At 44.8% G+C, this 72,089-nt stretch overlaps 1 protein-coding gene and 1 long non-coding RNA gene across 2 annotated transcripts; both read left to right on the top strand.

Annotated features, from left to right (window-relative positions):
* Positions 1–19,056: 19,056 nt before the first annotated feature.
* Positions 19,057–23,644, top strand: LOC115329455 (THAP domain-containing protein 1-like; the record flags this gene model as incomplete). Its single annotated transcript, XM_029991056.4, has 3 exons — positions 19,057–19,449; positions 20,597–20,773; positions 23,594–23,644. Coding segments are annotated over 3 exons (621 nt in total), but the record flags the coding sequence as incomplete, so codon positions are not given.
* Positions 23,645–29,892: 6,248 nt separating this feature from the next.
* Positions 29,893–30,981, top strand: LOC121833104. The gene is made up of 3 exons (XR_006076557.1): positions 29,893–29,947; positions 30,718–30,866; positions 30,930–30,981. It is a non-coding gene; the product is annotated as an uncharacterized LOC121833104 (long non-coding RNA).
* The last annotated feature ends 41,108 nt before the right edge of the window (positions 30,982–72,089 follow it).

Genomic DNA, 72,089 nt, shown 5'->3' with positions numbered 1-72,089 from the left:
GCGGTGCAACCGCCGTTGGGTGCAACCGGCTCAGACTACTGCCGGTTGCACGCTGCGGTGCAACCGGCCGTAGTCTGAGCTCTGGAGACTCGCCCTGGTGACGGCGGCTTTATCGGATGGTTTCTTCCTTAATCTCCCTCGTGGGTTCAAGGTCGGCTTTGCGCTGCGGGCCCTCGGACGGGTATGCTTCACGAACATGCTGTAGCCCGCACCTCCACCAGTATGCCACCGATAATATGGCGAGATGGCGACTGTCGAAGAAACTAGACAGTTAATAAGGCGAACTTGTGCCGTAACAAAAGAGTAATAACATGCGTCGAAGGCGAGCGTCGATGACGATGATGTGGCAGGATTAAAGGTTGGCGAAAGACATAGAGCCTACCGCCACGCGGAGCACGTTCCGTAGAGAAGGAAAGTGTCGCGCACATTCAAACTAAAATGTTCGGCCGTATAACACGCTAACCCGGAACGAACGAGAACCAAACATCTTGAATAAACGAAAAGCACTTTCTGACAATTCAACAGAATTGATGTGCGGCTCCCAGGCATTGAACCTGGGACACTCCCCGTTGAAGTCAAGTGCGTTAACCACTCGGCCACGCTCGCGGCTATGTTACGTCTGCTTGCAGGTTTACACGTGCAGTGTTTTTGCATAAAACTATGAAATGTAAATAGATGCCCTTGTTGAAAGTATGTGTTCTTTTTGGTGAACAGATATTTAGACCAAGAGTTTCGGACCATCATTCTAGTTCGCAAAAACACTAGTGCAGGTGATATGTTTACAGCGACATGGTAAATGCGCAAGCGAGGAGAAAAGGGGACGGATATACAATTCAATGTAACCTAGTGCAACCGACTTTACTAATGAAACATGTATAACGGATGCGATCGCTCTGATTTCAGTTTAAAAAACCTGTCAATTTTAGGTGTTTATTTCGTGTGCGTGTGTGTGCGTGTGCACTGTGTGCGTGTGTGCGTGTGCGCGTGTGCGTGTGTGCGTGTGTGCGCGTGTGTGCGTGTGCGCGTGTGCGTGTGTGCGTATGTGCGCGCGCGTGTGTGCGTGCGCGCGTGCGCGGGTGTGCGCGTGTGTGCGTGTTTGTGAGTTTGTGTGTTTGTGTGTGTGTGTGTGTGTGTGTGTCCTACCTTCAATGTCTTGTCGAAGGTAGGACGGCTCAAGCTAGAGGCTCGACAACTTAAACTTCTTCCTTCTGTTTTCATATTTTCTGCGAATATAGACGTTACATCTCACGTGCACATTTCCAAGATCCTAACGGTTATGCGTGCTGCACTGAGAGGAGCTGCCTACATGTTTTGTTAATAAATCGCTTTACCATCTCTTAAGTGCTTCAACTTCGCGAATAAAGTTTCCCAAAGTTAAAAAACGTGTATTTAAGCATAACCTGAAACAAGAGAACACTGGCTTGCAGTTCATAACCTGCAGATATGATCAAAGCCGTCAGCTAAATAACAAATTATCTGTACCAAAATCTTGTTCTCTTACCCTGTATAATACGCTTTATTATCAGTGAAGGCTTTAGGAAGATATGCCCGGTATCACCAGCAAGCTGACTTGCTGGTGAATGCCGGTATCTACCCCGATAGGCAAAATAGTCACGACAAAGATTTTCAGCTCAAGTAACCGGTTCTGTTTACAGAAAGTGCATTGCGTTCCAGCCGATTCCGCTCAGCAAAAGTAAGCCTTACCAGTATTTTTTTTTTATGCTCGCTTAAGACAACCACCGCTTGAAACAACTTTACAAGCGTATTGAATTTATTTCACATATTTTTCAAGTCTCTCCAACCTTTTTCGGAAAGGCAAAATAGGACTGCAATAATTCAAGCGAGGATAGACTTACGGTAGACAACTCTCCTAAACGCGTGGCACATTCAGTATCTTGTCCCCACAGAGCCGGCACCGTGATCTCAAAATCCCTCTTGCGACGGATCTAACCGCCGGGAGAAATGCCTGCAATCGCAACCACCAGCAACCTGGCCGTGGAAGCCCGAGCAATGAAAGGCGTCTCTTACATGATGAATACAGCTGCTCCGAATTCCGTCCAGGTGTTTATGTTCTGGGCCATATTCCGGGCGATTTTCAGAAATACTTCAATCCCACTGGCGGCGGTATTGATAAATGTTCCTGATCTAGGGTAGTATAAGGAGTCGTAGAATATGTAGTCGCAAACACCGTCATCTGGACCAACAGTCGCCTTCGCCATTTGGTGCTGAAGAGTGCAAAGGATTGGCTTCTCAATCAGCGGCTTCGCTGAAAAGACAAAAAGAAAATTCCACACTCTACGAGGTATTATCAAATCGTCGTCATTAAAATCCTGTAATCAATTCCTTAAAAAATATTCTTCTTTTATTCGCAAATAATTACCCTGTGGTCCCTTCTTTATTTGGAAAATAGGGGAGGGGGGGTGGAGGGAGAAGGAGGAGTACGTTTATAGTTCAAGATTTAACTGAGATTATTTTTAAAACTGATTACAAATCCGTAGTTGGAAAATATATCGGAAAAAAACAAAACAAAGTGCAATCTTTGCTTTCAAGATATGCTGATCCAGATTCTGAATAACTGGTTTATTTATTGCTGAAATGAGCACATAGGAGGGTATACAACGCCGTGAAGTAATAGTGAGCAAGTGAATTTAACAAAGGTAGAAATTGGAGAGGAAAAAGTACGCTAACAAAAACAGGACCCAGAGAATCTGAATAAAAAAGGTCTAGAAAACAACAAGGTTCGAAGTCTTTTGTGAGTGAATCTGTGTAGCACCCGTATTTCCTGGGTTCTGTTCATTATGATTAGAGGAGGTCAGTTTTTTGTGCCTGTGTGTTTGTGAGGCGCACCATCGTTCGTTAGTCTCATAACTACATTTAAAGAGAGTGGGGCCCCTAGCGATAGAATAAGTCCCTAAAACAAACTTTCGGGAACGTTTATGGCCAGACGAGTAATTCTGGGGTTCGGTAAGCAACCAAAAGCGTCGCTCTGGTGATGCCGTTTTTTTTAGAATAGATTCTGCTATCATCGACAGAAATTGAAGTCAAACTCTCAACTTTGACGGAATTAGTTTAGGATCCTATCAGCGCAAGCTTCCCCAGCGATTGGTTACGAACACTTTTGAACTGTCGCTAACCAAAGATTATACGTTAAGTGACGTCAACCGTATGAACCCTAAGAGGTTCCACCGGAGCAGCTCGTCGCGAACAGCCGCAATGTGCAATCAGGAATCAGAAAGATCAGTGTAGAATACTTCCCCACCTTTGATTGGCAAATTCTGAGCGACGTGACAGACCAGTCTTTATTGAGCGTTTTGCCATGCGGTATACAAAGCCCATGCGTTAGTACACCTCATCGCAGCAGCGCTGAGATTGGAAATGTTGACCTCAGCAAAACCGTGTCGAGGTGCTTTTAGGTGCGAAGCTCCTTAGGGTCTAGCCTTTCCCGTCCGTTCGTCCGTCCGGCGTCCGTGCTCACATAAAAAGAAAAAAAAAATGTTTGCGCAGTCGACAGGATTCGAACCTGTGCGGGAAGACCCCAATGGATTTCTAGTCCATCGACTTAACCACTCGGCCACGACTGCTTTTTTTTTTTTCTTTATTGCACTCGGCCACGACTGCGGGACGAGTAGGGGGCTCTGAGGTGTGGTAGTAAGTCAAAAGCTGGGGTTTCTGTCATGAATGAAACGTTGCATGTAGCCGCTCAACGTCTATACAGGAGACGGCACTGCGGTCAAATGCGTATACAATCGCGTTAAACTTTGCATGCATTGGCTCAACGTTTATAGACGAGAGGGCGCTGCGGTCAAATGCTCTAATGCATATATAACTACGTTCCATACCACACATTCTCTTTCTAACACGGACCGCTGACTTAAGCTGTGGAGAAGCGTTTCCACAGCTTCTAGGGTATCCAAGCGGATCCGCTAAGAAGAACCACCGACCATAAAGCAGTAATAATGAAGTCGAAACGCAACCCGGAACTCAGCACTACCTATGAGCAATAAAAACAATCAGCACCATCAGCACTGCCTATAAACAATAAAATCAGTATCATCAGCACCACCAGAGCTTCGCCCCAATCGACATCGTTCACCACGTCGAGATTCGGTCATTTTTCACAAAGCGGAAAAGTTCATTTCGATATATCTTGTTTAATATCGACCATTCTAAGGCGATTTAATCAATCCATTGTGAAACTGGACATAAGCAACTTTAAATGTAAAAAGCGGAAACAAATATTTTCAAGCTTTTTTATTTTATATATATATATATATATATATATTGTTTTTTTGCAGCAGGAAATTATGTACGGGAGGAGAGGTAAACAAAAAAAAATATGTACCTACTAAGTTAGATAAAGAGAAATGTGCTGTCCGAATCAAGTGTCTTAACTAAAATACATCCGGTCCTTACCACTCCTCCTCCTCCCCCCCCCCCCCCCCCCAAAGAAAAAAAGGAAACAAAAATAATAAAACAATGGGATGCCAATATCGTTGGAACAGCGGAGGTGTAGGAGACGATATTTTTTCGTAACGGGGGCAGGTACACTCTCCTCTCTCTGCTCTCCCTCTCCACCGCCACTTTCCGTCACCTTCTTCTCTTTAACTCCCTCCAAATCCTCTTTCCTTAACAATTAATGGCAAAAAAAAAAAAAAAAAACTTTGCGGTGAAATTAACTGGTGAATACACGCTTTTGACGATTCGGGTGCATGTACCTGTGTTTTCGGCGTTTCTACAAAAATAAAATGCCATAAAAAGTACTTTTTATGTGCTTACAAAGTTACCATCATCGGGAACATAATAAAACATAAGTAAAAATGTTCGTTTTTTAATAACGTGGGCTCCATATATGTTGAAATTGTATTAGGATGAAATTCTAAACTCTATAAAAATTATTTCGTGGCAATAAATTAAGGTTCCAGCGGTTGATAGTAAATTTATGTGCCTAGATGCATATCGTATATAATCGGTAAAATGCGTAATAAAGACTAAGATACATGACTTCAAGCATGTCACAAAAACTTCAAAGGTGCGATGTTTGGAATGTTTTGTTTCTGGCATGAAATTAGACGAACCAGTTGAATTTAATGGAAAAAGTAGGCCATGCGTGATAAATTTACTGAAAAAAATTGTTGTGAGTGTTTTCATTTGCCCTATTCATAATAGCCGACAGAACTAGGTACAAAAATCAAGTAGCCTAAATTCATCTTGCTCCAATTCAGGATTGTGGCAAAGAAAAACAATATTGTAAAACACTTTAAAAGGCGGTTTGTTTATTGCAGAAAATATTCCCGGCGAGAAGATTGGCTATCGCCTCCTTGTTGAATTTTTTCGCAACCAAGGGTGAGGATACTTCAACTTCCTCTGCTGGTACAAGCACGTGCAATGGAAAGCTTAAATACCCTATGAAAATTAAAATATATACCTATGGGTAGCTGGTAAACTATTCATAGTGAGGAAAACAGAAGGGCACCTGGCGATCTTCTCCCCGCGAATTATATACTTTAAAGCGAAACAAATTGCCCACCCCGACACGCCTGCTCTATTTGAAATAAAACTGCTCAGCAGCATTTCGTGCTCAGTTCGTGAATACGCACCAGTAAGCTTTGTGCTCGTGGGGCGGCTTGTTGACCGACTAGTGGGATGACTTGTTGAGGGACTTGTTGAGGGACTTGTTGAGGGACTTGTTGAGGGACTTGTTGAGGGACTTGTTGAGCGACTTGTTGAGCGACTTGTTGAGCTAACTGTTGTTGGAGGCCTGCTTTTCGCTGAAGAGGTATTCACGAAGTGCATTGGTGTGGTGATCCTCATAGTTGATTTTGATGGCATGAAACTTGCCTTGGCCGAGGTAAAAGGCCGAATCGTATAGTATTCGGGAAACCTGTCGGTCGGGTCGCCGTGGTGTCCGCCAGTTGTGCATTCAAGGTCACTCGCTAGCATCGAAATGAAAATACATTATGACAAACCAAACGTTCAAGTTGTAAATGACGCAAATGCTTAACGTTTTTATGAAATTTCGCAAGGCATACACACACACACACACACACACACACACACACACACACACACACACACACACACACACACACACACATACACACACACACACACACATATATATATACAGTTTTTTTTAAGATTAATAGATTTGTTTAAAAAAGACGTGGAAGTTACACTTATGCCGCTTGTGGAGGTGAGTTATATGGCCAGGGGGACAAATTATAGGGGGCTAATCGTAATGATCAGACGTCTAATTAATTAAAATTCGTTAATAAACTTTTTAATTAATGAAAACAGACATATGGTTCCAATAAGAAACTTGCTCACCGTCATCGAAAACCACTAAATCAGTCATCTTCAGAAAGACGTTCGGCGCGGCGTAGTAGTGCACTAAAGTTACCACTCGTGGAGCAGGTACAAAGCTAGCAGTTTCGATAAGGCGCCCGCGCGATATTATTTTTCTCTCCGTCTTTTATCTAGCCCCAGCCTTGTACCTGCTCCACGAGTGGTAACTTTAGTGCACTACTACACTTCTCACGCGCTCAAAGCCTTTCTGAAAATAACTGATTTAGAAGTTTTCGTTGATGCTGAGCAAGTTTCTAATTGGAACCATATGTCAATTTCCATTAATTAAAACATTAATTAACGAGTTTAAATTAATTAGCCGACTGATCGTTACGATGAGCCCCTTATAATATGTTTCCCTGGCCGTATAACTATCCTCCACAAGCGGCATAAGTGTAACTTTCAAGGCTCTTTTTAAACAAATCTGTTATGCTTAAAAAAAACACCCAATATATATATATGGGTGATTTCAGATAAGATCGACCAAAGGATGGCTAGTCGACATTTTCAAATCAACTGATGTTTTTGTATGTTAGTGTCTAGTGTCTGGTATGAACGAATCCAAACTTAGTTTTGACTAGAAAAAATACTTGGGGACAGGAAAAATCGTAAGGCATGAGGTAATGGACAGTTGCATTAACGCGCACTGATGGAGGGGGCCCGTTTGAGAGTGAATAACTAAAGCGTTAACACTAGGAGAACTCTAATACGTTTTAGGCGCAAACTATGGGTATATCTTGTTTGTAATATAAAGTAATCATATTTATTTAAAATTTATTTATTTTTCTAAAAATTGACAAACATGCCTGCTCAAACGACAAATGGCAAACTTTGGAGGTCTGTATCTCATGAAATAATTTAATCATTATGATATAATTTGCAGATATTATTGTACTAATATATAGCTAATATTTAAAAAATAACTAAGGTATCTGTGTGATACAATAGTTAGGATATGCAAAAATATTCCAAAAGCCGGGAATCATAATGATCAAAACAACTGCTCCGACTTTACTCAACAAGATTAACAATTTAATCAAACGTTTCGTCTCCCATGCAGGAAACATCGTCAGTGAAACCTACAAGCAGGAATGAGAGAAAAAAAAAACTTCAACAGTCCTATTTAAGCAAGTCCGCGTACACATCGGGGAGGGGGCCGCGGCCCCCTCCCCGATGTGTACGCGGACTTGCTTAGGATATATTTAGTCAAACATGGAAAAAAAATCAAACAAAGAAAAATTCCGATGCGAATAAAAAAAAAACACTACCCTCGATTTTTTTTTTAAATTTAGGTAACCTGTTATACTCTATTTCGGCATTAATTTCCATTAAAACATGTTGCATCATTTTATTGAGAAAGAAGATACAACTCCCCAAAGTAGGGTCCTTTTTCAAAGCCTACACTTAGCAGTGTTTTATACAAGAACTGACTCTGAGTTCCAGTTTCATGAAACCAACACACATCTTTTATATATTTTTATTCAGGTGAGGCCAATGATAACTAAAGAAATCGTTCACACACTTAAATTAAGGAGAAACTACTGTGTACAAAGAGGTATCATATTACGGACTAGTGTTTCGAGAAAAGATCATGCAGCCATCGGCCACTAGGAACTTTGTTTACTTTATTCTCCTGCGACACTATATGCTATTCCCTCTTCCACTCTACCTTCATCTCTCTCTCTCTCTCTCTCATATATATCCCTGATATATATCCAGAACAAAAACATGTTCAAGCATTCCCTTTCTGCGTGGTAGTGTTCTGTGGCTAGCAAAAATCATTTCCTCGCTAAGCTCACGATTATGGCAAAATAGTTGCCGGAAACCGCAGACGACACTCGTCGCTAGTTCTGGCAAAACGGCCGATACAATCTTTTTTTCGCATTTCCCCGCTCGCTGTCAAGGACAAGGGGGTTCGCTTCAACCAGCAAAACATGGCCGCCGACGCCTGTTTACTGAGCAGTCATGCCTGTCGCCATCTCACTCGCTGGCGTCACGGGCGATAATATCAGGCACAAAGGGGCACACCAACCGGCAGCATATTATCCCCAAATACTCGAGCCTCGCGTAAATACATAGAGTGTAAACGCTGTCGCCATGTTATCGCAGTAAGACCGCCCCCCCCCCTCCCCCAACGGGGGACTGCAGTACGCGACGGCGTACTAACACAACGGCGACGATATCGACATCGCGGGCTCCGAATTTTCCCATAGTTCTACTCCACGGGCATTTCTCGAAACGCTTGATATTGTGTACGCCCGCCTGGAAGGATTTCAGGCGCGTAGTTAAGATAAGGCAGTTCTCCGCGGCAAAAGAAAGCAATTTCACAAAAGCTTAAAAGCGGCGGCGACGCGTGTGCGGTGAACGCTTGTAGTTTTGCTGTAGACAGGGTGTGTGTGTTCTCGTTGTTGACACCAGCCAGCGATAAGGCACTGCAGGCGGTAGCTCAGTACAGCAAGGGCTAATCCGAGTGACCATCAACGTAACCCCACCACCAACCCCTCGCGAACCGGTCGCCGACATGGCTCAGGCTGTGTCATGAACCACGTGGTAGAAGCTCGGGTGCTTTCATATCAGCGCGTGGAGGGAAGACAGTGCGATTCCGGAAAGTCTTTTTCGAAGGCCGCTGACCACAATTTTTTGTCTGGAGACTTTCCCTCTTTCTTCCTTTCACGTGGATCAAGCTCTGCCGACAGCCTCAGTTGTGACCTCTCTTTTCAAATGTACGTTTGCAGTGAGTGAGCTCCTCAGCCTCGGACTTGTCACTTGTGCACCCAGTAGTTCTTTCACTTGGCAATTATATGCCATCAGTTGGGGTTTAATTTCTATTATTTATGTATACATTATGAAGACGTCCTGGAGCTCCGAACGAGTGTTTTGTGCAGATTACTTTTGCAAACGCAAAAAGACTATACCAAAGCAGCGGAATTTTCGAAGTGTTGGCGAGTTGGACCTAAACTCGTTGAAGCAAATTCTTCCGCCTGACTGTTCCACCAAAGTGAGTGCGACGGACTACCTGTGCTACCATTGCTTCATGCACATCACTAAGGAGATCTCGATGCGAAGCTCAGAGGAGTGCCCTGACATATTTGTGCCAGCTGAAGAAGCAATTGAAGATCTAAATCGCAGCATACTACCTATAGATGTGTCGCCGCTGAGACAACCAAGCGTCGTAAGAAGTCGGGACAGGCCTGGCTATGTCAAGAGAAAGCAGACAGAACTGGAGCAGGTTGCTGTCAAGAATATACGCTCAAGGCTACGTATTGCGTACGACAGGGACGCACCATCGGGGTCGTCCGAACCAACATGCTCCACATGCACTGAGTGGGCGGACAACTTTCGGCAGGCCTTTGAAACCGCCACCTCTCTCCGGGAACGTTGTCAACTGCTTACACTCCTGCCGTCAACACTGACGAAGAATGAGGTTCAAAAGATGATTCCACAGGCCTCAATGTACCTCATCAGTAAATCCCGAAAACTCAAGGAAAAGCATGGCGTGTGGTATGAGCCGGATCCTTACACGAGGTGCAAGGTGAGCCCTGAGAACCTGTCTGCTGCCCTAGAGTACTTCACGAAAGACGAGCTACAATGTTCGCGCCAAAGTCCCAACCAGAAGGACGTCATCTCTGTCATGCTCAACGGAGAGAAAACGTTCGTGCCAAAGCGCTTCATGACACGCTCAATACGAGAGGCCTTCCGTATACACAAAGACAAGCATTCCGATTCCGGCGTTGGGCTAACGAAATTTTATTCGTTGCGCCCTAGATGGGTCCAATGTATTCCACACCAGGAAGTGTGCGTTTGTGTGCGCTGCGCCAATTATTATCTTTGTATTGCCGCTCTAGAGAACGTTACAGGCTCAACATTCAACACTGGTGAAATTAACTCGGCATTTCTGTGCGACCCAGCAACAGAACTGTGCCTTCAAGGAGACTGTGATCACTGCCCAAAAGGCCAGTTTCTTACACTCCAGGAACTTGATATCCCGGAGGATGAAGAGATTGTGCTTGCAACATGGGAGTCCGGCGACCTTGTGAAAAAAACTTTGGAACCTGAGACTTTCCTAAAAGTCATCCAAGTGACGGTTGGAGGTTGGGTACTTCACAACCATATCCGGCAAACACAAGGTAAAGCGATCTACGATGAAAAACAGTGCATGCAACGCGGGAGCATTGTCTTTCATTTTGACTTTGCTGAAAACTGGACCATCGTGCTTCCTGACGAAGTGCAAGCATATCACTGGAAAAAAAAACAAGTTTCGATATTTACATGTGTAGTGACGACAAGAAAATCTACAAACAGCTTTGCCATCATCAGTGAGGACCTGTGTCACGACGCCGCTCACGCTTGCTTGGCTCTAGAAAAAGTGAAGGAGTGGGTTGAAGACAACGTTGCGGTATACTCGTACGTGACGTACGTAAGTGACGGCGCCGCCAGTCATTTCAAGAATCGCTACCAGCTTCACCAATTTGCAAAGGACGATTGCCCACAAGCCCAGTGGTTATTTTCTGCATCTGGACATGGGAAAAATGCATGTGACGGAGTTGGCGGACTCGTGAAGCACCAGGCCACGCTGAACAACCTGAGAGAACGTTCAGTAAGCGCAATTCAGACGGCCAGGACAATGGTGAGCGTTCTATCAAAGAAACTGAAAGGCGTGCATCTTGTATATCTGGACGAAAATGAGGTTGTTCGGTATCGTGAACAAAAAAAAGAAGAGTGGCTGACGGTGCGCGCCTTCCCTGGCATTTAGTCTTGGCACGCGTGGCGGCTCAGCAAGTCATCAACAGAAGGGACCTGTGACGTATATGTAGCACGGACAGTTGGATCTGCTTGGAAGCAACTTTATTAAATGGGTACAGCGAGGAAAACCTTAGCGTAAAGTGCCGAATTTCATTTCCCAAGGACTGCTCATTTTGAATGCAGGGACATCTTATTTATCACATTTTTCTTCACGGGGTATTTAACCTACTGTTTTTGTTGGTGGTTACTAATAATTTTTATCTGATCACTATAAAAAAATCCCAAAATGTTATCCTCGAGCAGGATAAAATATATCGGCTTGCCACGATTCATTCATACACCGAGAGCATCGAAGCTGCTCCAGTTAGGCACTATGGCATCCGTCACCTGAAATTGTTTGTAATCGTAAATACACAGCCAACCTAAATATCTTACTATTATATCTTTGTTTTTGTGTGTGGAAGTAAAGTTATTTATTTTACTCTAGATGTAAAATATACCGGAAGGTACAACTTCACACTGCATCATCTTTTCTCAAATCATTAGTCTCTAATATGATACCACTTTGTACGCTTATGTAAAATGCTGTATATAGTTTCTCCTCCCTTTTACTGTGTGACCGATCGCTCTTTTTATCAATGACCTCATCTGAATAAATGTATATAAAAGATTTGTGCAAGTTTCATGAAACTGGAACTCAGAGTCACTTCTTGTATAGGACACTGCTAAGTGTAGGCTTTGAAAAAGGACCCTACTTTGGGGAGTTGTTTCTTCTTTCACTGTGCAATGATGCAACATGTTTTTAATAGAAATGAATGCCGAAATAGAGTATAACAGGGTACCCAAATTTAAAAAAAAATCGAGGGTGGTGTTTTTTTTATTCGCATTGGAATTTTTCTTTGTTTGATTTTTTTCCCATGTTTGCCTAAATATATTGTAACTATTGTGTCACTCAGATACCTTATTTATTTTTTCAATAATAGACATATATTAGTAGAATAATATCTGCAAATTATATCATAATGATTAAATTATTTCATGAGATACAGATTTCCAAAGTTTGCCATTTGTCGTTCGAGCAGGCATGTTTGGCAATTTCTAGAAAACTAAATAAATTTTTAATAAATATTTTTACTTTATATTACAAGCAAGTTGTACCCATAGTTTGTTTGTAAAAAGTTTTAAAATTCTCCTAATTTTTATTGTTTTAATTATTCACTTTCAAACTTGCCCCCTCCATCAGTGCGCGTTATTGCAACTGTCCACCTCTCCCTGCCTTACGATTTTTTTTGTCTCCAATTTTTTTTTTCTGGTCAAAACTAAGTGTGGATTCGTTTATACCAGACACTACACAATGTCATATAAAAACATCAGTTGATTTAAAAATGTCGACCAGCCACCCTTTGGTCGATCTTATCTGAAATCACCCATATATATATATATATATATATAAGAATTATGCAGCTCCCGGCCTCACCATCCTATCGAACATTCCTTTCGGATTTATTATTTGTATTGCTTTCTTTAATAGATTCCGTGAAATGGTATGTTTCATTTTAGGTCATAGCGAAGATAAAACTACAGGAAAAAGCATGTTCTCCTGAACGATGCTCGCACTGCACCCGCGAGCGTGGTTGGCAGGAACACTGAAAGCTCGGTCCTCGTGCTTATAGCCTTTTTTTCATATGCAATGATTTTGATACAAAATCCCTGCTCGCTCTTTTCGCTTGTTTGCAATCCATGCTGAAATGGCCAATGTGCCCGCGCACATGGCCAAAAAAACTCGCGTTTTTCTGACCATGTGCGCTTTTCTGACTAGGTGTTTGCTTGTCGTTTAAATACGTTAAGAGTCTGCGAGTGACACGCTCATCGAAGGTAATGCTATTTTTAATTGAATGGAAGCGGCTGGTACCGGCATTAATTTCCAATTTTCATGGTGTATCCGTCCACCACACATAAACAAAGCTTCTTTTTTTTTTGACAAGGTGGAGGTTTACCGTATAGATTCGGTACTACCATACGCCTAGGTTTTGCAACCAATTCCACTCTGACGATTTCCTTTTATCTACGGTGCCTGGAACGGGTTTCTGACTGGTGTGTATACCAAGCCCTAATAAGTCGTCTCTCATTGTCCTCCTGACGATGTCATGAAACAGTCTTGTCGTCCAATACGATCCTGGTGTTTTCACGGCACAGGTGGTGGATGGGGGAAGACTCTTCAGCTGCATGCCTCTCTCCAGCTTCAGAGTCTATGGAAGCTTCGGCAGTCAGGAGTTGAGGCACCTGAAGAACCGCGACAATTTAGCACTTCTCTGATGTTTTTTCTTCATATCACCTACGCACAAACGTTAAGACCGCGATAGCGACAGCATTACACCCCAGTTCTTGTGTCGTCATTTGGTGCCATTTCTGGAGCATTTTTTATGTGTGGGCGAATTAACACACCGGTCAGAGACGCGTTCTAGACGTCTTTACTTTCATCTACATTTAGGTGTTATACTTACTTGATAGAAGCAGAAACAATATCAAGCCCACGAGCCCAAGGAAGAGGATGATACCGGCGATCGCTGCAAATATTCTTTTATTCCTAGGAAGAAAGTAAGCCCACAACCGAACAGTTTTGTATTAACAACACACAGCAATTTTGGCATAACTACACACCACATTTGACGCAGACTCACTCATTGGGCCCCGCATGCGTCAAATTGTTGTGCTCGGGATTGCCCAAAATGTTTGTTATTAAGTAATATTGATCATTTGATAATACTTTTGATCTTATGTATGTTCTTTTAACTAAGTTAGCACCCTTAATTTTGAGGTATAAAATTTCTTAGCTTTTCTGTTCAGTTTTGTAGGTATGCAATTTCAAAATTTTGCTTTGTGTCTTAGCGACACCTGAGCTGCCGACTAGAGAGGGGTGGTAACACTGACACTTGGTTCCTATGTGATGTCATGATTGTAACTCGAAACATTGGACATGCTCGTTTGGGCAAGTATTTACTGCTTGGTTTTGCAGAGCTACAGTGTCTGTAATAAATATTATTTCTCAATTAAAGGTGGACGTCAGAGGTAAGCGTTTGGCCATGTATATCAATTACAAGAGGTTATTGTTGTTGCAGTGCGTGCAGAGACTTCAGTGGTTGCATCGTCCCGGATATTGATATTTTAGACCCATGTCGTTGTAAAGAAAACTATCTCAAAACTCTGGTCTATAAGCATGCTTTTCGTGTAAGGCTTGTCAAACTATGGGACACGACAGAAAACCAGCCTTCTGCGTTAAGCCCTTATTTCGAATTCTTTTTGTTTGTGTTCCACCCATTGAAAAGCATGCGGGAAGAGCCCCAGCACGCACCCTGTAACGCTGCGCCGCAATGTCCTTCCACAGTATAAAGGCCGTCTGCTTTCATATCCGTCACCATGGCAACGAACGCCGAATGAATGGAAACGAATGGTACCACCGCATGAAGCCAGCAACAGCTCACGTCATTTTCTTAACGCTGTCTGCTAGCCAAAGTTTAGAAGGTTTGTGATGAGCAGCCGCTGAGGCCAGGACGGGGGGAGAGGGGCGTAACACGCTCCCGAGTGATACACGCGCCGTCTCAAAATGTTCCCTGCCATAGTGCCGGCGAAGAAAACAGACAGTCTTTAAGCTGTGGAAGAACGCTACGGCGGAACGATACGAGATGCGTGCTGAAGCGCTTCGCGCATGCTTTTCAATGGGCAGGACGAGAACAAAAGGAGTTCGAAATAAGGAGTTAACACAAAAATCTGGTTTTCTCCAGCGCCCCATACTTTGACTAGCCTTACACGAAAAGTTTGTATTTTCGGCTATCCCGCGCCCTCTTTTTGTTTTTCAATTCGCAACATAGGTTTAAAGCTGTGGTTCTCAACCATTGATGTTTCCCGGATCCCTTGCGGATCAACGGAGATGACAGATGTCTCCGTTTGTGATGAGGGGAAGGAAAATATATCGGTTAATTATGATAATGATTTAGTAGACGGATATACCTAAGGGCTAGTGTTAAGCAGACTTCTCTGATTGATATAGGCACGAGAAAACTCGCCCGAAAATTAGAGAAAGAGAACTTTTATTACTTGGCGTGACTGACGAGGCAGGACTTTGTGGACCCTTGGAATGCCTTCGCTAACCCCAAAGGTTCTGCGGACCCCCATTTGAGAACCACTCGTCTAAGGTATCAAACTCATTATCGTCCTAACCCTTTGTCTAATCATGAAAACATTCAACCCAAGTTTTATAAAGAAAAAAGCTAACAATACGATTGCCGCATCCAACGAGCTCGAGTAACCATAGGGTGGTCAACCGGAAGCCAAATTTGCAACAGGGAAGTCCCCCGCCCTCCTTTGGCCGCCATCTTGCTCGTCTGCTACATCAGTGGCCACCTGTCGTAAATATAGGTGCTCCCAAAGATGCATTGAGCACGGCGGTGAGTGTTTCATTCAACCACGGCAATCGAGTAGTGGAAGATACTAAATGGTAAATCCCAGTGTTTGTCACGTTTGCCCAGGCACACGATAAACGAATACGCCTTGGTGTACACGAGACATCACCAGCTATCGGCACCGATTCGAAAATTGGTCGAATGTCGTGCACCTAAGCAGTGCTTGCACATCCCATAAACCTTTTTTCGCATCGTCGTGTTGCTTGACCATCAGAATGTTGAGGGCTCTTACCGAAAATTAATGCGAGGTATACGGAGTACCTGAAAGTTAAAACCAAAAAGGAATTCTGAGAGTTTTCGGTGGTTTCGCGTGACTGTGACACATGGCTCGAGGATTTTTTGATGTCAAGAAGACCCTACGTGTCTGTATAACTTGCCAGTTGTGTTAAAAAGGCAGCCTTCACGATTGCCATCATGACCTGGCTGGTACAGCAACCCTACTGGGTTCTTTGTCCGAGAGGGACCGCTGCTGGTTTGCTGAGTGTTTGAAAAGGGCAGTGAGCCCGTTTTGAGAGTTTTAAGTTTTTCTGCCACCAAGTAAGCCATGGCATTAGAAAATGGGGTTCTCATGGCGCAGCGCTCATATAAAACGAACATCTGCATACGGTTGCAAGAGCTAAAAAATGCGGCTAGTTGGTTAGCGTAACCATCCATGTCGCTTATTGACGAAACAGGGAGGCGAACGCAGGGCGTAGGGGAAATAAGCGAGAGGCAAGGAGAATGGTGGCTCCATCTATTTCGCAGGTTCAGGGGTGTGTCAGTCGCTATTAGTTTAGCGTTCTATCTGTTGGGTGTACAAACTGTTCTTAAGTCGTACTACACTTTTTGAATACTTGCGCAAAGCGAAAAGGCTGTAACCCTACAAACATTCAGTGTTGAATGGTGTATGAAGTATAGTGTGGTAATTGTGACTCTATGCATATCATGAAATGTATAAAAAAGGGTGACAACACAAAATGAACATGACAAAGGCCACGCGCACTAAATGCACAAAACCTAACTGGTTAGACATTCTTGAAGAATGGAGTTGTGGTTGATTTGTCGTGACTCATCGATGTGTAACACCAACATGTCAGGGAGCAGGCACCTTGACGCCAAGTGTTCACTTATGTGGTCAACGGGTAACATGGCGGCAACCAAGGGGTTCAGGGGGTGGGGGTGGTCAGTTTTCGGTGCCGCTCTAAGTACACTCAGGCTCGTTGAGTGCGTCCTGCAATCAAACAGCAGCGTGAAAAAAAATTTCTATTTATATTTACGGAGCTTGAAATCACCTGCAGGAGGTATATCTGGACTTTAGGATACATTTCGTGAATTTATCGTGACATATTACATTGGGCGGCGATGCGATGCCAGACCAATGTGACGTGTTCGTATGCTTGAGGTACTATACGAGTGGACTGCCGAGGCCTGTCCTTGTGTAAGATGGAGATTTGGACAGTTAATAAACATCCTCAAGTCACAGTTTAATGTCAGCGTTACGAAGACCTTGCACCGAATAAAAACAATAGGGGTTGTGAGGATATTTATATGGCATGTTGTTGGTCAGCCCGTGCGGCAAAGCGAGCGTAAAGACCGCGCCGGGCTGCTCTGTCCGTTTTATGCAAGGCAGCAGATCAGAAACACAAATAAGGCTGAGCAAAGCACCCCGTTTACAACTTACAAACAATATAAAACCTACTCTAAATACGCACACAAAGAGAACGCGGGCTCAGGGCTAGGGTGCCTAAAATCACCGGATCCTGGGAAAGTAGCGTCATTGCCTTCTCTGCCGGCTAGCCGGACACGAACTGATACAAACATCGAGGAGACCAAACTTCACAAGGTGACTGGCCGATGGTCCCAGATGCAATAGCGATCGCCATTAAAGTCTATTCAAATCTTTGAAAGGGTCGTTCTGAACTAGTCACCACGAGATCCCTATGAATCATCATCGTTCTAAAGCGTTCCTCATCAATGTAAGCATCTTTGGCACTGTGCATGAAATCCACCTATCAAAAATGCTTGTTTTTGAATATTTCTTGCAGTGTCGTACTTGAGTATTTAAAGACAAAAATATTTTTCGATGCCGCCATCCAGAGGCGCAGCCTGTGATGGCGATACGAAGATGTGCTCCTGTTTTGTCGGTATGAGGATAACAAAATCTCGGTATTCAAAAACGTCTTCACAAAGCTACCCGTCACCAGGGAATTAAGATCGGCTCACCAAGAATAGAGATGTCGAAGAGAAACTGCTCATATTATTAACCAAAATGACGCTACTCTCCTCGAATCGAGTGGCATTATGGTGCCAAAATAATCCTTTTGTTTGTGGTGATGCCGTTGCTTGTAGTGCCGGATTACGAAGACACGCGGTTAGGGAAAAGGTAGAAATACATAATTTGAAACAAAAGCCACCCTAGCATTTTCAATGTTAAAAGCTTGTGCCAAACAAAAAAACAAACATTTTAACGCTTCTAAAAGAAAAAAAAGGCGTCGTAAATGAAGCAGAAGGAAGCTACAAGCGCTCACTGTGCTCAGGTGGATTCAATATACACTGATTTTCTATTAGCACCAAGCGGAAGCGACTGGAGCTCTGCGATCGCTAGATCTTGAAAAAGAGACAAGCGTCAGGTGACGGGGCGAGGTATTTCTTTCGCTTTGCTTTGCATTTGTTGTGTGACTTCAGGCGTAGCAGCGGGAACGGTTAGCTAAGTATATTTTGTTTTCGCTATTGCAGAAATTGTGAGTACGACGAAACCTAAAAACGGACCCTAATTCGGGGAAGAAAATTGATCTTAGGTTTGAATAGATTGCGATTAAATTCTACGATAGCTGCCAACTTTGCTCGGATACTTCCGTGTGGAGACAAACGAGCGCACTTCTAGATACTCTTCGTGTGAATTCCGATTTCAGCCAGCAAAGAAGGAGAAATACATATATAAAAAAAACGACAACGATCCCACCGACTTAAGCAGTCGTACTTAAAGGGCAACTCCGCTTCATTTTTGATATTGAGAAAACTATGTAGCCCTCTTCAGCATCATATAGGAAGACCACATGCCAAGTATCGCGATGTAATTCCGTCTAAATATTTATTAATCTGGCCAGCAAACTTTCAAACGAGCCAAGTCGCCGAAATCTGCTAACTCTAGCGCGCGACGTGAAGAGCAATCAACAGCGCTGTCAATACCACGGATTTGGCGCAGCCAACAGTGAGCCACTACGTCAGAGGCATGCGTATGTCAGTTCTATGTTTTGGTTGTTTTTACTTCTCCGGGCGAAATTGAACGAAGACGTCGTGAGTGGAAGTGCCTCCTCCCGGCGTTGCGTGTTGGCTCTGTCCACATGATCACCGTAAAACGCATGCGCCAAGTTGGTAGCAGACGCACTCGTTTCCTCGTTTCGCCTCTGCTGCAGTAGGAGCAGTAGGAGGACGGCGTTTTGTGGTTTTGTTACGGTTCGAGCGCGGGCAGCATCCCCGAAGCCTAGCTGCGATGCCTCGCAAAAGGGCCATAGGCTCACGATGTTGTGTTGCTGCCTGCTTGAACTATCAGCTCACCAGCCAGGGAGTTGTTTTTCACAAGTTCCCTCGCGACAGTGCGCGTCTCATTGTTTGGACAGACATCGTGCGCCGTTGGAACTCCGAGAAGCCGTGGTCGCCAAATAGCAGGACATTGATCTGTTCTGACCACTTTTTGCCCGAATGCTACCAGCGAGATCTGCGCTTGTTCTGCGACGCAGGGTTTTCAACCAAGTACGCGCGTCTGGATCCAAACGCCGTGCCGTCGATCCTCGATCCTGGATCCTCGCCTTCCGTAACAGCCGACGGACTGACGCCGGACGCCGTGTCGTCGTACCTCGTTCCTCGATCCTCGCCTCCCCAAACAGCAGACGAATCATGCGTGAAGCGTCGTCGGACCGGGGTACGTATATTCCTCGCTCACGTCACGCTGGCCGATGCTTTTGTCTCTGTTCGTGCGGGCGAGCATGTGCGATCGCAAGCCTGTTGAGGCGACATTCACGAGCACGTCGCACGTGAACGCACGCGAACGTTTTGTGCTATATATCAGTAGAAGTGAATGCGCGTGTCCGCGCGCGGGCTGGCGTGCTCTTTCAAAAGCTCAAACGGCTGTACGAACTTTACCCAGGACTGAACCGAACCTGAAATCGGGAACCGTAACTCTGAACACTGCCGTTATGTAATATAATATTAATATATTTCAATAATCTATGCTGTTACCAGTAAACAGTACATTTAAGAGCAAACAAGTTGTTTTCAAAACCAGTAATCTGAACAATATATCCGATAATTATTGCAAGTTAGACTAGAAAACTTTTCGTTCGTTTGGCGACCAAGGTATTCCCCTTCTAATATAGGCATCCAATTGGTATTTATGTTGACACTTGTTGCACATCGTCATTTTAGCACAGGGCAATTCTTTCCACCTCCACTCTCTCCTCTTCCTCCCCACTAACATTCTGGCTGACTCCCAGACGGCTTGTCGGCATTTCCTTCTCACCACCTTGCATCTATCCACTGTGTCCCTACTCGACTCCTTCCTATCCTCCACCTCCCACACTTTCCCGTTAGTCTGGGTGTCTGGGCTGGGTGTTTGGGCACGCAGCCGTCCCTGGTAATGAGTGTGCTTGTGTACTCGCCCGAGAACTCTCACACCGGGAACATTATCCTCCTCAGCCTTCTCTTACTCGCAGACAGGGTGTTCTATGACACCAACTCTTTTCCCACACTTCTTCACATGGTCTGGTAATGCCAGGATATTCCCTCTGTCTCGCCTCTTCCCAACCCCTCCCCCACCTCCTGGGAGGAGCGGCAGACCGATGACGCGGCCACTGGCCAGCAATAGCAGGTGGACCGTACCAAATTGGTGGCCGTCATTTTTGAGGCACCGGACTTTGGGCTTCACCTGGGGGTGCTGGAACCCATCCCTACGATAATGTTTATTCATTCATTATTTTATAACTTTCGCGCGGCCCTTACACTTAAACTAGGCTATAAGGTGTGTTATGAACAAATCAAAGACAATAAATATTGACCGATTGGTTTCACAGAGCGGTGACCGCTGTAGCAGCAGCAGCAGCACAGTGTCGAAGGGCAGTAGCTTGCGCGTGGTCACTACATGGGATGACGACTCCGAAGCACCAACATATGAGTCATCGCTGGATGCACCAGTGGCTCGAGAAGAACCTGTTGGTCAGAACCAAGCCAGAACAGCGTGCCTTAGCCAAGTACGTATTTTTGTTTTCATTGGTACAAATTAGCCATATCTTGTGCATGAGAATGGAGATAACATTGTTATGAGTAACGAAACATGTTTACTAATACTGAACGTGCAGGTCCTTGGCCCGCAACCAAAGAGTGAATCATCAACAGCGTCTCGCATTGTTTGATATAAGGTGGTGTCAAAAAACAAAATTTCACTTCCTTCGATTGCACTTTGGAGTGCAGGGGGGGGGGGGGGGGGGAGGGGGGGCCGCGGGCTGCATCCACCATTTGCCCTATTCGTTACGTGGAGGCGCTTGTTTATGGGCGAAGTTTTGCGGTGTTGGTGAATCCCACAAAACCTAATGAGCATCTCTACCGACGGCAGAACTCAACAAGCACCATCGAAGACGCTCATAGGCCTTAGATACCTTTGTTCACTACGCTTTTCTGTCCATCAAGGTGGCCCCGCAGCACCCACTGGGGCCATTTTGGCCACTAGTGAGCCAATTCCTCAAGTAACAGATCCTCTAAGCTCCGAGTAAATATCAATATGTATGAAAATTGAGTACCAGCCGATGCTCCTTTGCATTGCCGACTTCTTTGACTGGCGCAGCCAATCACAACACAAAAAAAATATTGCGCAAGTTGGAAAACATTGCCTCCGCCCGCAGGAAAGCAAAGGGCTAAGGCCCACAAACTAAGAATTCTACCGTGGGTTTGAGCAGAAGGTATATCATGTGAAACCAGCCTATATGTACACAAACGCAACTCTGTTATGTCACGGCGTGGTGGTGGCGCGTCGGGCGCACTTCCGGTATGGGCTGTGGGCGGAAGACCCCATGCGAGACGTGTATTCCTGCATTGAAAGGAACCAGACAAAGCCTGCCTTCTAGTCAAAATGTCGCAACTGAGGATGTACCAAAAAAGTCGAGAGGGGTTTGAAGGTCAGTTTTCACGTGCTCGGTTCGTCTGAGAACACGGATATGTGTTGTGAAAAAGGAAAATCAGACGCCGTCGGACCATGATTGCTTAAACGGGAAGCGCTTTGGGTTGAAATCACGGATACTTGTAGTCATCAGCTTTATTTGTTTTGTTCCAACATAACGCCGGAGAACCGTCAAGTTGTGCGGACTACCACTACGCGAAATTTTGCGGTGTAACGAGCCTCGCTAATTTCGCTGATTCCGCTCAAGTAGTCGGAGATTGCTGGGGCAACAATTCGAACGCGAAAAAGGACAGGGGAACTCACACCGACGCTTGAAACGTTTGAAAGAGCAGACGACAGTTCGAACGATCAGGCAACCGTTTGAACTTGAAGACGCACTGAACATGTTCCGGACAACTTGACGGTTTTCTGGCGTTCATGTTGGAACAAAGCAAATAAATCTGATGACCACAAGCATCCGCAAATTCAACCCAAAGTGCCTACTGCCCAAGCAATGGTTGTCGGACGGCGTCTGCTTTTCCCTTTTCACAGCACATATCCAGATTCTCGGGCGAACCGAGCACGTGAAAACTGACCTTCAAACCTTTCTCAACACTTTTGGTACGGTCCCAGTCACGGCGTTTTGACGAGAAGGCATGTTTGTGTCTAGTTCCTTTCAAAATAATGCAGGAATGCACGTCTGGCATGGGGACTTCTGCCCACGGCCCCAGACCGGATGCTTGCCTGACGCGCCACCACCGCGCCGTGACGTCACAGAGTTGAGTTCGTGTATACACAAACTCATTTCTGTTACGTCACGGCGCGGTTGTGGCGCGTCGGACGCACTTCCAGTCCGGGGCTGTGGGCGGAAGTGCCCATCTGAGACGTGTATTCCTGCGTTGTTTTGAAAGGAACCAGACAAAAACCTGCCTTCTTGTCAAAATGCTGCGACTGGGGCTGTACCAAAAGGGTCGAGAAAGGTTTGAAGGTCAGTTTTCATGCGCTCGGTTCGTCCGAGAACGTGGATATGTGCCGTGAAAAGGGAAAACCAGACGCCCTCGGACCACGATTGAATTGGCGGGAAGCATTTTGGGTTGAATTCACGGATACTTCTGGCCATCAGATTTATTTGTTTTGTTCCAAAATGAATGCCGGAAAACCGTCAAGTTGTACGGACCACCTGCGAACTGCGTTCAGTGCGTCTTCAAGTTTAAACGGTCGCCTGATCGTTCGAACTGTCGTCTGCCCTTTTAGAGGACACCGGCCCGTAGACCAAACGAGGGCCCGGCACTTGCGATAAGAAGTAAGTGCAGGCCTCAAAAGACTTAAGTTTGAAGGTTGGTAAGCAGGCTCGATGTAAACAGTAGATACAAGGAGATGTTGATCATTGTTACCAGTGGCCATCACCGACTTGTTAGGCCTGATTCACTTGGTTAGATTCTGCTTGCGATTTTCAGTATTGACGTCGACCATCTCAGCTACGGTTCACGCTTTTGCAGTGCGAGCGACGTCGCTATTGAAAATTGCGAGCGAAATCTCATCATGTGAATCAGGCTCTAGCGTACATTCTGCGGCGTCCACGCGGAATGAATCGCCGCATGTCAGATTATTCACGCGAAGTTTTGCGGTGTAACGAGCCTCGTTAATTTCGCTGACGCCGCTCAAGTAGTCAGACATCGTTAGGAGGACGTAGAATCAAGAATTCCAACGCGAAAAAGAGCCCGGGAACTTAAACCGACGACGACAACATCGCATTTCAATGGTTTGTTTATGGGCGACGGTGAGCTTCTTGCCCACACCCCCATCGCGCATACGCGGCGCTGGTGGCGTCCGCTAGGGGCGCTCCGGGCGCTCCGGTTTGTTTGTAAACATGAGTTGGTGTATACCGGTTGTAGTAACTATCGCACTGCTTTTACAGAGCGGGGACCAGGCTTCCGCTTCTGGGCCAGGGTGCAACAGCAGCACCGCCGCTTTATGGGACACCGTGCCAGCAACTACAGCAATTGATGGCCATTTTGGACCGCACTTGGAGCCGCCCATCTGCCACATCTGTATGTGTGTGGTAACGAGAGGTATGTAGTGACTTGGTTTACCTTATCGTGTAATGACAGAATAGCTTTATCAGTCTCTCTCTCTCTCTCTTTGTGCAATGTTATTCGAGTCTATATCTGAAATGTAATGTTTTTTTGTGTGCCAGGTACACCGACACTGTCTGTGGACAAAGCTGTGCAAGCCTTCGAGGAGCTTTGTCAGACTTCGCCTGAAAATCCGGCACTGCCAACATCTTCCGGTGAGTAGCTGTGGTGGCTTAAGAATATAGTGCTATCTATGTAATACAATTGTGACGATAGTTTTAATAGTATACATAACATAGATGCATTATGTCCGTGTTTCCCCGAGTTTATTGTTGTCAAATTTGGAAATTGTTATTTGGACTTCATTCTTCTATCAAAACAAATTTTAATAGTGTGAAATATTTACAATGAGCTCATCTATGCATTTCAAAACAAGCAAGTGCGCTTGTATTTACTACAAGCTTGCTGTAATAAATACAAGTGCACATGTTTGTATAGGCATGAAAGTAAATGTCGCCTCGCTGTTGCAGGTGCCACAGAAATCTGCCGTGAAAGCGCAGGTTGAACAACATAGTAGTATAGCAACTTCAGCTTCACGCACCCCCATTCAAGTCACTTTACCCGCACCCACTGATGGAACTATGCTGTCCATGGTGACTATGGTCTGAACTTGAGACTGGAACAACCGCTAGCACCGTTAGACGTACAGCCTTATTTCTGCCGTGACCTAGAAATACATTGCCTTGTTCTCTGCAAAAAACAGACACCCACCGTCTTTCTCAGGACCGACGACCCTTCGCACTTATCCAACCTGATCTTTATTGCGCGTTTTTTTCTTTTCCCCGGTTGGTGTGACCTTCAAAATCCTATTTTTTTCGGATGAATTCGAATTGGCAAAAGTTTTACAGGCAAATGGTTTTCGGATTTCATCGGCTTTATTTGAAAACATAGAACCACCGTTATATCACAACCATGGTGTTGAACCGCCGATTTTGTGTTTTGTTGTGGTTTGGTCCCGGTTCCAGCATGCCTGCTAGATATTAGTTTGGTTACTGCCGCTACCAAGCATGAACTGGTTCCAACCAGTTCATAACACTACCTTTGACTGTGGACATTCATGCATTTCCCTCATCTTTCGTTGAGCCTGGGCTATTTGCAGTAGCATAGCAGAAAGGTGGGGACCTAATGTTTTTATTGCGTCAAAATAAACTTGGAAGGGTGAGAGTGACGGATATATATTTTTGCTCATCAATTGTGAAAACTGCACTGCATCACAAGTCATGTCATGCACACTGTTACTGTGCGTGTTAAACAGTTTTGACACCATAATGTATGCTCTGGCATTCAATCTTTTCCAGGCATGGTTGTCCAAAGCCCTTTGGGGAGCGAGCCAGCTGTTCCCGGAAGTCCCCAACAAGCCCAAGAGAACTCGGCAGACGTTGAGCAAGAATTGCGCCAGTGGTGTTCTACGCCTACAGAGGACAAGACGCCAAGCCCCTTGTCGTTGGAGCGGGATGCCACTGCTGAACCCTCAGAGCCTGGGGCATCGCCTTCGGACACCAGTTACACGGAGGCCGCCTTCCTGGACTCCGATGAGGATATGTGCCCTGAGCCAGATCTGTTGGACGAGAGTTACAGGCCGGATAACTCTTTCAACTCCGATGATGAACCGGATTCCGACACCAGCATCTGGTCCAACGACTCTGTGCACTCGGACGGTGCAACAGATGTCGAGTATGTGTCCACTGTAATTTTTCAGAAACCAGAACTCCATTTTATGAATAGGATTAAGCTAGGTCTACCAATCTGGAAAACTTGTAATTATCTGGGGCTTTTCTTCACCTGCAAAAGTTAGACAAATATAAGGGAAACAGTCAAAAGGTTGGCTATATCAGGAGAAATGACAAATGGAAGTGGCACGGCAGTAATAACGAAGCTTTGCAGAAGCACATCGGCACAGCTGCACCCAATAATGTTCCCTGAAACATCATTAGATAGTGCAAGCCATTACCTAATTAAATGAATAATTAATTAATTTATTATACTACCAGTTCCTAAATGAAACTTTAGTATGGTGGTTACATGGGTGTTTCTTATCATACACACAGTTTATGGTGCAGTGGAGGAGCCTTAGAACTACATCTTATAAAAAGCACGACGATCACACTTGGTTATTCGGACCAGGTTGAAATAACGGCCAGGAAATTTAATAGAAATAGTCTGGGAAAACCTGGCAAAGTCAATGAATATGAAAGGAGGAGCTTGTTACATATCTCGGTTTTGTGCAAAGAACTGTGAGAGATGATGGCAGAATAGAAAAAAATTAGAAGCGTTAAAAAAGCACTGTTTTTGAAATTTCAACACTATAATCTTTTGGTTTATTTTTTTTGTTTTTTAACAGTGAAGGAGGGTGCAGCACGTCTTCAGCAGCAGTGGACCCGGTAAAGGAGAGAAAGTACCTGGTGACTGCATCACAGCTGCTGCTGCTGTTTTCTGTTTGCATCAAATGCCTGGCTCCGACACGGACGAAGCTGACACATCGAGGGACCCTTGTGCACGCCGTCATCACGTGTGCACGAGGGCACAAGACTGTGGGAGAACCAGCCCAGAATCAACAGCAAGGCACTCCTCAACATTCTGCTGCCTGCTGTCATCACCTACTCTGGAGCCAGCCCAACGCGCGTTCTTCGCCTCCTGGGACCTATAGGCGTGCAAGTCTTGAAGAAGACTCAGTTCTTCCGGGTGCAGAGCTCTTTGGTCTTTTCTGCTGCTACAAAGGTGAGCAGAACTGACTACAAGATTGTCCGTTCACTAAAAATGTTCACTGGTTGAGCCTGACACTGAGTTTTCTCGTTTCAAAGACCTGGGAAGCTGAACAGGAGTCTCTCCTGACAGCCACGAAAGACAAGCTCCACCTTGCAGGCGATGGGCGTGCTGACTCGCCTGGCCACTCTGCCAAGTATGGGACGTACACACGGTTTGACACCCGCATCAACAAGATCATGCACTACGAGGTTCTTCAGGTAAGAAGTGGCTAAATATAAGATGACCTCAATGCATCACATGGATCAGGTATGCATTTTACGGCACCTTTTTCTACCCTAGTCGACAGAAGTCAAGTCGAGCAACCACATGGAGACGGAGGGCCTGAAACGTTCCCTGGACTTCCTCCTGAGCATGGGGCTGTCTGTGTATGCTCTTGTGACCGACCGGCACTTTGGGGTGAATGCCCTGATGAGAGACAGGTACCGGACACCAAGCACCGGTTCGACGCATGGCATGTCGCAAAAGGTAATAGTATTGATAACTCCAATACCCCTGTATATGGGCCGTTTTAACAATCATTGAGTCAAGGATCATGGACATCTCACTGAACTCAACTAAGTTGCCTGGTGCTACGCGGTACATGGGCCTAATGACCCGAGTTCTGATGCACGTCACGTGACCCACATGATAGAAAAAAAAGTATTGAGGATAATTGCGTGTAACATGTTTAACAAACCACAAAAAAAAAGTTTAACTTGACATATACTGTAAACAATTTAAATTTCACGAATCGCCCATATTGAGATCCCACCATGTTGCAAAAATGAAAACCCACAAATTATTCCAAAAATTCAGCTTTGACCTAAATTGTAAAATATTGAGCCTGCAAAAAATAAGTCGTTCAGAGTGATAGATTTTAGTTTATTTTGAGAACAAAGAAAACGAAAATTCGAATATTTCACAGAAATTTAAAGCAAGAGTGACAACGAAAGTCTTACTGCCACCGAAATCACAATGGCCGCACTTCCTCGACGTTTCGCAATAGTTTTAGTGGTAGCTCTGACTTCGTTTCATACCTCTTCTGATAATATTTGCTGCTATGATAATTTTTAGATACCTCTCTTCTGCAATAGTAAATGCTTCGCTAGCACTGGCCATCAGTGGTGATGTGGTGAATGCTGCCATCTTTAGCTCTGTTGGGGTGAACCCCCATCAGTTAACTGAGGTAGGCGAGCTCAGTTGAATTCAGTGATCGTTAGCGGCTTGATGGTAGATGGCACTGCTGTGTAACACGGCCCGATCACGATTGAGTTAATGATCGCTGGCTCAATGAACTATAGTGCAACATGCTTTGTTGTCAAGATACACGTGGCATTATTCAAACGTCATATGGTATACTAAAGTTGACGATGTTGTCCATGCTGCACCAGTATCTAGATGCAATTTTACTATAGCTTCATATTTTTAGTGTATCTAATATCAAAACTTGTTTTCCAAACTAGACTGGTGCTGAGCTAGTAATCATGGAGGCTTTCTAATTTATAGGCATTGGGAGCAAGATGGCCCCTGCAGAAAAGACAAAGAAGAACAGCATCATGAATGCATGGGTGAAGACTGTACGTGGACACGTCTACTGGTGTGCACAGACCAGCAGTGACAATGGCGCGCTGGTGCTTGCAAAATGGATGTCCGTAATGCGACACGTGAGCAACGTCCGTCAGCACCCCAGCCCCCTGTACCCTGCGTGCACCCATGGCCCAATCGAAGAGCGCTGGTGGCTTCAGGAAGGCAAAAAAGATTCATTTTTTAAACATTCATAACATTCTTTTCACTCCAGTTGTCGGCGAAGCTTTCATAATAAGGACAGACCTCCTTTGGCTGCTCTGGCCAGTCTACAATCAAATAGCACAAGGAGGAATCGGAGATGAATGCAAGTGTTTCCAGATGGGGAGTCAGCATACCAGATTGTGGTTCGGATAACTTGTATGCTCCCCCCCCCCCTTTTCCGCTCTGCATTTCACACCTGCGGAATTCAAAAGGAGGGTCAGGATATCCCAACCCCTCCCCCCCCCCCCCTCTAGACCTGCCGATGGGAGGACTCCATCTCGTATCCAGCTCATAGTACTGAGCGGACATTTCAATTACATCAAGAGGCTTAAACTGCATGTTTCTAGCCTTATATTTTAAGAAAAACACTCCACTTTTGAGGTCATGAAAAGACACAGAATGAGGAAGTGAAGAACGACTTGTAACATGCAAAAGACGCATAAAAAGGGAAATTGCAGATTATATGAAAATTATTTATGCAGAATTACTGAGCAGAGATCTAGCTTCTGCAGAGATGAATAAAAAATAAAATGGCAGTTGCATCACATATACAACACAAAAAAGTGAGTTGTGGACAGGCTGCAATGGGCACTGGCTTTGCTGTTTAACCTTTTGGGTGCCACCAGGAGTATACTCGGCTGCGCTCTGGCTTACCTGCTCAGTCGCTATCGATGTAAACTCAGCACTTACAAGGGTCAGGGTGTCTAGAGACCGGCAAAACCGGGAATTGTCAGGGGAAATTTAATTACCAGGAAAAATCGGGGGACTGTCAGGGATATTGCCAAAGAGCGAGCCGAGTCAGGGAAAATGTGCCGGAAACGCTATCGAGTGCCCTGAGCAAAGACTTGAAAACCTGTTGGCAGAAAAATAAGTAATAAATTCTGCTTGGAGCGGAGCCCGCGGGCCCTGCTCAATTGATGTAGAGTGTAATACCCGATGCAAATGGAACCGCCGACAAATCCAGTAAAAGCCTTGGATTGGATTGAGGGCGCGACACTAGACTAGATCCAGTTAGAGCTACTAGATTTATTATTATTAACAAATGGGAAAGCTGCAGACCCCAATACAATCCAAGCCAAAAGTATCCGAAAGTGTGCATCTGGCGGCTATGCCATGCTGCCATTCGTAATTATTAACATGTGTGGTTCAGCGTCATGTTTTTATTGTGTTTCTGGAAGTGGCTTCTTCACTGACTATGTCAGGCGGCAAGAGAGTGCTCATTTAATCCGGACAGGACGAACCCAAATATTTCGGAATATGCAAGTTGGGTTCAGCCCGTGCGAAAGTATTGTTAGAGTTCTGAATGCTCAATGCCTTGTGTTGTAATGATCTGATAAATTTAACCACCTCTACAATGTTCAGGGACCCTTGTAGAGTTGTAATAACTTGCTAGACACCCGGAGGGTTATTTCGGTACTTTCTCTTATCGCAGGGACCGAGCTATACGTGGCTCTCGAAAAGATCGTCATGTCCAAGCAACTACTCAAGGACATTCCAAGGGTGTCTGGAGACGGTCAGACCTATCGCCTAGAGTTGTTCCACAGCATCCTGCTCCGGTTTACTCCGAAATCCAGTCACTTCAGTTTTGAGGGCATGGTGGCACGGTAAGCAGGCATCCTGATATATGCTGGTGATATTTGTTTATTTATGAGCCTTTTCTGAAATTTCTACTGTGCACCACTCACGCAGAAAATTCTGGGGATGAACTTATGTACACTAGCAGATGAGCGAGTGCACATACTGTTTTCAGGAGCGAGGCCCTACGTCAATTTGTACAATCTTTATCTCCCTCGTCTTTAACGAGCTTCTCATTGTTACCGTAAGTCGAAGAGAAGCCAACATTTTTCATACATGCTTGTATCCGCACAATGGTGGCAAATTGCAGCGCTCCTTGTACTGTAAACGACTTAATTTTTGAGAAGGCCTAATTTTTGTGAATCGCGTACAATTTGCGAAAAATATGTCCCGCAAACAATTTTGGTAGAATGTAAGCACATAAAAATCTACATTGAGATCCCATTGTGTCGCAAAAATTAGAACCTGCGAATTATGACAAAGCTTGAGCTTCGACCTAAATCGTGAAATATTGAGACCGCGAAAAATAAGTCGTTTACAGTAAATGAGAAGTGTCGACTTAATTTTGATCACAATAATAGTGAGTCATTCAATGAGAATAGGATGGGTTGCTAGTGTGCGAAACGATGCAGGGCCATGTTCCCGAGGATGGTCTGCTAGTATACGACAAGTTGCCTGCCAGCGCGGATACGGTCACTAGCATGTGTTGTGCTATATGAAAATTTCTGAAAAGTTCTAATATGAAATATGCTTAGGGCATGTTTACAGTCTTTCCTTCCCTTATATGCTGCCCTCACAGGACTGCCGTCGCGGTGCTCCACTAAAATGAGAACAGCAACCGTGCGCAGGCCACAACGAAGGACGAAAAAAAGCGAAGTTGTCTGAAGTTTCCCAAGTCACGGAAAGGCGAATGGGTCCTCAGCCCCATCATGGAGACTGCGTCGTACGGTAAATACAGACACTTTTATTCAGACATTGGCTGCAGCTTGACTATCACACTTTCTTACTCAGACTACGTCCAGAGGCTCCTCAATTCCTGCCTGGAGTTGGCCAAGGCTTCCCGAACCTACCAGCAGGCTGTGGCTGCGAACGGGCCGCGTCCTCGTCAACCACCTCTGTGCAGCGTTGCACAAAGGCCAGACAAGGAAGCAGCCGTGTTGGCCCACAGGACCCGGTTCGATCAAGCATAGTGGAAGCCCGTGTATCTGGTCGATGGGAATTCTTTTCTTATCCTGGCCACCACACAGCACGGGAGCCTGACGCGGCGAAACCTGCCCAGTCGTCCCCAAATCCACCAGACGAACTGGCTGTATGCCGTGTACCTGTACCGTCTGAGAAAGTAACAGAAGAATTGGTAAGAGTCTTAGAAAGACTTCATCTGCTACACTTTTACTCTGAACTTGGGGGCCCTTTTGCCGCATCTCTAAAGGAAAAGGCTTTTCGAAACCTGGAAAGCCCATGATATCTAGACATGTTTCATTTTAAATTTCATGCGTGAAAACCTTTGCCGCTGCTTCTGGTGTGCTTTTATAGAGAAGAAATTCACTACTGCCTGTATGGGTGTTTCCTCGTTCTTGAGTGATTGACTGGACAGACAATTTTAAAATTCAATTAAATCTTTTAACTCGTTCATTCGCCTGTGGACTTCAAATTGCAGACTGATGATGAGAAGTCCCTCGACCTGAGGAACTCTCAAATTGTGCGGGACCTGACCTGTAAGCCATGGTCCAAGGCAGTAATGTTTGGATGTCCCTCTCAGCTCAATAGTGTTAATAGGAAGTCGCAGACAATCTCTGCTGTCACTTGACTACAGAAAGCAACCCCAGGCTACTTACTGAACTAGTTTGTTGCAGAACGGTAATGGTGAAAGAAGTTTGTAGAATAGTTCCACAGTGTCTGTTCCAAGCTGTTTCCATGCGCCTATTGGAAAAAAGCACTGGTTGTAGAGGTGATCCTTCTTTCGCTGCTTACTTGTCGGTTGTCTGAGATGCGTGACAGTATTTGGACAAGTATTGGCTTTGCTATCCATTCTGGGCCACCACAGAAGCATTCACATAGTTGTATTTTGGTTCACACTATTCGTCTGAGTGAAGCAGAAGGAACCAGCACTTTTGCGTATAGCAGTAAGCCATATACAGATGAAAGTTCTTTTCGTATCTTGTAGTGGGAGAGAGTGCTGATTCCCATAGGTATTTGAGACCACAACCCATGTTGACACACTATCACCCGAAGTAAATCGGGGTCTTGTTCTTTCTCTTTCTGTATCTCTTCTTGGTCAATTCAACAGAGACTGCACACAGGGCATGTGAATTTTCTTTTTTCGACGTATGACTTCATGCAATCTGAGGATTTAAATGCAGGAAGACGAGAAAGCTCGACTGCCACAACATTCTCATTGCCCTTTTGGTGATCTTGAGGAGACGCATGGCCACCCGGCAATTGTTATCGGTTGTCGACCGTTTCCCTAAATACAGAGTAATGTAACCAGAGCCTGGTGGTCCATCCTGAGCATGAAATGGTGACCGAAAAGGAAAACATGATGCTTCTCGCAGGCCCAGAGGCACGCCTATTCCTCTAACTCTGCAGAGCGGTTGCACTGGGCGCTGGAAAGCAATCGCGATGTGAACAGGATAGTGCGAATTCCATCTGGATGTCTTGCTGTAGCACTGTGCCTAATCCATAATCCGATGAATCTTTTCTGACGATTGTAGAATTCTAATTGGAGAATTAAAAAAAAACCTGAAAAGTAAATTTCTCTCCAACCTGTGACGATAGCAGACAGTGTCACGTCGAAAACTAAATGGAACAGTTTCGAATCGGGTTTTGACTGATGCAAATGCCACCTCTTGTGCTTTTTGCCATTATAAGGGGACAACTTTCCGCAGATGCACATGCAAGGGCCTCACGATGGTTGCAAAGTTAGGTATGAATTCGAAACGGTATGTAAGCAGGTCAAGCAAAGACCGGATATGATGTCATGTCTCTTTGAGTAGAAGCTTGCATGGTGGCTTGAACATTATCATGGCATGGCTTACTTCCCTGAGGTGTCAACTTATGTCCAAGAAATCGAGGTTGCTGCACTGAAAAATGCATTTGTTTTTGTTCGGTTTCCAACCTGCATCCTGTAGGCGGGGTAAGCCTTGTCTTAGGCGGGCATCATGCTCTTCAGTTGTGCAACTGATGTTGACCACATCATCCTGGATAGATTGACAATGGTGCCTGCTGTGTCCCAAAGAATACAGTTCTTCATATTTTGAAAAGCCGGAGCAGCGGAAGCCAGCCCAAAACATACTGTGAACAGGAAGAGACTTTCATGAGTCACAAACGCAATGAGGTCCCCGCTCTCCTCTATCAGGTTCAACTAGTAGTACGCTGATGAGAGGTCCCACTGGTTGAAGATGTGGGTGCCAGAAAGCTGGTGAACGAGCTCGTTTGGACACTGAAGAGGACGTGAATTGAGAACAACAGAGGTGTTTGATTTGCGGAAGTGGTCTGTGATGCATTATTGCGCTCGATCACCCAGGAGTGCTCCAACTTTGCCGGCTCTACAAGAACTTTGTCACGCACTGCAAAAGTTATCCTTCATAGATTCTGTTGCACCAGACTGATGGACACTTCGTCTTCACCTTGTGAACATATCCAATGGCGTGGCCCATACCTGAGAACAGCTGGAGGAAACCTTTGACGGCCTTGGAAGGTCGTTTGCCGAAACGATAGTCACCTGTCATCCGCAGGAGATGAAAAGTCCAGTTGAATTTCCAACCTTTGTAAAGCATTTATAGTCCCATTACGGCTGTCTTGTTCGGACGACGTGGAATGTGCAATCGCCATTACTTTGCGCCAACTGTACTGGTGAGCTGGCTCTTTCCAAAATGTTTGGAATAGCAATGTTTTCTTACGGAGTAGCCAATGAATACAGTACTTGTAGGTTGCAACTTACAAGAATGGAAGCATCTTCTGTAGACGCTTTCCAGAAGGATTGAAACCGAGGGTCTTGTGTCTACTAGGAGTTTGATAAAAAGGAACGCAAGTATCCTGCATGTGGTACAGTTTGCTAATATCCGAGTTGCTATACTTCAGTTTGTTCCATGCTTGGTACTTGTGATCCTGTCAAAACTGTTTGCTTGCAAACAAAGGCAAAATGTCCAATCTTTCATTTTCTGCATGCTTGATTCCTTGCAGGACGTTTAGGGTGGTCTGCCATGTGGCACATTGAACCAGATCTGCAGTAAATGCTGGACGACCTTTGATTGGGTGTTTTGCCCCTAACTATTGGTTTCTTTTGGGCTTGAATCTTTGCCACTTGAAAACTGAGTCCCGCATCTTTGGTAAAAACTTTGGCCTCCTTCATCGCCCGCTGAACTTTTGAGGTGATGGCAAGATCTGATTCGAATGGTAGCTCAAGCTCTAGTAGTGCGTGGTTTCGTACTTCGGCATGAATTGTCTTATTGACAAGTTGATTGCAGATTATTTCATCTGTTATTGTCCCAAACCAGCAGTTTGTCGCAAGGCCCCGGAGAACGTGACACACTCTTGTACTGTTTTGGCCGGTCATCCACGTGTGCAACGAAAAATAAATCTTTCCAATGTTTCACTGTCAAGAATTTTTGTAACTCTCTTGCCACTGCATCATAGGCTCTGGAAATGGGCGATGCAGGTCTGCGCGATTCGGAGGTAGCTCCTGCAGTACTTGCACTTAGATGAGTGGTAGCAGTGGACAAGGCAGAATCTTCCGGCAGTTTGCAGTAGGTCCACTGACTCTCAACTTCAAGTGAGCTAAGTAGAATGGCAGTTCTGCCATTATCTATTGTCGACCCATTGGAAGGGATCGTGTACTGGCGTACCATTCCTCCATAAAATCGCAAGCTCGCCTGGGTATGGTAGGAAAGACGGGTGAATCAACCTTTATAATCGAGTTGGAGCTGTCGATTGTGACAATTGCTATGTATAGTGACTGTCTATGCAAGTTTAACAGAAGGCAAGCTGTTCCCATCCGGAGCTCGGTTCGTTCATTCTTATTCATTGTCTTCTTCGGCTCAACCTACACGTAGACACAACAATTTAAGTAATTCAATATTCCCCCCTCCCCCAAAACAAACACCTGGCTATGTGCCTTCTTCGATCCAAGGTACCATGAGCACAACTAACGTTTGCAATATTTGCGACTCCAGCTTAGTCTAGGGGCTGTGCTGGTCAGGCAAAATGGCGGACAAAAGGAGGTCGTTTTCATCGTTCAGCACGCGGACCACCATAAATTTCTTGCATTGCAGCATAACATCTGTGTTACATAAGAAAGCAAAACGATTTTTCGACAGTAGAAAGCTTCTAATCAATGCATAGGAATGACATGGCAGAAGCATAAAAATAATCACTGGAAACAGTGTTTGTTTCTATGCTGCCTACAAGAGCCAAGCTGCGATAGCAGAAGACAGAATCAAAATGACCTCCTCTCTTGAGCTTCTCGGCGGTGCCGCTACGCAGCGTCGATAGATTTTGTTGGAGTCGCCAATACACTAAGCGGGATTTACAGACTGTCTTACAGTGTGGTGCATTTATATTTGATATGCTATAAAAGTTCTGGTCTTACTTGTTCCGATCCCGAGCTGCTGGCTCCAGATATGTTGGGCGAAAAAATTTCAGCTGGTCGTACGCTATGTTCAGCAGTCGCACATCCAGACATACGAGCAGAAAAAGTTCATTTTCTGTGACACACCTTCCCAAGGTTTTTTGTGTGATTTTTGGCATGTCCCTGCAGCATTGCCCGACCTCATGGGGGCAATTTCCACATGTGCATCTGAAAGAGGATACAATTCTGTTGAAAAATTATCTTCTATGCTTATGTGAAAACGGAGCTTCAAGCAGATGTGAGGGTGGCGTGCCAACGTTTCACCAGGAGACCTGCCTTCTTCAGGAGACCTGACCCTGAAGAAGGTAGGTTTCCTAATGAAGTATCAGCACGCCGTTCTGAGGTCCACCTGCGATGTTAAGTCTTCACATTCTTCCTGCCAGCCTGGACTCCCTTGGTGCTATGTTTGTACTTTCTATAGTTCTGGTCACCCCAGAAAATGCAAGTTGCACAAATAGTTCTTATCTGCATAATGTCGTTCGTACTGGACTTGGGACTCCTGGCTTTCCTGTTGCTGGCTATCACGTCGTTCCCTTGCTGGCAATGGGGGATCAAAGTTGTACGGATCAGGCACATATATAGCTCCATGCTGCAGGCCTCCCAAATCTGCTCCAAGCGGCAGACTGTCGTCGTCGGACATAGATACTGAAAATAAAGCATTTGGATCAATGAAACATTTGATTATGTATGATCAGTTACATTTATTTTTCTCTGACGGTTGCATTAGCTCTGGCAAAGTGTTGTAAACAAGGATGTTTAGTAGGAGTTATTTTAATTGAGTTGTGTAAATTACACATGTGTATTACTTTGTTGTGCTGGTTTTGTGGGAATTGTGTGTATGTGATTGTTCTTACCAAGCTACGGTATCAATAAAAAATGAAACAATAATGGCACCCTCTTTTTTGGTCCTTGACATTTGCATAGGTGGTTACATGTGATTGCTTATGCTCATGTCACTAATTTGCTGTTACCCTCTAACAAAGAACAAAACAAAAAAAACGTGCGTGCAAATATTAGCTACACTCTGAAAACAAACAAATGTGCACCTAAGCGTAATTATCGCAGCATTGATCGTTTTCGCGGACACTTTTGCTATTGACAACAAACGTGTAGTCTGTCATACAGCTCTATAAAGGTGGACAATTGGGATACTAAATTTAGAAATATGTGCGGTCAAACCGGTCAAACGCACACCGCCTTGGCCGCACTACGCGCCGGGCGTTTCCGTGTGTACGAGTAAATGTCTAGCGCCTGTAGAAACAAGAAGCGAGGAAACTTCTCCATTTTCGGGAAAAGATGCGCACATTTGGGGGTTTACGTGCCAACCCAACGAGGGGTACCTAGCACGTCCCAACGGAGGTCTGATTATTAATTTGGACCACTTCGCAATCTTTTGACGGGCAACCGATATCTCGGTTACACGGCGCCTTCTCGGTAATAAGCAAGCGTAAAATTACGAGCATCTCGGTCGGGATTCTAACCCGCCAACTGGGGACACGCAAGCTGACCTATGTTCCGGGACAACATATTGTGGCATATCAGAAAAATTAGAGCGCGAGTACACAGCTTTCACCAGCGCTGAAAACCCTTCCTGACGAAATGTCTGGTGATGCCAAACCTTCGACGGCACATAAACGATAACTGAAAGAGTTAGGGCACGGGCGAGCTGGTGACCGAAGACACGGAGAGACGATTATGTGGCACGTCACCTCGCACAGCAAAGCTTCGTGGGATGTGTGATGGTTGTAACTAAGCTCTAATGTACACTCTCAGAAAAAAAGGTGTACTACTACACCCCTTGTCCCATATAATACACCCCAAAATTTCAATTCGACGTACAGCGCCCCATGATCGAATAGGCGGCCCCAAAGTTTACGAGGGGCTTGATAGCCGTGTGGTACAACTTATTAAGATAGCTGACGTACGTATTATTGACTACAAAAAAGATTATCGGAGTTTTCTTGACTGTACTGCAAAAGCTCCGTGTTCTGTTTCTGTGGTCATTGATACGTATTTTAGCAATTTAATAAGTTACATCGCACCATTATCAAGCCCCTGGTAAAATTTGGTGCCGCCTGTTCGATTATAGGGCGCTGTACGTCGAAATGAAGTTTTGGGGTGTATTATATGGGACAAAAGGGTGTAAGGTGATACCCTTTTTTTTTAGAGTGTATCAACTTCGTGAGGACAAACGAATGCACCACACTGTTGATTTTACTACAGTTCTTTTGTTCCAGCGGGCATTGGCCGTGGCACGCTCGTACGTAGTACATATACATGTATTGTTTACTCTATTTCAGCTTCTGAAATGACTACGAAACATACGCTTGAGAAAACTTGCCTTTTCTGTAAAGAAGCGCAAGCTTCGTCCCCGGTGGTGAAGAGGTCGTTGGATGCTGTAGAGAGCTAGGTTGGCGAAAAGTGCGCAGCAGACGACACTGGCGCTTGCTCCCCGCTCGCCCGCCCGCCCGTCCGCGATCGTGGAGAGATTCACGTGACGGCTCGAACCACGTGGTTCGTCATAACGTGCACATGCCTCTGACGACACGAGACCAATGTTGCCTGTCGCATTCAAAGTTTCGGTTTCGGTTGCTGCTAATGTTGAAAATACGATTACACAAAAAATATTTCACATTTCGCGAATCCAAAGACGTCAAGTTGTTCATCAGTGCTTTGGGAAGTGGAATCACAAGTAATCCCAATTTTTCTGGAATTGAGCGGAGTTGCCCTTTAAGACGGATAAGCTAGCAAGATGTTTGTTTCTCGCTGGTCACGATTGCAGTGTAAAACCGGCTGCCTCGTTGAATGAAACATTTTCACGTCACTTTTTTATGCTGACTCTTTTTATAACTAGCTTGAACCTCGACTAAGGTTTTCCGATTAGGACGTCAGTCTTCTTTGTCATCAATCTCCTTGCCATTTTCAGAGTATTTCTGGGCTGCAGTAAAGCTCTCCGGAGTGTGAAACGATCTTGGATGCTTTTCGCTCGTTTCTTAGGCGTACAGCTCAAATGAATACAGCATGGATTATCCTCCCATTACATTTTACGTTAAACATTATGAATGTGCACAGTGTTGCCTGTGTTTTTATTAAACATTGTACGTACACTTTATTTTTTTTTTGGTTGCATTTTCTTTTTTTTAATGTGACGGTGGTGCACACGCAAACACGAATTCGGCTAGAACATATATCGGTAGCTACTCTAGTTACGCTATGTCCGACGAACCCTTCCTTTGCCGAACGTCACGCCAATATTGTTGTGTCCGCTCGAGAGTCTTCCGTCAACAGATACTCTCGACGTGTGTATCGGGTTCAATTTTCTATATACCAGTAATCGGGACCAAACCAGAAAAAAACAAGACTCTCTTGCTTGCGATAACAAGTGGAATCGGAAACCATCTTCTGCGAACGAATTATGTACTCTGCACCTCAGCTTACTAAAACATAGAAAGGCATGTGATAAATATATACACTAGTAAACATTGGCGATAAAAAGTGATATCAAGACCAGAGGTGGGCCCTGATTTAAGAAAAAATGTTCGACGCCGTTGAAACCTTCTCGGGAAGGACGATAGTCAGTGGGCAGGCGAGCTGGTTGATGTTATACATTTTTGAAAAACCGGAGTCGGTGGACGAAAAAAGGGGACAACACACAAAACGTCTCGTTTGAGACGTTTTCTGTGTTGTCAACTTTTTTCGTCTGTCGTCTCCGGTTTTAGAAAAATCGGGGAGGAACTCGGCCATCGTGGGTCTAGTGTTTTAGGTTTTCATTCGAGTAAACGACGTCAAGGTTGAAGAAAAAGACCGAGCGTTCCTCCCCCCGTTGTGTCGTCGAGACACTTTCGATGCAGCGTGGGCGTTGGTCATGCCCAGTCCCCTAGTGAAGAGTTTTTATAAGTTGGCATCACAGCTCCAGATGCACTTTGACCCAAGACTATCTTAGTTCTACGGCAGGTACGTCTTCCAACAACGCGATCAATTGCCTAACGACTAGATCAGCAGCTACGTCTCAGCAACCGAAGGGTTGGCCGCGGACTCCAACTTTGGAGTGCTTACGACCGCGACTACCACATCGGCATTCGTCGCAAGGAGGGACCACTTCCTCCATTCTAACCACAAAATCTACTATGCTTCAACTAGTGGTTATGCTCCGGGACACGTGTGTGTGCGTCGTCCTAGTTGAACAGTTCCAACACGGCTCTTCACTGAAAGAGGGCCTAATTTTTTAAATAGCCTGGGACATCGACCTGGCAACGACAAATGCGCCAGACCAGCAGGTCGCAATTAAAGGAGTGCCCAGCGCACCCGAGATTAACAGAGCGTCCAGCAGCGACATCTGAGAAAATACATCTTACAAGACAGCAAAGATGAAACAATGCTTTTAGCGCTAGACTGAACAGAGCCCAAAAACAGGCAAGTTCCGGACAGAAACGTACCGCGACGGCAAGAATCAAGTCCACATTAAAAGGAGCTTCCATTTCAAACACGAAAACTGTAAAAAAAGGTCCCCAACGCAGCCACCACATGGACACATCACGAGGGCCCCATAGAGCTGACCATGTTGATCAATATGTGTTATCGCTGCATGACCTCCACTCGGTAGCAATTTAGTACACCGCTTCCACGATCAAAGTGAATGTTCACGTGAACGACAAACCTGGGGCGTTTGAAGTTTACTGAGGTGCCGCTTTTAGAATGGTCAGCGTCGAAAGCTTTCATGCAGTATGGCCCACCAGCTCACCGAAGTTAAAACAGGACTACATTCAGCTTAGTACCTGGTCCGGCAAGGCAATGCAAGTCCTCGGTACTACAATAGTGACTGTTCACCACAAAGAGAAAACGTACCGGCTACCCCTACTCCTTGTTCAAGTCTCTGGGTGGATCTTGCTTGGACCCAACCCGTTTGGAACGCTGGGCATCTAGGTCAGTGGCATTCACCAGGCAAGGGGAGGCTCCGACATTTCCCGGCTCCTAAAAAAATTTTGAGTAGGGCATTTTTCGAAGATATCATGGGTTATGCCGGAGCACTCGTACACCTGGAGTTGGTGGAGCAAGCGAAGCCTAAGTTCCTCAAGGCAGGGCTTGCTCCGTTTTCCCACCGTTCTAAAGTTGAAGCGGAGCTTGACCGACTTCAGGAGCAAGGCATCTTGGAGGCTACAGAACATTCCGACTGGGCAGCGCCGCTGGTATTGGTGCGAATAAAGGACGGGAACCTTCTACCGTGCAGCGACTATCGGCGCACCGTGAATGAAGCCACGAAAGGTTGTCTAACCAGCACCCCACAACAAAGAACATCTTGAGCAGTCTGCGAACAGCGACATCTTTCAGCGCGCTGGCCGCGACACAGGCCTACCAGCAACTTTCCGTGACTTCAGAATATAAGAATTACTCACAGTAACCAAAATTACAGGACTTTACAAGGTAATGAGATTTCCTTAAAGTGTGGTCGCAGCCCGAGGCATGTTACGAAGGTTCATGGAGAACACACTGAATGGACTCCCCAGGGTCTCTGCGTACCTCGACGACATTATCGTCAGTCGCGTGACGGAACTCAAGTCCAGAGAGAGGCTGACAAAGGTGCTACAGCGACTTGTTCAAGAAAATTTTAGACTGAACAAGGCAAAGTGCCCTTTGAGCGTAGTTGGAGTGCACTTGCTGAGCCACCGGAATGATGCTAAGGGCGTGCACACGACAGAGGACAAGGTACAAGCCATTGTGAGGGCAACAGCGCCAACAAGCAAAGAAGCTCTGTGATCCTTTTAAGCCTGCTGGCCTTCTACGACCGTTTTCATGAACAAAAGTTTACAGTAGCATCAGGACTTTATGAGTTATTTGAGAAGGACAAACCGTGCAATTGGAAGTGGGCCATCGGAAAGCTCTTGGCGAGCTATAAGAGCTGATTTTGAAAAAGACAGTCCTGACACATTATGATGAGACAAAGGATTTCATCATCTCATGTGATGCCTCGCCTTGTGGCTTCCGGTCGGTGTTGGCGCAGCAGGACAGCTTGAGTAGGGAGGTACTCATAACTTTTGCCTCACGTGCATTAGGTATAGCAAAGCGCAATTACGCTTAACTGTTCCAAGAAGGCCCTGCAGAGGTGTTCGCAGCAGATCATTTCCACAAGTATATTCCGGGTCGCCCGTGACATTCGTGACCAACCATCAGCCATTACTGGGAATTTCCGGGCCTCAGAACCGCCTACCTGAGATGTTTTCGCCCACATGATACCCTGGTGTCTGAAGCTTGCAGCGTACGACTAGGACCTTAAGTACCGGGCCAGAAAGCTGCACCAGAACGCTGAGGCACTCAGTAGGTCTCCATAACCAGACTGCATCGTAGAACCCCATGTTCCCGGCGACGTTCTAATGTTAGTCCTTGCCACAACCACCCCTGGCAGCAGAAGTTATAGCGAGAATAACGCAAGATGTCACACTCTCAAGAGACTACAAATAGATATAAGAAGGAATGGTGCAGCAGCCTAAAGGTGATGACTTAAAACCACAGCGCAGAAGGATCGCGGAGCTGGCTATTCATCGGGGTCGCATCACTTGTGGAACAAGCGTCGTCATATTTAAAACTGCACGGCAGCGACCCACAGGCCTATTCTATATAGGATTTTGAGGAGCTGCAGCTATGAAGACTGGCGCGCGAGGCTATTTGTCGTGACCAGGCTTGGATGAAGACATTCATACAACTTTTGGATCTTGCGATCCACGCCACCGTACAGAGAGGAACCCTGCAAAAGCCCATATTTTGTCATGGCTTCAACCGTCAGCACCGCGCCACGCACTGCACGTGTATTTTGCGTGTCCCGTGGAACGACGTACTTTTTTAGTGATGGTAGACGCCTTTAGAAAATGCATGGAGGTACGTCAAGTAAGCCTACCTACGTCAGCGGCAGTCTTCATCGTGTTGCTATTTTATTTCCAAGTTTCCTAATCCACACAAAATAGTGTCAGATTAAGGGACAGCTTTCGTCTCTGCCTAGATTGGAACGACTATAGGAACAACAAATTCAGCATGTAACATCTGCCTCCTATCATCCTGTAATAAACGGGCAGGCAGGACGCTACCTGGGCGAACTGAAGAAGGCGCTAGCACGGGAGTCATCCGGATCAGTGAATATCCTACTATCACGATTGTTATTCCATCATCACTGCACCAATCACCAGACGGCTAATATCAACCTGGCCAAAGGAATGTTTGGAAAGGAATTACCGACTCTTCTGGATAGAGCCCTGCATATCCGCAGATTATTTACGGATTATCCACAGTAAACCGGCGGACGCGGTTAAAAATTAATCAGATTTGGCAGATTGCGGATTGAATACGGATACCAGGGGAAGCAGATGCCAGGGGCCGCGGATGCGGATCGGATGAGTAAGTCCGCGGATCTACATGTTTGCCGAGGCAGTAGTAGTTAAAAACTATCGCTAGTACTATCGATAGTATCGATAGTCGCCAGAAATTTGACTATAGATAGTAAAAAAATCTATCGATAGTACTATCGACAGCCGACTACCAAAAAACTATCGATAGTACCATCGATAGTACCATCGATATTCGACTATCGAAAAACTATCCATAGTACTATCGATATTCAACTATCGGAAAATTATCGTTGGTCGACCATCGGGAAACTATCGATAGTCGACTATCGTAAACCTATCGATAGTATTGTCGACGGTAAACTATCGATGGTTTTGCGACACTAGTAGTTGGCGTCGCTCCCTATTCTCTTTTTCTCGCTTTATTTTTTTTATTTTTTTTTTCTAATGGGACACCAACTAGCCCAAGCACTTGCCATCCCAACACTGGTTCAGCTTTCAGTGATGACGAAAACGGGAGTTAGGGCGAAGAGAGGAGGAAGGGAGGCGAGAGGCGGTGCGGCAACTGCGTTCGCTCTAGTGGTGCAAAACTATGAATAGTACTATCGAAAATCAACTATCGATAGTTCTGCGACACTATCGATAGTTTTGGAAAAACAGTCGATAGAATTGATAGTCAAATTATAGATAGTTTTGCATCACTACTAGGCAGCCCATAAACGTGCGCGACCGCACAGTGTAGAGTGAATATGTGAAGGATATTGTGAAGTACATCGTTATATGTATTCCGGCAGAAAACGGCTCCCTTAGTTAAAGCGATCCAATCGGAGATCCTTTTATTGTGAGGTCGTGTTTCTGTATATTTCAGTTATCCTTGAGGTAATACGATTATTATTTCTACAGTCCTGTCATGTACCTAAATATGTCATCATGTACTTAGATATGTCATGTGTCTAAATATGTCGTCATGTGCCCAATATACATATATAGATACATATTTTTCTATCTTTGATCGTTTCAATAATTCATGTTGTTCTTTTTGATATTTTAGATTTTTTTTGCCTAATGTTAAATGATGAAAACTCAGTATTAACAGTTGATGTGTAGTATGTCGCCGTGTGCCAATCGTAAGGCTGCAGAGGCCTAGTCAAGTCAAACTTCTGACTTTTTGCCCCTGCAGCTTACTTCTCTTTGTGATGTGAAATAAGAGATTGATTGATGGAGAAAGCTGTTCTTGACGCCAAGAAGGATTTGATTCTCACAGAAGATTGTATAGAATGTTCTGTCTCGCCGAAAATGCTGTACCTAGAAAATGTAAACAATGCAGGAGTATCAGTCGCGCCGGGAAAGCGTGTCCTTGTTTCATTGGAAAAGTTCGGAAAACATTCTTTGGGCAAAGAAACCTTAAAACGGACAAGGCACAAGAAAGTCGATGCCTGCAAGTGGCTTCTTCGCCTGCAAATAGATTGAGAAGACTGGTACTCGATACTCAAGAGCGGTGCAACTTGCGACAGGGACGAGTTTTCTCACCTCATGTTTGTAACGCAGTTCGTGCATGCCATCCCAGCATCACTTTCATTAACGGAAAGAGACTTCTTATTAGAGGGTTGTAATTCAAGAGAGACGAACCAGTCTGAATCCGTCAATGATGATGATATAATGTTTCTTTTAAAAGCAACATCGACAAATACAACTTTTTTGTGTGTGGACGTTGTTTTTCTTCTCGATAGTTAGCACTGTCATGTTGTTGTTTTGTTGGCCTCGCTTGTCGACGCTAGCGAGGGCGTCGCTGTCAACCTGCTGCGTCAGCGCTGCATAGTGCCGTGTTGGAACCGATAAAAGCGGCAGCGCCTAGCAGCGTGGGGCTCTTCTTCATCCTGCTGCCAAGATGCAATAAACGCAGTCAGACCAACTACAGTCTCCGTCTCAGTGGGTTGCCCGGAAACGTAACAGCTGGTGGCAGCGGCGGTATCGACGGCTCCGGGGGACCTGCGGATTCGGTTGGTGGGTGCCGGAGGAGTTGTCCTTGTTCCCGAGCAGCCGAAATGTTCAATTTGTAGGTTGTCACCGTGCTGGTGACAAGGGAACGGGACGAAGGCAGCCAGACCTTTTTCGTGATTTCAAAAGCGTGTCACGATGAATCTCGCGGCGATAGTGAAGCCTGAATTAATGCTCTTGGCGGAAGAGTTGGGGATTAAAGGTCGCAAATGCCATTAGAAAGCCCGAGATTATCAAGGCCATTGAAACTTGTGTCTAGGACGCCGACGAAATTTCCGAATGTTAGAGTGAGGTGCAGAGGAGACGAAAGAAAGAGGATCTCGAGTTAGAAATGCTTCAACAAAAAGTAAAGGTCGCCGGTGAGGCCAGTGCGGTTGATGGCAGTTCTTGAAAATTAAATATGCGAAGCTTGCTGCAGCCTTTACGTGTCGGAGGGGACTTGGGTCTTTACCTCATGAACTTCGAACGCACATGCTCCAAGATGTCGCTTGAGAGGTCGCGCTGGCCGCAACGGCTTTTGAGTTTACTACCAGCAGAAGTAGCCGATGTTATGGCTAGGTTGGACCCCGAAGAAGCAGAGGACTACTCTGTCGTGAAATCGAGCCTGCTGAGAAAGTTCAGGTTGTTGCCTGAAGCCTCCAGGATGAAGTTCCGACATACAAAAAAAGACTGTAAGGAAAGCTACTCAGAGTTCGCTTACAGGCTTAAAGGCTTTTCTGAAAGCTGGCTTCGTGGGGCCAACGCATTTGAGGACCGCGAAAAAATCCTGGAGCAATTAGCTGTGGAGCAGTTTTTCTGTTCTATTCCTTCGACCTTGAAAGAATGGATCCAAGACCGACCCGAGGTCGAAACTATCCAGAAAGCCGCTGATTACGCTGATCAGTATTGCTCCAGGCGCAGAGAGGTAACGGATGATAAGCCTACATTTGCCAGAAATCAGTCGCGGAAGTCGGACCACTCAGGCTCAAGAAAGTACGAGCCTACTACGGATAGTCCGACACCAGAAACGGTAGAATTTGCTTCGGACGACAAGAAAAGCAAAAGGAAGTCGTTCGAGGAACGAAAATTAATTCGATGCTATAAATGTCACCAAGCTGGACATGTGGCTGCGGGTTGCCGTGTGCCTAAAGTGTCTCCAGTAAACTTGAGTCCGGGGAATCCTGAGGAACTACTTGAGCCTTACTTGTACAACATAAAAGTAAACGGTATACCTTGGAAAGGACTCCGAGACACTGGAGCCCCGTACGACTTGGTACATTCATCGCTAGTAAAACAATCGGATTTCACTGGTGATTGCGTGTGTATCCGCCAAGCTTTGGAAGATCGGTCTTATAGCCTGCCCGTAGCTAAAGTAAAACTAAGCGGACCGTTCGGTGTAGCAGAAACGGATGCTGCGGTTTCCGATGGCGTGTTTCCCAGCTGTCCGTACATTCTGTCTAACCGAACTGCAAAGCATTTGAGCGAGTCTGGTGTCGCGCTTCGACATGAATCCTGTCCTAGTAGTAACTCGCTCGATGAAAAAGAAAAATGCACACGAAAAGAAAACGGTACTAGATGCGGCAGTTCGTGCGAGCACCGAAGCATCTACCGAGAAAGCGACTGCGGAATCGGGAATGACTACGCTGATTTCGCCAGACACCGACGCATCTCGCGACGAAGCGACTGCGGTATCGGGAATGACTACGCTGGTTTCGCCAGAGAGCCAAAACTTTCGAGCTCTAACAAGTGTAGATAAGATGACTCTTATCGCAGAACAGAAAACAGATGCGTCTCTAGCTAAGTGCCGAGAGAGCGTGGGTAAGGACCTCTCGCAAAACGTATCTTTCTACGAGCGCAGAGGTATTCTGTACCGTGACTTCAAGGACAAATCCGGCAAAGAAGTAGAACAACTCGTGCTCCCTTCTAGGTATAGGGGTGGCCTTCTTGAGTTTGCTCATAAAGAAGGATGGTCTTGGCACCTGGGCATCACGAAGACAAAGTGTAGACTTTTAGCCGAGTATTACTGGCCGGGGTGCTTTAGGGACGTAGAAGAGTTCGTTCGCTCTTGTGACACATGCCAAAGGATGGGAAGGCCGGACGAGCGAAGGAAGGCGCCGCCCACCCTAGTGCCGATAATCTCTGAGCCATTTGAGAGGCTCGTGATAGATGTCGTAGGACCATTACCTGCAACGAAGACAGGTTTTAAGTATATTCTGACTATGCTATGCCCAGCTAGAAGTTTCCAGAAGCCGTTCCTCTGAAGGAACAAACCTCGGTAGAGGTAGTGGACAACTTGCTGACTGTGTTTTCCCGGATCGGGTTCCCGAGTGAGATCCAGTGTCATCTCGGTAGCGTTTTCACAAGCGCTTTAACGACCAGCTTTCTTGAGAAATGCGGTATAAAGCTTGTCCACAGCTCGGTAAGCCACCCTCAAAGTAACAGCGTGGAGAGAGCACACTCGGTAATGAAACATATTTTCAGGGCCCTGTGCCACGAGCAGGGAAAAGACTGGGACTTGGCTTTGCCTGCGATGCTTTTCGCGCTGCGAACCGTCGCTCATGAGTCGATTGGTTTTGCGCCAGCTGAGTTAGTGTACGGGCGAAATTTGCGTTCGCCATTGCGATTGCTGCGAGAAGGCTGAGAAGGCGAAGCTGAGAACCAAACGGTGGTGGAGCACGTGCTTTCATCGCTGAATTGACTACACAGGACGCAAGAGCTGGTTGAGGCAAACATGGAGAGAGCTCAAGCGCGTGGTAAATTGTATTACGACATGAACAGCCGCCTTCGCACATTCAAGGAAGGTGACAAGGGGCTGCTTTTGCGGTCGGCCAAAGCAAATACGCTAGAAGTCCAATGGGAAGGGCCAGCAACAATCCAGCAGAAACTTTCCGAGACAAACTATGTCGTTAAGCTGCCAGGTCGCAGGAAAGAGGTTCGCATATTCCACTGTAACCTGATAAAGCCGTACAGAGAACGAGTGCACCTTGTCAGCATCGCAGTGAACCAGCCGGAGGAATTGCAAGCTCATATTCCTGAGCTGGGGAGAACTGATGGGAGTTTGACTGTCGCTGAGATTGTAGAGGCTACAATCGATAAGAAACAGATGAGTCAAGGCCAGCTTTCGGAACTTACTGCCTTGATTGACAAGTACCAAACCCTGCTTTCCACCATCCCCGGAAGGACGAACTTGGTCGAGCAGGACATCGAACTCTCAAGTCAGTCTACGATTCAGTGCAAAGCCTATCGTTTTTCCCCCACGTCAGGAAAAGATGTTAAAGGAATCGGTGGACCAAATGCTGGAACTAAAGTTAATAGAGCGGTGCGAGAGCAATTTCGTCTCTCCTATGATTTTGGTCGAGAGCCCTGGCAAAGATCCGCGGCCTTGCGTGGACTACAGGAAGCTAAATGCTGTGACCGTAACAAAAGTTTACCCGATTCCCAACATAGATCCGTGCATTGAAAAAGTGAACAAAGCGAAGTTTATTTCAACCATTGACCTTGTGAGAGGTTACTGGCAAGTACCGCTTACCGAACGTGCCAGCAGCCTTGCAGTGTTCATGACACCATTAGGTGTTTTCAGGCCCCTCGTTTTGAGCTTTGGATTGAAAAATGCTCCCTATGCATTTTCGAGGTTGATGAACCAGGTTCTCGCGGGAACAGAGTCCTTCGCTCTGCCGTACCTCGACGACGTAGTGATTTTTTCTGATACGTGGGAGGACCACGCATTTGCAACAGGTCTTTTCTCGCCTGCAAGACGCAGACCTAACAGTCAAAGAGAAGAAATGCAGGTTCGGGTAAAGCGAAGTGCTATACTTGGGGCACGTTGTTTGCAAGGGGCAAAGACGCCCTCATGAGCTTAAAGTGCAGGCTATTGAAGAGTTTCCTTTGCCGCAAACAAAAAAGGAACTAATTTTTTCCTTGGGTTAGTGAATTCTTACCACCAGTACATTCCCCATTCATCTGAAAAGGCGAGCCCGCTGACGGACGCCCTTAAGAAAATAAAGCCGAACACGATCAAATGGGATGAGCAGAAGCGGAATGCGTTTGAGGCTTGAAAAGGTGCTTTAGTCACTCGACCCGTTCTGGCCAGCCCAGACTACACAAGGCCCTTCTCGGTGCAATGTGACACAAACGATAAAGGGCTTGAGGTTGTACTTAGCCAAGAAAATGACCAAGGGGAAGAGCTTCCAGTTTTGTTTGTCAGCAGGAAGCTGACTTCGAGAGATCAAGCGTACAGTACGGTTAAAAGAAATCTGTTTGCCTTGCGTGGGCGGTAGAGAAGCTTCGCTGTTACCTGTCTGGCTGCGAATTCATTTTCATTACTGATCACCGACCGCTCACATGGCTGCAACAGCGCCCCCAGAAGAAAGGTCGCTTGTTGCGATGGAGCTTGACGCTCCAGGAATATTCTTTTTTGGTCAGGCATAAAAAAGAAAAATTTCACGCCAACGCTGATTCCTTGAGTCGAGCGCACTCCCAAGTATCCCGTTCGATTTTCTTTCTTTATGTCGTTTGCACACTTCTACATACTTTCATTTCTTAACAACTTGTAAATAGTTTTATTCTCGTGTTCTAACGTTTCGTAAAAAAGGTCTGGTCACGTAAGGGGCATCATAGGCGATTTTTTGGAGAATGCAGCTCTCGGAGAACGGGGATAATGTTTCGGGCACCGCTGCCCTTCTGTGGCCCTCTGGTTGTTGTCGGCCTCCCAATTTTCCAGTCACTTTGGGCTCGCCTGTACTGTTCACGCACCTCCCTGACGGCCCGTCTGACAAGTGTCCCAGTGACCCTCGACTCGGCTGTGCACCTGACTATATCTCCCCGGACGGCCAGTCGAACAAGTGTCGCAGCCATGCCTCATCTACCGGGGACTGGCGAACGAGACCAAGCGTCGCCTTCGATTTCAGGCGGTTTTGTCCAGACGGAGCATCGTCAAGAACGCTGTTTTGACGCTAGTGACAAATACGTGGTGTCCGACTTGTCGCCGCCGAACTTGTTCAGGCGAAGCTACGGATCAAGCCGGACTGTCTTCATTACACAAGTGTGTTGTCCGGGTCCGAACGTTAGTGAATGTACCAAGACTGGTCCGTTCCGTCTTGTCTTCGCTTTGTTGAAGTGCCGAAGCCTGGATGGGGACAACCTTTGGTTTTCGATTGTACCCTAGAAGGGGGAGGAGTTGTTATGTTGTTTTTTTTGTTGACCTCGCTTGTCGACGCTAGCGAGGGCGTCGCCGTCAACCTGCTGCGTCAGCGCCGCATAATGCCGTGTTGGAACCGATAAAAGCGGCTGCGCCTAGCAGCGTGGGGCTCTTCTTCGTCCTGCTGCCGAGATGCAATAAACGCAGTCAGACAAACTACAGTCTCTGTCTCGGTGGGCTGCCCGGAAACGTAACAGCACTGAGTTGTTTTTGAAGTATATGGTTCCGAGCATGCAGTTGAGGGTTAGCTTTTAAAACTAAACGTGAAACCCATGAGAGAAAATGACTGACGGCCATCTTTCATTTCATTTATTTACACCTTAAGGGCCCGTGAAGGGCATTACATAAGGGGGGGGGGTATTCAAGTTTTATACAACACAGAAACGCAAGTACAAGAAAAAACATAAAAGGAAACTAAAACACACTTAACACACTCAACACACTCAGGTCTGCTCAAAGTTACACAACTCATAGCACTAGTAGGACGATAAATGAAGTTTAATACATGATAGAAAATTAATCGGATTCACAATGGTGACAATGGACGATGGGAGGTTGTTCCAGTCGCTGATGGCCTGAGGGAGGAATGATCGATTGAATGCGTTTGTAGAGCCTGAAATACGCTTGATTGTACATGTGTTGTTAAGGCGTGAAGATGTTCGGTCGGGGGGTGATAGCAACTCATTTTTAAGGACTGGAATGTGGTAGTAGATTTTATGAAGAAGGCAGAGCTGAGAGACTTTCCTGCGGAGCTGCAAAGAGGACATAGTTAGTTGAGTTTTCAAGGCGGAAACACTAAATGAGTGATCATAAGTAGACAGGATGAATCGAGCAGCCCTGTTTTGAACTGCTTCGAGGTTGTTAATTAGGTAAATTTGATGGGGATTCCAGATGGTAGCGGCGTATTCTAATTTAGGTCTGACGTACGTGTCGTACGCCAGTTTTCGAACCAGGGGAGGTGCGGATCGTAGGTTACGTCTTATTAGTCCAAGGGTCCTTGATGAGTCAGCAGTAATGGCTTCAATGTGATTATTCCAGGAGAGGTCGGGTGTTAGTCTTACACCAAGATATTTATACATAGAAACATTCTCAATTAAGTCGGAGTCCAGGTAGTATTGGTAGGACAGTACAGATTTTTTCCTAGCGAAGCGAATTAGTTTGCATTTAGATTTATTTAACGACATCAACCAGTCATTCCACCATTTGTTAATTTTAGATAAGTCACTTTGAAGTTAGTCGTTATCTTGCACACCTGTTACTTTGTTATAGACGACGCAGTCATCTGCAAATAGACGTATTTTAGAGGAAATATTGCTAGGGAGGTCATTTAAATATATTAAGAATAACAGAGGCCCTAAAACAGACCCCTGCGGAACACCAGAAGTCACGTTTGTTAGGGATGATTCTTGGTCATTAATTGACGTTAGTTGCACGCGGGACGAAAGAAAGTCACGTATCCATGAAAATGTGAGTGGGTCAATGTGTAGAGATGACAACTTAGAGAGTAGGCGTTGATGAGGGACACGGTCGAAGGCTTTTGAGAAATCAAGAAAAACGGCGTCAGTCTGAGTATGACATTCAAGGTTAGTGTGTAGGTCATTAACAAAATCACAAAGCTGAGTCTCGCAGGAAAGTCCCTTTTGAAAACCGTGCTGCTGCTTGAAGAAAAAAGAATTACTTGCTAGGTGAGACATGATATGGGAGTAAAGTATATGCTCTCATAATTTGCAAGAGATGGAGGTTAATGATATTGGGCGATAATTAGACACAGAAGAGCGACTACCCTGCTTAAAAACTGGGACTACCCTGGCCATCTTCCAGTCAGAGAGAAGGCAGCATTCAGAAAGTGATTGGGTAAAGATCAATTTAAGAAACTCGCTTGAAATTATGCTAGTATTTTTTAGGATTTTAGAGTTGATATTATCGGGACCAGCAGATGATGTAAGTTTTAATTTATCAATTAGATTTTTTATTCCGGCAGGAGTAACAGTGATAGGGGGCATAGGCTCGTAGGGTTGATCGGGGAATATGGGAACGCTGTCCAAGCACTCGTTTGTAAACACTGAAGAAAAGTAATCATTAAAGACTCTAGGGCAGTCACTCTCCAGGATGGGGTCGCCATTAGCGTTTTTAAGATGGATGACAGGGTTGCTACTTTTCGGCAAGATTAAGCTCCAGAACTTCCTTGGGTTACTATGAAGTATATTAGGTAAGTCGTGAAAAAAGAATTTTTTTTTTTTAGAGAGTCGAAGACTACTGGTGTATGCTTTTAGGGCAGAATTGTAAGCATCCAAGGCTTGGGGGGTGTTCGTACGTTTGGCTTTTGTGAAGAGTCTTTTCTTCCTGTTGCCTAATGAGAGCAAAGTTTTTGTAAACCAAGGATTTGTCGTGTCAGAGCGTTTATGAATGGTTGGAACAAACATGTGTACCAGATTATTTATTTTACTCTTGAATAGCACCCAATTTTCTTCTACTGATCTACAATAAAAATTAGAAATGAAATGATCGAAGAAAATGGTCAACTCATGGTTAATTGATGCGTAGTCAGCTTTGTTGTAATCGTGAATAATTTCGGAAAATGGGATGCTTCATGAGAACGGGAAGTGACAAGTCGATGTGCAGTACTTTGTGATCACTAGGCCCATCGCAGTAGTGAATGGATTTGACAAGGTCAGATGACGTAGTTAAAACCAAGTCGAGGATGTTGTCAGAGCGTGTTGGTTTATCAACTAACTGTGTGAAGTTTAGGTTGAGACACATATCTAGAAACAATTTTGATGCGGTGGAGCTTCCTGGTGATAGATTAGGCCAGTCTATGGAAGGAAAATTAAAGTCGCCAAAGAGGAGCATGTCAGCTTTCGGGAAACGATTTTTTATGTCCAGAAGCACGGAGCACAGTTCTGTATGAAAGGATGAAGCACAATCCGGTGGCCTATAACATACACCAAGAATGACTTTGCTGGACGATGTAGAAATGCATATACACAGAAATTCTAAACCATGGTTAACTAAACAAATGTTAAAAAAGGAAATATTCTTTTTTATTGCGATTAGCACACCGCCGCCTCTCCTGCTGGGCCGGTCGTGCCGGAAAATGTTATAGCATAGATGTGCAGGGAAAAGTTCTTTATCTTCAATATCAGGTTTTACCCAGGTTTCCGTGAGAATGACTATGCCAGACGAATTGTCCTCAAGAACACTATGCAGCGCGGTACGTTTTGGAATGATGCTACGGATATTTGTGAAAAAGACAGATAATGTTTGATTTTTATCGCGCGTTACGGTATGAGGGGAAGATGACAGAGCTTTGTTTTTTTTACGTGTACCTAGTTATGCGAACTCAACTACAGACTGAGACTCTACGTTAAAGACGAAACGTTTGTTATTGATGTGCAGTTTGTTAAAACGAACTTTAAACGGCACATTTAGACTCTTTCCATACTCATAAAGCTTACTGCGGGCAAAGCGTACGGCCTCAGAAAAATCCTCACGGACGGCAAAATGTGTGTCTTTCAGTTTGAATCCGGCAGCCAAAATGCTCTCTTTGTCTTTAAACCGGGAAAACTTGACGATGATTGGCCTATGTTTATCAGGTTGAAATTTCCCCAGACGGTGCGATCTCTCTAGATTAGAGGGATCCAGCTGTACGCCTAGATTGTTAGCGCAGAAATCGATCATTTTTCTTTCCGATTGGCTCCATGTTTCCGCCTGGTCATCTGGGCAGCCAAAAAATAAAAGATTCGATCTTCGAAGCCTGTTTTCGTTATCGTCACACTGTTTCTGGATGTTGGTTAGCTCGACGGACATGTTAAGAACGGGTGAAATCCCAGGTGTGGCGCTCGTCGCAACAAGACTAGTTTCCACAGCAGATAACCTGGTAGATAGTTGCTGGACGGTGGCGTCTGTTGCCTTCAGTCCACTATCTAAGGACGCGACTTTTGCGAAAATCTCCGACTGTGAGGCCTCAATTCTCTGAACTGTTGCAAGAATGCTTTCTAGTTGCTCACTGACCGTCAGTGGGCCCGGGTTAGATTCCACGTCACCCGACAAAGCTAAGAGTAGTCGGGAGACTAAAGATATGTATGAGTAATGAAAACAGCAGTAACAAAGATACTTCCATGAAGTGCACACATTGTCGTAGGGGCTCGACACTAAAAAAAGGCACAAATCATTACTGCGGAAACATTTGGCATTCCTAAGGTAACTAACCTGAATAAACAAGTGCGGTTTCGTCATGGCGTCAGCAGCGATGTCGAGCCCCAACTGGCCAGACCGTTGAAGCGGCTTTAGTAGACCCTCCCCAGGCTCCGCAGTCGTTGGTCCTCGTTGCCAGCCAAAGTTGGTGAAACTGGCTGAGCTTAGCAGAGTGGGCGTGTGCGGCATTTGTAAGGTGTCATCGTCCTTGAACAGATGATGTGCGTCGTCGGTGGAACCACGGGTCACGGTCGGGCAATCCACGGCAAGCTTCGATGGGACGATAGCAGACAGGAGCAGCACCTGAACAAACAAGTGCGGTTTCGTCATGGCGTCAGCAGCGATGTCGAGCCCCCTGATTGCAAAGCCTCGTACGAGCCTCGTACGATCTAATTGCAAAGCCTCGTACGAGGAATTAAACAGACGCACAAAGGCGGGCTGAGAAGGCGAAGGAGAAAAGCTTACGTGTGGACATCGCTGGAAGGCCACGGCTTACGAACTCCAGGCAAGACAGATTCACGGTGTCACCTTATCACCACGATACTGTACTTCGTTCATCCCTAAAATGACAGTGCGGTGGGAGCTGCGAGCTAACCAGAACAAATAAAACGCCTCTTTTTCATCACCTGACCCGTCCCTTTCTCTGAGAGTGGGTATAAACGAAAGCGTATTTACGTGGCGAAAGATAGACTTGCTAGTGTTCCAACGAGCACGTAGCTTTCACAGCACTTTGAGCTTAGGGATGAAAGGCTTTTAGGCTACAAGGCGAAGGTCACATCACCAGTGAGGTCAACACAATTTAAAACCTGAGAGGAGAGGACAAAAGGACCCCCTACCTTCTTGTTCCTTCGTCAATCAAGGTCGAACCGTAAGCTTCGACGAGTGTGAACAACAAACGGCCGAAATAAATAGTTAATTTCAAAAGCCTCCTCAAGGCCGCAGAACGTTTGGTGCGTCCTCAAGCAAATCGGGTGCTGCTCGCGGTACGCCTTGCTGCCTTCCCTTGAAACGTTTATTCGGGAATAAGCCTACAAGCTACTATCGCCACCCGTTTGATTGGAAAGTGCATAATTTAGGAAGCTCACGTCATTCCTTTCCTCAACTCGCGACGCACCTGTTTAGAAATTATCCAGCCCCTTTGCGGGACAATGCGCAAACTCCTGGGCTTTTCGGGTGCTTGGGAAGAATAATCCTTGCGAGGAGTAACCGGCAATACGTCAACTTGTGCGCTTGGGATGATTGGATTACACCGCGTCCGGGGCGGAAGAGAAAAATTTCACGTGACGACTTCTTGTGAGAACGGGCTCCGATGGCCCGACTTAACAGACTGACACGTACTATGACTACGCCTACATGAGGAAGACAGAAACATGTCACAATTTTTTCAGCTCCTTCACTGTTGAATGAACAGCGAAACTGCTGAGTCGACCGTTTTTGAGCCACGTCTAAACAATCTATTCGTCAAATTTAACATTCATGTCGTGTGCGCCAGCAAAACTACTTTTCAGTATGTTTCACTTTGAGGTGCATAAGACTGTAACAGTGTAAACAGGATGGTCTGAGTTTTGGTACATATACCGTAAGTAAAATTGCACGAATTACAGACTCGAGCTATGCAAAAGTAATGTCAAAGTAAGTTCATTACTTTTGGAAAGTAATTGTTATGTAATATTATCATGATACTTGCACTTGTGACACAGCGCACCGATTGTACAGGGATAGAGACTACGCAGTACCATCTTTCAATCTCTCTGGTGTTTGCGGAGAAACCAGCAGCATCCAGCAACCCTACGGTAATTTGTAATGTAATTTAATTACATTTTTGCACATTTCAGGAATGTAATTAGTAACGTTATTTAGTGGCTCTTAAAAGTAATTTTTCCATCGCTGTAGTCAGGCTAGCCTGGCGCGAAATTTGCGACTCCAGTGACCTCTAGGGGACGCCACTATCGGGGAAATATGGCGGTCGAATGCAAGTCGTGACGTGCCATGTGCGAGTTCAACGCACAACGCTAGGGCACCAGCAAGTAAGCATTAGACTCAAAATTGATTTCCCCGCGTTTTATCTTCCACGTTTCAAACCTACGGCGATGTGTTGGGGTAAGCGAACTTCTAGAGGCTTGACTTTCTTCGAGAAAACGAGGAAAATACTGCCCACTGTCCTTCCACGCTGCTGATCAACGTTGAGAAACGCAGAATGTCTGGCTCATGCGGTTCCATAGGTCGCGTGCAGAGCAACCTGGGTCACAAGGCGAAACTACGGTTACGACAGAGTCACTGGTAGAAATGTTTTGTCCTACAAACCACCGACAACATGGAAATACGGAAGCCAGAAGACACTAGCAGAAACCATCAAAAAACTTGTTCCGGCCAGTTCAGTTTTTTCCCGCTTGGTGCCGTTCGTTTTGCTGGAGTCGCGAATAGAGCAATACTTTTTTTGCGTCAGCGCCACCAAATCGCGCCGGTCGCCGCCGGTTGCAATGGTTACGCCGAGGCATCAGATTGTAGAGTGAAGGCTCTTCGACGGCGTGATGCAACATGGCGCCGCATATGCGCGCTCGCGTTAAATCAGGCTGTATCCATCTCTTTAGGGCAGTATGCTTGTGCTTGTTTCCTCGGCTTCGCTCGCCCAGGAAATGAGACGAACTATTGCACAGGAATGTTCGGGCAGAGCAAGACAAAGCGCGACTTCTGAGAAAAATATCGTTTTCTTAAGGCTGCGGTCCCACGGCAGCCATCTTGAACAAGGCGTTAGTTCAACCAATAGATGGCGACACGTACCCGTGGGGTAGCCGAAACATTGGTTCACGGTGGGATGGCTCAAGCACCATCACGTTTCCCTCATGGCCTTGCTCGCGCCGCTGCCAGCTGCGCTCAGCTAGCTCAAGTAGCGTGGCCCATCAAACGTATGTATGTGAGAATGTCAGGCTGGGTATAAATTGTTCCCTGATATAGGGACATACGGTTCGGCGGTTGTAACGGGTATCGCAATAAATCTTACCAAGAAGGAGTCAAATGTTGATTGACGTGTCAATATTCTATCTATGAAAATTTCCTCTGCAGGAATGCACGCTCAGTAGACTCAATCTTCCAAAACACCAGTGGAAGCGGACGTCAAGTAAACTGCTTCACGATTTACGGTACTTACCTCACCATTTTAATGACGACTAAAAAAAGGTCAGGAAATATTATGTTTCACGGGATCCGGAAGATGTTGTAAAGGTTGTTACATTATAGGGGGGGGGGGGGGGGGTTCCCAGAAAACAAACGCCGTTGCAATATTTTCGCAAGTACCGACACACATAATGTTGTAAGTACAGCTTAGGAGGAATATGATGAAAACCATCAGAAGAAATAGGAAGACGTTTATTTGCAATGATGACGCTATGAATAAACGGCGTTTAGCGACGGCAAGTTATGAGCGTTCGGGAATTTATAGGTTCACGTGATTGCTAACTATGAACATGCGTTTTTGTCGGGAGATGGTGTTGTGGTGATGAGTCGGACGACTCGTGCCAGACGAAGAAGCCCAAGTTTCTTCTCAGCGAATGGTAAGTGTCCAGTGTCAAGCAAAACACGTGGTTACCAACGTTGTCGACGTTTCGAACACTTACCGCTTTCGACAAAAGTCCTGGCACCTGGGCTAACTTTCTGGAAAGACTCGAAGTCTTCCTTGAGTCCAACGCCATCATGAACAGTAACTGAAAACGATCCACAATTCAATCGGTGGGTGGCGAAACGTATCCGGATTTGCGGAGTCATGGGCGATGCGTAGTCTAAGTGGCAGGAAGTTTACACGATGCCTGCCACGACGTCCAAACACGTCATTGACGTTCTACGGTATCTTTTACGTACTTTTGCCCTACCGAAAATACTTATCTCTGATAACGCGACAAATCTTGCTTCAAACAAAATAAACAAGTTTTTGAAGAAAAAAAAAACGGGCATCAGGCATCACATTAGTGCACCATACCATCCTGCAACTAACGGGCATGCAGAACAGATGGTGTGCAAAACAAAAAAAAAGCCCTTTTGAAGCTTAGGGAAGAGGCAGTTCAGTGAAGAATCGCCAGGTTATTGTTCCAGCAGCACGCGACGGTCTCATCTTACACGGTAAAAACACCCGCCGAAGCAATATTCGGCGGACGAAGAGCCACACCCCTCAATGTCATGATACTATGGCTTACGAACGAAGATCGAGAGATTCCCAGATCGGGAGAAATTGCAGTTTATTCGGTCGGACAACTCGTCTACGTAAGGAATTTAAGCGGAAGTCGGGCCTTCCATGTAAAACTTGAGTAGAAAAGGCTCTATGTTGGCTAACCAGAAGGTGTCATGTCTTTGAATACGTTGGATATCAATGCCCTTGAGTGTAAATATAATTAAATCACAAAACTCGCTTTGTGTATTTCTTAACTGCCCTTGTATTTGATAGTAGAAGCTATGGTGGTTATTTGGACATTTCACACCACGCTCCTTTTTCTGATTTTTAGCCTCATACTACTTTGCGGTTTAAGTATGCTTCAAGAATCTTTTAAAACGGGGACACTTTACGTCAACGAGGCCATTTGTTCCAAGTAGTCAATCAAGGAATGCTGCTAGAAATCCGTCCCTCCTATTAACGAATAAGCCACACTTCTGCACAGTGCAGTTTTCCTGTTCCACGTAAAGCTGAAGAGCAGCATCCTCATTGAGTCTACCATATTCTGTTGCGGGTGAAGAAAGTCTTTGGGTACACGATACTTGAAATAAGTCTGGAACTGTACGATGTGGTTCGACACCCACTAATGTCGTCGTCCTTATAGAGCCTCATCATTTAATCATTACCTCGTCACCTCATATTGCTCTTCATCAACAGTAAGTACAATAAGCTACCACCATATTACAATCCAAGAATTGAAAAATTGAGTCGTTCAGTCCTTCAACAAGTTTATTATTTATATAATGTTATTACGTTGCATTGCCTCGAGACGATCGACGTCCATCGTCGATCTTCAAATACTTATACCTGTATATAAATTAGACACACAAAAAAGGGGGGGGGGGGGGGGGGGGGGGGGTCGGTGGCCGAGTGCATGGTCTAGCGCACACCAGCTCGGAGCACTTGGAGTGAAAGCTCGCGCTGCAGAAGCCACTCCGCCCCTGCCCGTTTCGATCTGGAAGAGCATCGTACCGGCGTGCGGTCGTGTATCACTACTGCGTGGTGCACTTAAAGACCCCAGGTTTGCGGTTGTACCGCACTGGCTAAATTGCTCATCTACAGCTGAGAGTCAGACGCCCACTAAGGCGGACTAACTTCCGGCTGTATAAACATACACACAACAATTCGCAATTCGACGCATAATAACAAAGAGCACAGCGTGCCGCCTCTCTTCTTTGGATGCCTTTTCTTAAACCAGTGAGAGCTCGCGCGTTCTCTCTTTTGAAACGGTTAGAACGGTCGCACATAAAACCCGCGTTTCTCCTACCCGGCCGCCTCCTCCGCTCGTTATGCGGAGTTGGTTATAACTAAATAAACTATAATAATGGCGTATTATTCATATTTACTTTCTGTTTCAGTCAGGGAAAATGAGTTTCGCGGGAATTAGACCAAATAAATTAGCTGCGCTTAGAGTATCGGCACTCTCTTCCCCGACAGTGTTGTGAACGTCGCCATTCTGGTGTTTGTGCAGAGCAGGCGCAACTGCCGATCGTCATGATTCAAAAGTGCGACATCCTCAGCATTAGATTCGGTGTTGGTAAGCTCATGTAATGTTGCTTTGCTTTGTCGCACACTGTTTAAAGTGGAGGACGGAAAAGCGTTTCTTGTGATTTGAGATAAAGCTTCAAATAACTGGCAACCATGATTTTAAGCCACAATATGGCCAAGTGTCGCTACTCTGACGCGTAGCTTATTTAATGACACTGTTCATGCTCTTGTTCGAGAGGCTTGTAATACATGGAGGGGCCATGACGTAAGCCCCGTGGATTCCACAAGCCACTACCTTTTCACACCTGCATATTCCTCATTGTTCCGCTTGTGCCAGTAAATTAGCTATGGTTCAGAGTAACGACACTTGGCCATATTGTGGCTTAAAATCATGGTTGCAAGTTACCTGAAGCTTTATCTAAAATCACAGAAAACGCTTTTCCGCCCCCCACAAACGTTTAAACAATCCGCGACAGAGCATTGCAATATTTCGTAAGCTTCCAAGCACGGCATCTAATGCTGAGGAAGTCGTACTTTTCGATCATGACGATCGGCAGTGGCGTTTGCTGTGAGCAAGACCCAAAATGGCGGCGCCCAAAACAATATTGGGGAACGGAGTGCCGATACTTTAAAGCTCATTTAGTGACTCTAGGCATGAAGTGAACTCGGGTGTATTATTTTCCTCTTCGTCTTTATTGTTTACTGATTTCAATCATATCGAATAATGAACACATTATATCACGCTACTCGTGTGTCATTATTTGTCTTAGATTTATTAACCTGACCCAGTACTTAAACCATTCATTCATCGATAGTAAATCTTCCAGTATATTTTTTTTAAATGTGAAGGTAAAAAGACACAGAGATTGATGATGATACAGACGCCAACGCCGCCCTCGGAAATGTTTTGAACACTGGAAATCAGCAGTTTGTCTGCCATCCGCCAGGTAGCGCAACAAAACACCCAAACCGTTTTTAATTGTTTTTAAAATTAGCTAAGCTCTACACCTAATAAACAACCAAAGCAAGATCATTTTCAAAATTTAGTACATCGCAATGTATATCTATTCCAAACAATAAATGTTATTAGATGCCAATAAATCTGATTGATGTCCAAAAAAAGATATGCGTCAAAAACAGGTAAGTTTGAAGGGTTCCTGGAGCGTTATGACTTTGAAAATAAAAAAAAAGCCATCGTCCCCCTCTTGGGCAACCATTGTAGCTCTAAATGTTATAAAATATTTTATCATAGTTTAATTATTTCCTCAGCGGCATTTGATGTACCATGACTCGAAGCACAAAAAAGTGCTACGTTTGATATAAAATATCTAAACAAAAACATTTTCCACACCATTAAGTTTTTTTTCTGCATATTACCAATTATAAGCACTACATCTGTAGCTAATTTCATTGCTCTAGCACTAGTCATTAAAAACATATTTTTGCTGTAAAATGTCAATTTTAGGGAAATATTTGGAGGGATGAAAAAAAAACAAAGTAGTGCAAATACCAAAAAAGTGTATCACTTGCGTTCTGCTCCGACATCATCTTAACAAAACTGCTATACTGGAACCGTGGTATCTTTAATGCATCGTTCATAAAACATGAACTAGCGGAGCAAGTGAGGGTCCGCGCCATCATATTCGCAACGCTACAAACGCGCATGAACAGTAAAAATCAACACATACATAATATCAAATGAAAGAGGATTGCATTGCCTTTAGAATGACATCAATCCCACAAAATGGTATTTAAAAGGAGATGAGTAATAACCTGCCAAAAAGTACCTAAACTGCCACATTCAGTGGGACCGTGGCCTTAAGATACTACACAATTAAGTATAGTTTCTTGCCTGAAATTTTATAACAGACGCCTCTGCAATAACAGACGGATCTGCATGTGGCGTGGCATGATACTTGCCCTTGTGACACAGCGGACCGATTGTACAGGAATAGCGATTACGCAGTACCATCCTTTAATCTCTCTGGTGTTTGCGGAAAAAACCGTAGCATCCTGCAACCCTAAATCACGTTTCTGGCCAGTCGACACAGTGTGAATTGAGCAGAGTATTGATTTGGAGCTACGAGTTTACGACATTCCAATGTGAATTCAGCAACAGAAGACAGAAGCGGGAAAGGACATAGCAGGGGAGACACCGGAACAAAACACAAAAAACAGAGTGCACTGCTTTACAACTATGGTATATTTGCTTTCGAATTCTCCGCGACGAATGCGTAAAATGAGACAACATAAACTCAGAGCACCCGTGATATCACATTAAGAATCAACATCTTTCTCAAGTCTGCATATGAATGAACCACCCGACGTCTTCGACATTCTGCGTTTTATATATAGTGTAAGATGACTAGCAAAAATATAACTATAAGGATAAGTTTTCTAGCAACAAATAGGTAAACCGTAAAAAATTAAAAAAGAACGGGAAAAATACTTGTCGGAGGACACTACTGAAAAAAGCACGACAGAGGAAACAGGTGTACGAACGTGACTCCACGAACTACCCGATAGTGGCCCGCAAAGAAACTTCTCATTGTGTTATTGACAACGGTTCTCGTTGGGATTACGACATCCATCTGACGTAATATTTTTACGTGGACCTTTTTTTTCACTGAACAAATAGTGGAGCTAAGTGCAGGTGACCTTTAATTGAAACAACATTGTGTTTCTTTTCTTTTTTTTTTTAGTTTTCAGTCTCACATTGCGTTTCACAAAATTCGAAAGCACTTGAATGGCCCGTATTGATTTTTAAACATACTAAGCGGCTGAAGTCCTGCAAATGTATTTAAGTTCATTGACAGCTAACACAACATGTTTATAATTTCAGATAGTTAACCTTTCAAATAATTTCAGGCAAGATGTCTTCTATGTGGAATTTGCTCCGCTTTCTGCTGTTAATATCCTTAGATTTCGTTTGCCGCAGTTTTCTGAAGGGCGATTTAAGTATATCCCGTCCCGTCATAAATTTTTATGTTTATTTATTATTTATTTATTTATTGATACTGCAATCCCTGAAAGGGATTTTAGCAGGTGGGTATACACTTGATTGTCAAGACATGCAGGCATACAAAAGAGCATACAAGTTGCAGAAACAAAAGAACAAATATTTTTCAGAGGGACAAAACTAATTTAGAAGGGATTCAAATAAAGACAATGATGGCTGCATAACGACACTCTCAGAAAGGCTATTCCAATCAGCTACTGTTCGCGGAAAAAAAAGAGTACTTGAAGCAATTATTATGGGATCGAAAAGGAGTTATTGTTAGCGCATGCCTCTGTCGAGTAGCGTAGCCTGATGAGAAGTTTATCAAATGAGACAGTTCTATCCTATAATGTCCATTTATTAATTGGTACAAATATTTTAGTCGAGAATGCTGATTTCTGAGAGATAACGACTTTAAGTTAGCTCTGGTTAAAAGTTCAGTTATAGAGGTACGTCCAAAGCTATTGTAAATGTAGCGAACTGCCTTCTTCTGCACACGATCCAGCTTGTTAATGTTTAGCTTGGTGAAGGGATCCCAAATGATAGCCGCGTAATCTAAGGTAGGCAAGACTATGGCTTTGTATGTTAGAAGACGCAAGGAAGGGGTAGAAAGTCTTAGAGTTCTTCTAAGAAAGAATAACTTTCGAAGAGCATTTGATGTTACGTAATCAAGCTGTTTTGCTAAGTAAGATTATGAGTGATCCATAGTCCAAGGTATTTATATTGTGTTACTTCAGATAGAAGAATATTATTAGTATAGTAAACAAATTTCAAAGGATTTCTTTTGTGAGTAATTCTCATAAAAACAGTTTTTTCATAGTTAACAGTCATTTGCCACTGCGTGCACCATTCCGTGATTTTTTGAAAAGCTCTATTCAACAAAAGCTGATCGGAAGTACTAGCTATTTCTGAGTAAATTATACAATCATCAGCGTATAACCTGATTTTTACCGGAACATCGTCTACTATATCATTAATAAACAACAAGAAAAGGAGAGGTCCGAGCACAGAGCCCTGGGGAACGCCAGAGTCAACCGAAAGTCGTTCAGAGCAATATTCCCCATAGACTACAAATTGTCGACGATTTGAAAGGTATGCTGAAATTCATTTAACTAACTGTGTGTTCTTACATATTTTTTTCCAATTTGTATAGTAACTTTTTGTGCGAGACCTTATCGAATGCCTTCGAAAAATCCATAAAGATAGCATCAATTTGTTTTCTATTGTTTATTGCCCACGAGAAATCGTGAACAGTTTCAATTAATTGAGTACATGTTGAAAAACCTTTTCAAAATCCATGCTGATTTTTATTCAAGATATTGTGTTCGTCTAGGAATTTTGATAAATGATTATATATTATATGTTCAAGAAGTTTACAGGTAGTTGAAGTCAATGAAATTGGACGGTAATTTTGAATGCAGTGCTTGTTTCCGTTCTTATGAAGTGGTTTGACTCTGGCCGTTCTCCAGTCGTCTGGAACCTGACCTTCGGACAGCGATCGTGAATACAAAACAAACAAATATTTTGAGACCCATTCAGCATACCTGTGCAAAAATGCATTGGGGATACCATCAGGCCCAGGGGATTTTTTTACATCTAATTTCAAAAGCATATTCAATATACCACATTCACTAATTACAATATCAGGCATAGGCGGATAGTCAGCGTCAAAATTTGGTAACACATCATCGTCTTGAGTAAACACCGATTTAAAATGCTTATTAAATGCGTTTGAAATTATTTTTTCGTCATGGGTTAAGCTACAACCAATTTCGAAAACATCACAATCTCTAGAATGTGGAGATATTAATCGCCAAAATTTCTCCGGTGAAGTAGATATGAAGTTTGGCAAAGATTCACCGAAATAACGAGTTTTATCAACTGTAACTTGGGTTTTAAGTTGCAAAGAAAGATCAAGAAATTTCTCAGTCAGTTCGCACGAGTCGGCGCTTGTTTTCATTTTCTTTTTCAATCGTTTCAATTGTCTTTTTAACTGCAAGGCCTTTCTAGAAATCCAGGGGTTCTTTTTATTCTGCTTTTTTAAATTGTTAAATTGTGTTAAAAAAGGAGAAATAAAGCCATTGAATTTTTGCGTGACAGAAAAACAGAAAGGGGGAAAAAATGAATGGAGTGAAAATATCTCTGTTGCATCGTCCCAAATCGAACGAGAGCAGGTGCGGGAGAAGAAAGCATGGAATTATTTCCTGAAACTCAATAAAGAAGTGAAATTTGGAAACGTATAAATTAAGAAACAAAAGTGAAGTTTTAATTTTACATTCTTCAAAGATCGCTATCTCGCGTCTTGTTAAACCAAACATTAGCTAAATTGCACACAAGACTGACACAATAAACGGCTGTGTACTAAAACAAACAGCCCGGGTGGTGTCACCATGAAACGTCCATATTATTTTAACTTACCCTTTGTCTGAAGAACAAAATCATATAAAGATTTATGTGCGTCCTGATATGCATAACTTTGATAATATGAATACAGATACACTTACTGTCTTGTAGTTCCAATGAAGAACTTTTGTACTCAGTAATCTCTGAAACTGAAAGAAAATATGTAAGAGTTTCTAGTTATCAAATTATATAAGAGTTACCTTGAAGTAACCAAAACACGACCTAAGGTATGTACTACGAGACATGTGCGCATTCTCAAAATAAAGTAAGTTAATACCATTGATCTTTACCCACTCAATGTCTAACGAAATTCGTTAGTCATGACTGCAATTCAAAAGGTTACCTCAGCTTGAGAGTAGTCCGTGGTTTTCTTGTTACTCTTTATGTGTCGTGTTTATGAAGCAGTATCACTTCAAATATTTTTGACCCGTATCTTTTTAACTTTCTAACGCGTTCATTGAGGAATAATTGTGTATGCACTGACATATATTTCGCATGTTTATATTTTATATGTAGGGTTCTTTCGTCGTGCAAATTAAATGCGCCAACTCGGGTTAAAACTAGGTTAAGTATTCTTGTGGTACACGTTTCCCTCCAGAAGTAGTTAAACACCATTCCGCATTGCTTCTTAGCCAACAAATACTTAGAAAATAGGCTACTCAATCTTTGTCTTAAACTTTTATTAGGTCATTACTCTGTTGTCAAGAGAAGTATATAGCTAAAAATAACGCGTTACTTTTAAGGAATTACGTAAATGTATTCATGCAAGCTATCACTATTTTCAAGATGCTCCTTGGCACCTGCTCCATGGCAGACGAACTTCAGCGGACGCTTTGTTGCTATGCTAACAGTGAGCTTAAGGGGGCGGTGCAATGATATTGAATTGAAGTGTTTTTCACTTTACAGGAGCGTACTGGCACAAGTGGAACTCGAGGATACTCCTACAAAACGCCACTGGCCACGAAACTCCTTTGTTTGCGGCATACTTTAAGGGACAGAAGCGAGCGTTTTTTGTTCGATCTCTCATTCACAAAACTTGACGACGTAGCTGGGCAGTTCCAGTACCACCCCGTGACGATATTTGAATGCCGCTCACAGATTGAACCCCAGCATTGCGTGGACACTCGATTAGGGATCGGAATAATCGATAGCTCTAGAAGCATTCGGGTAGTGACCCGTGTCTAATCGCTGGAATGACGACAATAGCCGGACCATAACAATGCCTGGAACTCAGCGCCTGTCCTGTGCCTTGCCAACCCCAGCGCCTGGCAATGATCAACATTGGCGGCATATAATCGGCACCAGATGACGTGGCCGCTTGTTCTGGCTGCGAATTGAAGGGGAGAACTCTGCTTGTTTTCTTTAACTTTTTTCTGCGTTTTCGATTGCGTGTGGTGAAAAGCGAGCGGGGGATTCAAAGGTCATGAAGGTCAGGGATCTGTTCCAAGCAGTATTTGCGCAGAGCACAGAAATCGTCACATCGCCCATTCAGCAAACCGTTTGAGACAGCGGTATGGGAGGATCAGGTGCACGTTTCGGCCTTTTTTGCCGTGTTTTACCACCGGTTTCTATTTCGCTCAGGTTTCCTGAACGAGACAAAAAATTGTGAATGAGAAATTAACGCCGACAGCCAATTTGAACCACCCCTAGTATTTCGACAAGTCCTAAACTGAACGACTGTTTTTAAAGGTCAAAATACGTGTTTTTGTTCTTAAAGGCGAAACGGGTCTAAGCCACGTACCAATGTGCCGAACCTTTTATTCACCTTTCCAACGGAGTCCCTCGCTGTCATCTTAACCTTCTTGAGTCGTGGAACGAATTCTGAACATGCGTGTAAGTTATCTTCCGTTAAATATTGTATGAAACATACACAACCACAGCTCAGTAACTCAGCATTTCGTACCTAGGTGATAATTGCTAGATAGGTGTTTACTCCCCGCACGCCTAACCAAGCATTGCGATGGAGCCTTGCCACGTGCGAGGAACCTAATCACTGTGGACGGTTATAAGGGGGGGGGGGGGGGAGTAATCACGTAGATATGGACGCATGATTGTTGCAGCCATCAAGCAGGGCTGTCAATATGAATAAGAGCTGTCAGCTTGGATGGGGACGGAGTAAAGTCTGGTGCTTTGTCGTATAAGGGTGTTTCTAGCATTTACACCACTATCCGTAAGAAACGCCGAAACGCGAAACTACTACATGCTTTATTACACTGCATTGGCGAGGAGAGGAAAGGTGGGAGGCGCCATGTGCTGCTCGTTTTCCCCATAATTTTATGTTTACCAACACAGGGCATGTACACTGAATTCTTCAACTTTCTCAATTGAGCACCGGGACAAGATTGGGTTCGACTCGTCCTCGATATTTCCCCCCCAACTGCTCAATCAAGAAAGATGAAGTAAAAACCTCCACGAGTGCTGCGTCCGCATTCGGCTTCCCTGATTGAATATGAGCTCCAGCGGAGCGGTGACGGGAAGTTTGGCTAGATGGGATGAGCGCTGCTATCAAAACAATAAACAAATCATCTATGCTGTTATTGTCACAACAAGTGCATTCTCGATCAAGCCACTAGGTGCGCGACGGTTGGATATCCTTCCCAATGGGCAAGCGAGGCCCTAGCCACTAGTAAAGCATATTGATCTGAAAGATAATAATATTAATATTAATATTAATAAATAAAAGAAATGAACAGAAAAAACCTGCACAAGCAATTTGACTGGTCCTCAGCCCCCTCATATACATATCAGTCGCGAAAAACGTGCGCAAGAAATTATATAATGCAAATACCTAGCCAACAATATATGAAAGAAATGAAAAAAACGCAACTGAATAACATACCACCGTATAAAACATTTATTTTCTTAAAAAATAATTTCTAATCTCATATTTGCTAATATTATCTGTGTCAAAATTATACTGCACAAACGTGCTTAGCAAAGTCGGCAAGGTGGTGACGGTAGGTAAACATAAGTGGCTTCAAAATAATTTTTCTTTCTATTGAAATTACCTAAGCCCGCACAGCTTACAAGATCTTAAATTATAAATGTAATTAAAGGACAGACTAATAAATATGTGTGGTGCACATTCACCAAATTTTAATATATTATGTTTGGATTTCCAATGTACTGTTGCCATATTACAAGGCTCCCAGAAGGCAAACCAGTGTCGCTGTTTATATTCTATTTTCTTGATATTCTACTTTTTTCTCGAGTCCTCAGTATTTTCATTGCTCCCACACGTAATGCGCGTTCAAGTGTCGAGCTGCAGCCCTAGCAATGCATTTTTTACAAAGGTTTAATGAAACACTGCGGTCACAGAAGAAAGTGACCTTTCGAGAGCTACCTTTAGAAATTTGTTTCTTTGGTTTCGTTGTTGTTGCAATCTTTTCTAGGGCTGTCTCAATGGCTTCGTTTTCTACTCCAACCCGCTATTTGCGAGCGTTGTTTTATTAAATTCCCTTCATAGAGTCGAATACGGCGACACCAAATAACGTCTGGACAGTCTGGCAGACAAGCTGCCCGACCTGTTGGGGCTCGGGCAAACATATTAGCGGTAAACGAGAAAAGAGTCAAAGTACAGGCTAGCTGGTGGAAGTCAACCATTTCGTCGTTTACCCTGAGACTGGGTTTTTTCTTTTTTTTTTTTTGAAGAGCAGAAGGAAGTTTGAGACCTGTCTGTTTTTCTGTTACTTCTGCTCTTCAAAAAAAGAAAACCAGTCTCAGGGTAAACAACGAAATATAAGCGGTAAATTGCCGACCCACGCCTGAGAAGCGCCCCGTGAATGGCGCGCCCTCGCCAGCCTTTGACCACGCGAACGCCCTCGCCGAAGATATGGCGATATATATTTCTGGTGAAATTACCAGCCGAAAATTTCATAAACCGGGAAAAATTCGAGAAATATTAGCATAGTCAATCCGGAAAAATCAGAGCCAGAACAAGCGGCCACGTCGCCTGGCGCCTATCCTATGCCCCCAAAGTCAATCCCAGCCACGCGCTGGGGTCGGCGAAGTAGGAAATTCCTGATGAGATTCAGGCAGTGTAAAGGCCGGTTGAGACACTTGCGTTTGAGTGCGTTTGACTGCGTTGCTTCGAGAACAGAAAGCGAGTCATCGGAACAGCTGTGCTTCGTATGAAGCGTAGAATCCAATTCAAGGAATCATCTTGGCACGAGGTATAAGCAGCAGGAATGTTCTGCTTTCTCGCAGCCGCAACGCAGTCAAACGCAGTCAAACGCAACTGTCTGAACCAGGCTTTAGAGTAAGACTATTTGCATTACCGCAGTGGTTATTTTGAACACGTGCCATTACCCGAATGCCCGCTGAGGCATCGATTGTTACGCGCCAAAGACGGGTGCTCACGCAGTTCTCCTTTCCGAACCACGAACGGGACTCGACTACCACCAGGCGGGTGGTTTCGATTCGACAATTTTTTTTTATTAAGATCTGCGAAGGTGAGAGTGAGAGAAATAGTCCCTTTCGATCCTCGCAATTTCTCCGCGACCAAGAAGCTTCTGAATCAGTGGCGGTCCGTGTGCCTGTGTGGCTTGCAAGTTCGTCTGTCCCTTGCGCGCCTCGTGGGTTTTTGGTAGACCCCAAAGGCGGCCCATGTTCGCTTATTTCTCTCCAACCGCAAGCAATGACGGCGCGCGCTTAGCTCTCTCGTCATACCGCGTTCCATTCGTGATCGCTATGTTTCCCTTTGATTGGTGTGCTGCTCCTTGCGCTCTGACGCGCCAGGGGGGTGTTGACAATAGACGTATTTCGAAACACTTGCTTGACGTATGGGCTCCCTACGACCACAGCGCCGCGCGCGGCCACTTTCGAATCATCTTTGGGAAAGCGTTAGAGCTCCACCGGTGCTCCCACTACTCCCGCGCGTTTGCCACTGTGGTAGCCCAAGCAGGGATATCGTCCTTGCAACACCCACCGCTGTACTATCACGATCAATATGAGAGCAAACACCACTCCACGTTGCCCGCGGTACTATCAGTGCCCCCTGGCGATTGCTCTCTGAAGTATAAGTGCAACTTGCGATCGAGACATATCTGCACTTCCGGTCGAGACACTCTGCACTTCCGGGTCGTCCGCTCCCGAGAAACGGTCGGTGAAACCGCGAAACTCTTCACCAATGACGAAACGGATCTTTTCCGCTAGCAATGTGTGTCAGGAGAAATAACTTGTATAAACATTTTCAGGGTCATCTCTTTGATTAGGGATTTTTCGTAGATTATTCCAATGACTCCGATAACAATACCAAAACAATATCTGATATTTTACCGATGCCTTAATGCACGCATCATATTGTTATTGGAGGTATTAGTACAATCAACGCAGACTGCCTAATATTTACTTTGTGTGAGTTTTTCGAGAGCAAAGGACCACCAATGTGCACAGGTAAGAAGTTAGCGCGGATCGAACGTGAGTGATACCCTTCATCGTGGAAAACAGCTAAAATAACCACAAAAAAAAAAAAAAAAAAAACGACGAGGACGTAGAAGAAATACACGGGACGTCGTCGTCGTTTTTTTTGTTTTTTTTTGCGTTGTTTTTTATGATATAGGATATCACCAACGCTCGCACCGCTTTAACTTTTTGCTTGTTCGCATTAGTGATCATTTGCTTTCGCAAAACTTAGGCGAAGTAAATGATAGGCTTTTGTAGTTGATTGTTTTGATACATCGGAGAACAATACGATGCATCCTTAAAGACGTGGGTGAAGTATCGGATGTTGTTATTGGAGTCATGGAAATAATCTACTAAAACTTTCGAATCAAAACGATGACTCTGAAGATGTTTATACAAGTTATTTTGGCTGGCTCACATTACTATACTCCGCGACCTTTCTTGGCAATGCAGTGGAAGGTACAAGCAGGTGTTCCCTCTCTCATTTTGAGCGCTGAATAAAATTGTGCGTTAGCTCTCCTCCCCTCCCCGGAAATGCCAAGAAAAGTTGTCGCCGAGTATAGCGACAAATTCTCTTCGTCATTGGTGAAGAGGTTTGCGGTTTCGCCGACCGTTTTTCGCTTGCAGACGACCCGGAAGCGCAGAGTGGTGCGACGATTGCGAGAGACGACATGCCGCGATCGCAAGGTACACTTATGCTGTTATACTTGAAAGAGCAATCGTCAGGAGACAGTGATAGTAGCGCAGGCCACGCGGAGCGTTGTTGGCACACCTATTGATTATGATAGTGCAACTGCAGTCGAGCGGCGACTGCCAAATGTGGCTTCCCGATGAGTACGCGCGCCGCCGCCGCGAGAGGCGCACGTATCGGCACTGAGTTTGATTTGCAGGGTGCTCATAGGATGTGAAATACGAGAAACGAGGCTTACGCATCATGGACGAATCATAGCTTTCTAAAAAAATAAAAATGAGAAAGAGAGAGAGAACAGTGAGAGAAAGAATATTTGAAACAGAATAACTGATTATAAGTTCATTTTCCTGCAGAACATGGAGGTGGCCAATGAGTCTGATGATTGCAAATATACAGCCAATGATAAAGCTCATACGTTTATATTTCAAATCTCCAACGCTATCATGGACAATGATAATAAGCATGTAAAACATTCTGATCAATCTTTATTCCTGAGCACATCGCATTTCATGGTCCAGTTGTAATCTGAGCTATCTTTTTTGTCATTTTCGGGATATTATTATTTTATAGTTTAATCGGCTGCCCTCATGTTCTGCAAAAGCGTCTCCACAGAGTGGCGTTTTATACAGTACAGTCAAAGGAAAAAGAAACAAAAAACGAAC

The sequence above is a fragment of the Ixodes scapularis genome, unplaced genomic scaffold, assembly GCF_016920785.2.
Source record: "Ixodes scapularis isolate PalLabHiFi unplaced genomic scaffold, ASM1692078v2 PGA_scaffold7__128_contigs__length_106722199, whole genome shotgun sequence".
Classification (NCBI taxonomy): domain Eukaryota; kingdom Metazoa; phylum Arthropoda; class Arachnida; order Ixodida; family Ixodidae; genus Ixodes; species Ixodes scapularis.
The sequence above is the reverse complement of the archived record's forward strand: the minus strand, read 5'-3'. Positions and strand labels throughout refer to the sequence as shown.